General features: G+C 28.5%; 2 protein-coding genes and 1 long non-coding RNA gene across 3 annotated transcripts; 2 read left to right on the top strand and 1 right to left on the bottom strand.

The window, feature by feature from the left end:
- Positions 1–24,055: 24,055 nt before the first annotated feature.
- LOC136091416 (uncharacterized) lies at positions 24,056–30,860 on the top strand. The gene is made up of 10 exons (XM_065818963.1): positions 24,056–24,128; positions 27,851–27,953; positions 28,048–28,239; positions 28,382–28,637; positions 28,966–29,074; positions 29,264–29,419; positions 29,616–29,819; positions 30,036–30,228; positions 30,303–30,382; positions 30,484–30,860. The coding sequence occupies exons 1-10, from the start codon at positions 24,126–24,128 to the stop codon at positions 30,685–30,687; spliced, it is 1,500 nt and encodes a 499-aa protein (XP_065675035.1). The 5' UTR covers positions 24,056–24,125; the 3' UTR covers positions 30,688–30,860.
- A 3,187-nt stretch (positions 30,861–34,047) lies between these two features.
- Positions 34,048–67,212, top strand: LOC136091465 (MARVEL domain-containing protein 1-like). Its single transcript, XM_065819074.1, has 5 exons — positions 34,048–34,193; positions 44,848–44,984; positions 45,131–45,319; positions 49,120–49,242; positions 67,046–67,212. Exons 2-5 carry the CDS (start codon positions 44,871–44,873, stop codon positions 67,121–67,123), a joined length of 504 nt encoding a protein of 167 aa, XP_065675146.1. The 5' UTR covers positions 34,048–34,193; positions 44,848–44,870; the 3' UTR covers positions 67,124–67,212.
- On the bottom strand, positions 60,368–63,267 carry LOC136091583 (uncharacterized). Its single transcript, XR_010644092.1, has 6 exons — positions 62,904–63,267; positions 62,689–62,756; positions 62,573–62,598; positions 62,356–62,416; positions 62,102–62,161; positions 60,368–60,672 (listed from the first exon to the last, which is right to left on the bottom strand). It is a non-coding gene; the product is annotated as an uncharacterized LOC136091583 (long non-coding RNA).
- Positions 67,213–72,089: the final 4,877 nt, after the last annotated feature.

Raw genomic sequence — 72,089 nt, 5'->3', positions numbered from 1 at the left:
AATTATCCACAAAAAATAAAGAAGAAATCATTCAATTTTGCAGTAAAAAAACTCAAAGTAGATCAACCTCGCAACGGTTACAAATAATTATTGAAACTTTCATTTATGTTACTTGACGGTATTCTAAAGACTGGAATTAAATTTAGAAAGCCTGAGGCTTATAACAGAGCACATTGGATGGTGAAAGACATTTATTCCATGCTTAAAAGTCAGTTTAAAATAAGCTCAGGCGTCTCGAATCGTTTTGGGAATTTTCAATCGAGATTTTTATTTCGAGATGATACGAGATGATACGAGAAGTTGTGAGATTGGGTTTGAAAATTCACCAAAAAATCTCAAAAATTTCGCGATTATTTTGAGTTTTTTCGAGAGTTACGAGATTCTTTTCAATATTAGTTACGAGTATCTCGTATTCACTTCATTTTGAGATTTAGCAAGAATTTCGAGATTTTTGGGACAGTTGACGCGCGCGACAGCTGAATTGTTATTGCTGTTTTTTTTGCAATTTAAACAGAGCTAGAAGTTAAAAAACTTTAAAAGTTTAATAAAATTAGTTTAAATTTAATTAAATATAGAATTTTTTTTTTTTTTGTTATTCAACATATTATCGTCTTTTTTACAAAGAATCAGGTCAGAAAACACTTTATTATAGATTTTTATAATTTATTGTTTATTTTGTTGTGTCCTTTTACTTTAGTTCATTACTTGAAAATTTTTTTTAGTTTTTTTATAAAATGACAAAGTTAAAAGTTAAAAGTGAATGATGTCAGTGAAATAAACAGTTATATTTACACTTACAAATTTGACTTGTCATGTAGATGAAATGTTGTATTGAAGTAATTCGCAGTACAAATTTTGGTAATCATATTCCGGAAAAGTGAAAGTTTTCTTTTGTAGTTCCTGTAATTTTTTAACTATCGGACGTATTTAATTATTGTCCTGGAAAAGTTTTTTCGAATTTTTTTTTTGATTTTGATGGCAATATTTGACTTCATACTAGTCTGACAACATGGTTTGTAACGGGTGATGCGGATGTTATCGGACAAAATAAAAACGTCAATAACTTATTTATAAATAAAAAAACAAACTAATATTATATTTTTTTAAAATAAAGCATTTATCTTTTAGTAAAAATATATTATTTTCTATATAAAAAAACACCACCATCTGCAATTGATCTCAATTTTGCTCTGACGCCGTTCACATGCGACTGCAAAAAGTTTAAATCAATTTCTTGTAGTTTTAGTTTAATGCGATCAATCAAAACTTGCTCTGTTGAAGCTTGCCAATCTCCCTAGTAAACCTTCTGTGCCAAATGTCCCTAAAAATTTTCAATTGGTTGTGCTTGAGGCACATTTGGGGGATTGGATTCTTTATCAACGTAATAGATATATTGGTCCATCCAATTTAGAGAATCTTTAGAATTATGAGAACTTGCTAAGTCTGGCCAAAATAAATAGTTAAAGTCTCCACGATACATGTGAATAAATGGAATAAGTCGTTTTTCTAAACATTCATTAATATAGATTGATGAATTGATCGCTACAGCCTTGGAAGTGCGAAACAATGGCTCGGACATACCACGGTCAGATATGGCTATCCACATTAATAATTTTTTTGGAAATTTCTCTTTTGCTATAAAACGAACACTTTCTGGGCATGTCTAGTATCCAGAATTTACAGCCATGTTGTCCCCTGCAAAACAAAAGTATTTTTCGTCATCGATGACTAGAAGCGATTTTGTGTTATAGAGTTGGTTAACTAGTTTCCTGCTTCTTTTCTTTGCCTTTATTTGTTGTTTTATAGTGTATTTTGGAGTCTTTTCACGTTTTCTATATCTAATATTCATTTTTTTAAACTGACGACCAATTGTCGATTGATTTACACCGAATTTAATACCAATTTTTCTTTGACTGACCCCTTTTCGATTGTTGACAAGTCTCGTTAATTCGGCTTTCTTTTCTCTAGTCCAGGATGTCGAACGACCAGGGTGCTTTCTATCAGAAAACAATCGAACAGTTTCAAGTCTTTTTAGGTTATCATATATTGTACTTTGAGCAAATCCTTCCTTTTCAAAATGATTTACGATTTTTTTTTTTTTTTAATATTAGGTTTATTTACAAAAGACATTTTTAGTCGCTTTCGAAAAGATTCTCGTTCAGCTGCAATTAACCTCATTTTAAATAATTGTGTTTCAAATAATAAAGTTTATATTTCATAGAACGTTTATGCCTACGCATAAAACCACAAAAACAAATTATTATGTTCAAATAATGAAATTAGGATTTGTCCGATAACTTCCGCATCACCCGTTATAATAAAATTATTAGACAAAATTGTTTAAAATAAATTAAAAGAGTGTTTTATTTTTTTCATTAACAACTCTTAAACATTTAGACTTTTTTTTTGATAAAAAAAGTCTAAATGCAAAAATGCAAAATCAAAATTCGTTTAACATACAAATTTATTTAGATGACTAATTGAAAACTATCAAGATGACTTTATATATACTAATGAGGAGGTCCAACTAATTTGCCGACTAAAAATAAAACTCTTTAAGTTCTCCGATTTTCCGAAAAGTGACAAGTAGTCCTATTTTTTCAACTTTATCTAAAAAAGGTTCGAATTTGACGACTGAAGGTACAAAACAGTATAAGTTTTCCGAATAATAGTGCAAATACTCATTGATTGGAGAGAGGGGGTAACACCCCCTTCGCGCCGGCCTTATATATCAATAATTTCAAAGTTCGCTTATTCACTTACTTGAAGTTTTAATTATGTTTTTAAATTATACACAAATATATATATTTTTTGATTATACACAAATTTGAAATTATTTTAACGCGGTGTAATTAAATATATATTTTTTCTAATTACTTTTCATGACATTCCTTCTAATTGTTGTATTTATCATTTAGCGTTCATATCAATAAAAATTATCCCACCTAGCCAGGATAGAAAAACTACAGATCTCGCCTCTCCTTAAAAGCACTATAACTCTGTAGTATTAACATTGCGTTTATATAAAAATTATTCATCCCAAAATTCTTCATATAAACATATGCTAGATTAGACTGGACAGATTTATTACAAAAAGTAAATAACATTTGTTTGATTTTTAAATTTAAGTTGTTTTAAACTTGAACATTTTGTCGGGGTTAGTGCAAAACCGCGTAACTAGAACTGGATGATAACGCATATCTGCACTACTGGTTTGTTACTGGAGGAGGGTTTAAAATTTACATATTTTTGTATTTCAACAGATTTTGACCTCATTTTAGTATAAAGAGTATTCAGGGCCGTTGCGAAGAGATTTAAATGTTGGGAGGAAAGGCGGAGGGGTGTCGTATCTCTTTTTTGCCAAATAAAGCAATAAAAAAGAAATAGTCCGCCGACTAACTCAACTAAGAAAAAAAAAGAAAAATGTCCTCGATGGCCAATATTTGCCAACTGCCAACTATAGATCCCAATTTTGCCGACTAAAACAACTTGTCGTGGGCTATAAAAATTCATGTTTTTTGTAATGTCATCAATAGATATTTGGTGATAAAATTATTAATATACAGTTATAGGAGTCAATACTAGTTACGCGGTTTTGCACTATCCTCAACAATTTGTCTTAAACTTTAAATTTGTCTAAAAGTTTTTTTAAGGCAAGAATTTTTTTTCATCAGTTTATTATAAATGGTTTATGACATTCATTTTGTAAAACACGCAGTATTATCAAACTTTTTACATGCATATATTAAAAGTTATGAAATAATTTTTTGAAAACCGAAATAATTTTATTAAATTTTCATTTCTAGATTTTAATTTAAAAATTAGCGTGAATGATTATTAAAAAAACATCACGTGACATTATAAACGTTCCGCTTCAGCGAGGTGTTTTTTCCATATGAACACGAGCTGAAATTCATCCCGCTTGTCCGAGTACCTCGGTTAGGCGGAATGGTTTATCTCCATACGATCTTAGTGACGCGTTACACCTAACCTTAAGTGACCAAAGGTATTGTATTTTAAAATTTCACTGATTTTGGAGAAAAAGAGTACTTAATATTTTAAAATCAAGTTTTTTTAAATATATGCTGTGACTCTTGATAAAAGCGGGTTTCCAATAGCAGGAAATTTCCTGCGGAACAAAAGGGAAAAGAAATCAATCATGGTACAAAATATTTTTGAGAAGTCCAAACTTTATGTTACATGATTGGGATTTTTTTTCTGCTTCGTTCAGCGGAAATTTGAAGAACTCCGCCATAACATTAACACTGAATTTATATTAATTTATATTATATTTATTTATGTTAATACTGAATTTAATTATTTCATTTAATAATTTGCTTTTTTTTAGATTTCAACAGTTCTATTCTTCTAGTAGTTTAGGCTCTTTAAAAAGTCCTTCTTATTTCAGTTGATTATAAACAACCTCATTTTTTAATGATTCTTAAGCACAAAGTAACAGCAAATATTAGTGGACAAAAGAATAATTGTAAAAATTAAAGTGCGCATGCATTTTTATTAGTTTTTCGAATATGATCTAAGTTATACAAACTAAGACAATCGTATGCCATTTACATTATTATTAGTGTTTACGATATTCCAATGGAGTAAAGAAACCTAGTCTTTGAATAAATTAAAAGTTATTTTTATAAAAAATGTATCTTTATATTACTCTTTTTTTGTCAATGTTTTTTTTGCATATTTGTCATTTATTACGAAAAAAGGATAATAGTTTTTTTTACTTTATTTTTTCACACTACTAATGTAATTACTTTAAATTTGTTTACTAATATAGTAAAAATAAGCTATGCAGGAGTATTTTACAGAAAATTATTAAGACCACATTATTTTTTGTATTTTTTATTCAGTTTAAATGAAACTTAATTTGCTTATCATTCTTTTTTTAGTTATTTATTAATTATTCACCTTTTTTAAAATCTTATCTAGAAGTTGTTATAGCATATGACAGTATAAGCAGTAAAATATGAAACTGGATTTGTTTTGAACTTTTTTTAGTTTTTTTTTTACATTAAATTATCTACGTTAAATCATTTATAAATTAATTTGAGTAGTTCTAGGACTTTCTTTTTGCGTTTTCGTTCTTTCAAGGCCGAAGACAGCTTTTTTTGATGTTTGAGCTAAGCAACTTTGAAACATGAAGAAAACTACATGTTTAAGTATGTTCATATATATAATGGATGAGAATGCTATGCAAAAAATTGCGGCGATTGGAGACTGGGAACAACAAAAACCCAAAACCGTTAGCCCCCCAGCCCTAAAAGGAGGGCAATGAGTCAAATTTGTTATTTTTTTTTAATCTTAAACTTAATTTATATTCATTGACGAATTTCAAGTTTGATTCAATTATCTTATGTTATTCGGTTTTTATTACCTTATAAAGTTTACACCCCCCCCCCTCAAATTGAGGGAGGGGGGGTGAACAAAAGCCGATGAACAAAAGATTATTAAATAAAATTTAAAATTTGTCGATAAATATAAATAAGGTTTAAGATTAGAAAAAAAAAAAAACAACAAGTTTGACTCATTGCCCATCTATTTGGGGCTGGGAGTACTAACGTTTTGGGGCTTTTGTTGTTTCCAGCCTCCAATCACCGCAACTTTTGCATAACATCCTCATTCCTCATATAAATGAACATACTTAAATATGAAGTTTTTTTTATGTTTCAAAGATGCTTAGCTCAAACATCAAAAAATGTTGTCTACGGCCTTGTTTTTCAAGTCATAAAAATACATTTCTAAAGCCTATATAGATTTGAAATAGTCTGATTTGCAAAAAAAATCCTGTGGTAATGATTGTGGTGATGCAATTTTTGATTAATTGCCTTAAGAGCCATTTTCTTTTTTTGTTTCTTTGTTTTTTGTTTACATCTTCACTTCCAATAAGTCTGCAAGCAACTATAAAAGTTGGTAGTTACTGGAAAAAAAAAAGATGAAATTTACAAAAGAAGATAACGATTAACTAATGACTTAAAAGAATGCAAAGTAGCGACCCTCTTAGGACATGTGGAATCTGCTGAACACTTCAGTAAGTTATCTACTGATTAAGGAAACCTACAACAAAATTTAAGATGCCTCCTAAGCAACGCAAAGATCCTATCGTAACACAAGCATGAAAACTAGAACTAACGATAGCAAAAGTTGAGCAACTTGGTTTAGAACGCATGGCATTGAATAATTACAATACACGTTCATTGGGACAATTGGAACCAACTATCAAAACGAAATAGTCGGAAACTTTCAACTTAATGCAAAACATAAAAGAACTAAAAAAAAAAAAGGTAATGCTGACAATGAAGATATTGATTACTGGTACGAGCAGCAAAACAACCTATATAAACATCTAAGCGATATTTTTACTATATTAGAAGAACGCCGCATAGAAAGAGACATTACAAAAAATAGGATAATGCAAGAAAAAATCGCTCGCGTAAGACAAGAAGCAATTCTAAGCATGCATAGTACACATACGAACAACTTTAAATCAAATCTTCCCAGACTACAAATTTCAAAGTTTGAAGGCACCATTCTTGACTGGGTACGTTTCTGGCAACAGTTCAGCACTGAAATCAACAACACAAACTATGCTCATGTAACAAAGTTATCTTACTTACGAGAACTCTTATCAAGCATTCCAAAAGAAGAAATTACTGGACTTCCTTCTAAAAAATATGGAATCACTTCTGAAATTATTTGTCAGCATGGTAGTGATATTATGAATCTTCCCTTCATAAAAAATATCAACGTGGATCAAATCCATCAGTTTAACAGAAAATTAAACGTCAATGTGAACTCATTAAAAATATTAAACAAATTGGAAACAGCAGAAATACTGGCACGTGAAACTCTCGACAAACTTGGTCCTGTTAAAGCGGATATTACTTAAACTGATCCAAAATGGCAGGAGTGGGATTTTAAACAGCTGATCGAAACTCTACGTGACTTTAAACTACGAAATCCAGAATTATTTATTGAACAACGAAGTAATATTATCAGAAAAGAAAACGGGACCACAAAACCTTACAATAATTGGAAGCGCACACATCAAATGGAAAAACATTTTCAACATAATAAAATAAAAATTATAGAGTGCGTCTATTACAGTTCACAAAGTCACCGTAGTCACAAATGTAAAAAAATCCAATCGAACCAACAAAGAAAACAATTCCTTAAAGAAAACTATTGCTGTTTTAACTGCACCTTAACAAATCATGCAGTATAAAACTGCCGAAGTAAGCGTTCTCACTATCATTGCAAAGGAAGACATCATTCATCTCTATGCTCTGATTTTAATACAAACGAATCAAAAAAAGGTATCCATATAGTTGGATACGCAGGACAAACTACTCATCCAACAACTGTTGTGATGGTAGGTGAATATAATGTGAGAGCACTCTTGGACACTGGAGCTGGTAGTTACCCTTTATTTACGTTAATCAAGTATCTAAAATTAAAGCCGAACAAATGGGAAGCAAAACACATTGAAGCAATGACTGGCTCGGTCCACCAAAATCTTCCGTTGTTCAATACGACGCTACTCTCGATAAATGGACGCAGCAGTCTTGATATAAAACTTTACAAGTTGAAACATACTGTGCTTAAAGAGCTACAAAATCCGATAATATCCGTCTTAAAGAAGAAGTACAAACACTTAGACGGACTGCATTTTGACAATGAAGATAACTATGATGATCATAAAATTCATCTTATTCTTGGTGTTGGGGGTATTGCAAGAATCAAGTTAAAAGGCTTCAGGACTGAAAATGACGGAGAAGTAATTGCAGAATAAACCATTTTTGGTTTTAATTGGACAATTATGGGTCCAGGACAAATTTCTTTGGACTGCTTATACTTTACAAAGTCAACCAATTATTGCTACAAAGAACTGTACTGCTCGGATGTAATTGGTCAGGAAGACCGAAGCGAACGAAATTAAAAAGAAGTATAATAAGAGTTTTAAGAATTTTTTTTCAACTGTTTTTTAAAACACTGGATTACCATGGAAAGAAGAATGTTCAACTCTGTCATCTTATTCAGAAAGGAGCATCTCCAGGTTACATAAATTACTAAGAAAGCTGGAAAAAAACCAAATGATTTTATAAAATACAATAATATTATTGAAGAACAACTCAAGGATGGGACTATTGAGTGTGCCCTAATCAAACCAAATGGAAAGCGGATATTCTATATGCATCATAAAGCAGTGATAATAAAAGATTCCGAAACAACTAAGTTAAGGATTGTGTTTGATGCTTCTACTAAAGAGCATGGATCACCCTCACTCAACAATTGTTTGTATATTGGTCCTCCGTTATAACCTTTACTACTTAATGTTATTTGCAAAACAGATTGCAAGTTGTTTGACACCAAAGATCGTGGCGTCTTCCGTTTTTACTCGATATCCGACTTATAAAGTAAAGAAGTAAAAACTCTGCGGTTCACTCGAATCCCATTTGGATGTAAATATAGTCCCTTTATACCTGGAGAAGTAATCAAACAACATTTATTGACATATGAAAAGCATTAACCACATCAAAAGAATGAAATTCAATTAATCAACAAAAGCATATATGTTGATGACATAATCACTGGAGGGATTGATATGGAATATGTTAAAAATTTGAAGCTAACAGCAATTCATTTATTCAAAAAACGAGGACTCAACCTTCACAAGTGGCATTCAAATTTTCTTGTATTGGAAACAAATGATTTAGGAAAAAACTATAATGAAGTAACCCCCAATGAACGCCATCAACTTTATTCATAAACTCTAGGTTTGTTATGGGACAAAAGTGATGATTTAATTGAGGATTGCAGGCCTACTCGCTAAATAAACTGTTTAACCAAAAGAGGAATATTAGGAAGTTTGGCTAATGTCTTCAATCCACTTGGTGTAATTTCCCCATTAACGCTAACAGCAAAACTAATTTGTGGACAAATATATGATTTATAATATTCTTGGGACAAACTAATTTTACCAGAGTTAGCAGAAAACTGGTTGCTTTGGAAAAATACTTTACCAGATCTAACACCAATAGGAAGAACTAATAATATTTTTAATCATATAATAAAAAAATTGAAATCCATGGATTAAGTGATGCAAGTAAAGATGGCTGCTGCAGAGCAATATATGTAGTAGTACATCAAGGTAACATAATCGCTCAAGAAATACTTACTGTTTAATCACACATTTCCAAACAAAGTTTATCTAATCCAAGACTTAAATTAATCTCTGGACACATGGTAGCTAACGCCCTTACAAATGTTAAACTCGAACTTGAAGGAAACCCAACTATTAAGATATATGGTTGGCTTGATAGTTCGGTGGCACTACAATGGATATTCAGTTACAACGCTAAAACATTTGTCAGCACTGCGAGGTGGATCCGTCGATTACAAAAGGATTTACAGATAGACGAATACCTAGGTGAAATGAACATAAAATGGGAGTTCAACTTAGCAAAACGTCCATGGTGGGAAGGCTTCTTTGAAAGAATGGTGGGTTTGATGAAACGATCGTTGCACAAAGCAATTGGAAGGCTTCGCCTAACTTTCGAACGACACAAAGAGATTTTTATTGATATTGAGAATACGTTGAATAACCGGCCATTAGGATACATCGAAAACAATATTCAACTTCCAGTTTTAACACCTAACATAATTCTACATGGTAAAGGTAGTACTATTCCTTTCGAAAATAGAGAAGATGACAATAATCAAGAGTTTAACAACAATACGACAGCACGAGCAGCGAAGTATATCACGAAATGCAAAAACTTAGCGTGAAAAAGATGGATGAGCGATTACTTAAGATCATTACGAGAAAATCATCAACACAAAGAATATAGTCAAAAAGTCATAGCAGTGGGAGCTTTTTTACTTAATGGGGAAGAAAAAATTTGAGGGGAGTGGGAAATTGGTATAGCTACTAAACTTATACGAGGAGAAGACAATACAATTCAAGGTGCTAAATTATGAACGAGAAATAATCAAATAGCTGAAAGACCGGGTCAAATGCTGCATCCGTTGGAAATAAGCTGCCAAGGTTCTAACGAGACTGAAGAAAACATAAACGACTCTAAAAGGAGTGATGACACATCACAAGAGCAAACAACTACGAAGCAAAGACCAGAACGAAACGCAAAATCAAAGGCTAAAGAAATTATACAAATAAGCATATTGAAGCATATTTCAATGATAATTTGTAGATATTTTATCAACAAATTGGAGATTTAGTATTTAGTACGAATATTTGTAAATTAATATATGTTACGCGATGACGTCTTTTTTGGCGGTATTTTGAGTGGGTTTTTCTTACGGCAATTATTTTGGTATCAAGGGAATACTTAAGTAAGTTTAATGTTTAAGTAAATTTTAGTTACTGATAACTGCCAGTTGTGTATAAATATTGTTGGTTTTTATTAAAAATATATTACCCGTTAAAAACTGATATACCTTAGTCAGTTGAACGCAACAAACAGAGTATTAAATTCACGGCAGAAAGTGGTATTGTTGTTAAGTTCTTGATTCTTGATTCGTCATCTTCTTTATTTTTAAAAGGAATAGTAATACCTCTACCATCTAGAATCATATTTTGTGTTAAAACTGGAAGTTGAATATTGTTTTCGATGTATCGTAATGGCCGGCTATTCAAGGTTTTTTCAATATTAATCAAAACCTTTTTCAAGTCGTTCGAAAGTTAGACGAAGCTTTCCAGTTACTTTGAGTAACGATTGTTTCACCAAACCCACCATTCTTTCAATAATGTCTCCCCACCATGGACTTCTTGCTAAGTTGAACTGCCTTTTTATGTTCATTTCACGAGGTGAAATGCTTAGGTGACCTAGGTATTCGTTAATCTGTGAATATTTCTGTAATCAACGGATCCACCTCGCAGTGCTGACAAATGTTTTAGCGTTGTCAATGAGTATCCATTCTAATGCTACCAAACTACCAAGCCAACCTTTTATCTTAATATTTGGGTGTCCTATAAGTGCCAATTTAATGTTTGTAGGGGCGTTAGCTATCAGGAAAAAAAGATGGGAGCCTAAATAACAAATAACTCATTAATAAATGTTATTAGAAGGCACAAGAGATGCTAGCTTTATAGAGCAGCGTCTGTTATAGTATTTATAGAAAAAGAGTTAGAGAAGCAAGATTATGACGATGTGACAATGCTTGAAGGTAGGCTGCAATAGCAATTCCAACTATGTTTGTAATGGGTTTTTGCACCTTTTCTTAAAGTGAAAGAGTATCATTTGAAGATCCACTCCAAATATTGGAGCAGCATTCCAAACGTAAATTCCATAAAGAAAGATTTGAGATTTATAGAGATAAAGAAAAGAACCTACGGTAAATAATTGGCAAGTGCAATAAAGAGATACAACCTTGGTAGATACTAATTTTGCAACCGATTTGATTTATGGTTTCAAAGAAAGATTAAAAAAATCTAGATTGCTGCAACAACAATTGGCTAAAAAAAATTGAGTTTTATGTGAGTTAAAGTTCAACAGCTACTAAGAATCCCATGCTGTTGCACAAGTAAACCTTTTTCAAGATCAAACCTTGAGGAACCACTGTACAGGAAATGAAGATGAGTGCTGTCCATTGAAGACAACTTTTATACTACAATTTGTAAGAAAGGATTCAATAATCTTAAAATCTTCTCCAAACACACCGTTAGAAGAGAGCTTTTGGATAAGACCAGCATGCACATTTATAAAAAAGCTTTAGAAATGTCGAGAGCGACAGCCTTAGCCTTACCACATATATCTAATGCACGGTAAAACCTATCAGTTATTATCGTAACAAAAATTAGTGGTAAAACAAGAAGATTAAAATCGAAATTGATGATCAGAAAGTAAGTTATTAGATTCAAGATTAGAGATTAAGTGTTTGTTAATCAAAGAATAGAAAACCTTGGTTATGATAGAAAGAAGACTAATTGGACCGAAGTTAGACGAGTCAGATTGCTCTCCTGAATATTAGAAAATTAAAATCGAAATTGATGATCAGAAAGTAAGTTATTAGATTCAAGATTAGAGATTAAGTGTTTATTAATCAAAGAATAAAAAACCTTCATTATGATAGAAAGAAGACTTTTTGGACGGAAGTTAGACGAGTCAGATTGCTCTGCTGAATTTTTGAAAATGAGGATAACAGATCCCGCTTTCCAGCAGACTGGAAAAAAAAAAGACTCTGATAAGCACTTGTTAAATAGTTTTGAAAGTATAGACGACAGCTCCAGAGAACACTTCTGCAAGACTATAATAGGTATGTTTTCCCGACCACAAGTTGTTGAAGAGTCTAAACAGAAAATCATTTTGGATGCAGAAGCTGGAATGATTGTTTGGCGGTAATAGGTAGGATGTAATCATAAAAATAAAAACCACTAACAAAGCATACGACAGTTTTCTTCAAACATTTCAAAAACAATATAATAATGCATTGTTAAAGCTAAAACATTTTTTAACCCGTGGATAACCACAGAAATATTAAAATCATCAAAAAAAAAAACAACGTTTGTATGAAAAATTGCTTAAAAAAAGAACATTTGAAATTGAATCCAAATATAAAAAATATAAAGTTATTTTTGACGTAATTATAAATCGTTCTAAGGAAATATATTATACTAACTAATTACTAATATTTAAAGGCGACACAAACGAAACCTGAAATGTCATTAAAGAACTAATTGGTAAAAAAAAAATTGCCTTCCAAAAACAGTTAAATTTAATGATATAGATATATATAGCAAATCATCAATAGCTAAAACATTTAATCAAGTTTTTGTAAGCCCAGAAATTAATTTAGCCTCAAAGCTAAAACCTGGTAAATTTAGCGTCGAGTCATATTTAACTGACCAGTTAAATAACAAAACAACAATGAAAAACGATAAAATAACTAAAGAGGAGTTATTAAATGCAGTTCATTTTTTAATACCCATAAAAGGACTCGGGGTAGAACAAATAAGTAGTAATATTGTAATCAAATCTATACCTTATATAACAATACCATTATTGCATATTTTTAATCTTTCGTTAAAGCAAGGAGTATTTTCAGAAAATTTTAAAATTGCAAGAGTTATTCTAGTTTTTAAATCGGGAGATACTTCTAATGCTTCTAATTATAGACCTATCTCCATTCTTCCTTGCTTCTCTAAAATACTAGAACGAATAATGTACAATAGGTTATTCACTTTTTTTAGAAGCAAATAACATTCTTTACAACAAACAATTTAGGTTCAAAAAAGCTCATTCTACTTATCATGCTATTCTTAAACTCGCTTATGATATTTTTCAGGCGTTTGATAAAAATAAGTTTACATTAGGTATTTTTATAGATCTTAGCAAAGCCTTTGAAACTGTCAATCATACTCTTCTATTAAAAAAATTAGAAAATTATGGAACTACTAATATAGCTTGGCTTCAAAACTATCTGACTAATAGAAAGCAGTAGGTTTCGTATGATGGTGGAAAAACCGACATTGAGATAATCACTTGTGGAGTTCCACAAGGGTCCATTTTAGGACTGCTTTTGTTTTTAATTTACATCAACGACCTGAATAAAGCCTTTAATATTTTAGACTCAATTTTGTTTGCTGACGAATCTAATTTATTTTATTTCCATAGTGATATAAAAATGCTATTTTAAACAGTCAACAAAGAACTTGTGAAAATAACTGAATGGTTTAATACTAATAAACTATAAGTAAACTTAAGCAAAAATAAGTATACCTTTTTTCATTGCCTTCATCAAAGTGACAAAATTCCCTTACAACTTCCAAATGTTAGCATTGGGAAACACAATATTAAAAGAGAAAAAACAATGAAGTTTCTAGGCGTTCTCCTTGATGAAAATGTCACGTGGAAAAATCATATAAACTTAATCGAAAATAAAATTTCTAAAAATATTGGTATACTTTATAAGGTAAAACTTTTCCTGAACCAAATATGCTTAAAATACATCTATTTTTCTTTTATTCATTGTTTTCTCAATTATGCTAATATTGTTTGGTGCAGAACCAATAAAACAAAAATTAAAAAACTTCTCAACAAACAAAAACATGCAATTAGAATAATATCCAATGCATATCGTCTATCGCCTTCACAACCATTTTTTAAAAATCTTAAAATACTGAATGTTTACCAAATGAATATCTATCACATTTTAATTTTTATGTACAAAGTCAATAATGAAACGATCCAAAATATATTCAAAACCTTATTTAAAAAAATACAGCACAAATACCCTACTAAATACTCAATCAATAATTATATTCATAATAAAAATTATTATGAAGTCACCAATTTTTTTTTTTACCACTAGAGGGCCTCAAGTATGGAATATACTAATTCATAACGAGATTAAAACGCTTGAAACTCTAAACAATTTCAAATTAAAACTAAAAGAGTTAATTTTATTTAATGTAAACATAGAAGACTTCTTCTAGAGCTATATTTATAAATGGGTCATCAAAATAGATTATGTTGTATATTTTCATGTTATATGGAAAGATTTAAGTTTATGAATTGTTATTTATTCTACTTTTCATTTTTATTGCAATACAAAATGTACATATGTATTATTAAACTCTTTTAAATTCTTGATAATATATTTCGAAATACAATATTCTATTTTTATTTGTTTTTCAAATTTATTTGAAACATTTTTTATTTTACTTTTTACTTTTTTGTGATCTTTTATATCGATATCGGAATTAAATTAAACTTTTATGTATAATATTTAATGACATATATTTACATAACCGTATGTGTGTATATGATGTGAATATATTATTTACGGAATTTTAGGGCTTGGTGACAAGGCAATTGTGTCTTCTTCTTGCCCCAGCCATTGTTAAATTTTAAATACGAAATTTATAAATATGTATTGATGGCAAACTTACAGAAAAAAAAAAAAAGTAATTAGTGGAATCAGAAGATAATATTGATAAAAAGTTCTTAGCAAACAACTCTTCAATTTGTCTCTAGGTGAGGTAACAAAATTTAAACCATGCAAAAGTGATAGAAAAACAGATTTGCCCTTTTTATATTTACGTTAAAGGTTCTCCAGAAATCTCTGGAGCCAAATATTTAAAATAAAATACAAGATTTTTTGACCTGAAAATGGCGGAATTTGACGTTAGGCAAAGTTTTTTTACAGAGGTTGATTGGAAATTGCGGCATTACAAGGAGAAGAAAGTCAGGGAGAAGAGTAAGGCTTGAGTTGGAATCGTCAAGAGGGAAAAAAGATTCCATGCCAGTCTGAATCCGCAAAGTTAAATAAAATGCACATTTTATTTAACTTTGCGGGATAACGAAAGAATTTTACCCAAGGGCCATAAGAAGAGAATTACGGCAAAAGTCCGAGTCAGCTTTGAGGTAGTTGTACAAGGTACAATGATAAGGGGATTCTAATGATGAAGAAGAATGAGATTATTGTTTTAGAGAAATCAAACTGTGTTCAGAAGCACCTAAGGTTTAATATGGAGAAACTGAGCACTGAATAGAATCAAAAACAAGACGCAAGTCGAGTAGAGAAAATGGTTCAGATTGTCTGAAAAGCAAATCAAAAAGTTCACTATTAGAGTTAGAGATTGAAAAAGACAGAAGTTTTGGGCTTTAACCCCTGCAAAGTTGCTGACACTAGAACCGAACTATTTAGTGTGATTATTATTAAAGTTACCAACAACCACGATATTGGCTCAAAAATAAAGAGAAAGGGCTTGGTTAATTTGGTTAGAAATAATTTTAAAACGAAGACAGTCTTGAAATGAAGGATAAAAGAGAAAGATAGTTGATTAATGTGGTGCTTAACGAAAGCACATGAAAGAATAGTCTGTGGATTCAAACCTAGTGTCTTGACGAATTGTTGAATTTTTACGAATATAAATGCCTAGGCCATGCATATGACTATTGGAATATTTACAAATTAAATGAAGATAACCATCAAAATTAAGATTGAAAGATGAAATGGCTAAGAACAAGTAGTTCAGGTGAACTTTGCTATAAATTAGACTCAACTGAAGAAAAGTTAGTTTTAAGACCACGAATATTAGTGAATGATAGATTTAGAAAACTTGAGGATGACAATGGTTACTTGTGTTTTATAGTTTTGATATTTTAGTTATTTTTTAAATTGGTTAGAGAACTTGACTCGATACACAGGTAGTTCTCAGTACACTATCTAGTCCAAATAATTGCTTTTTTTTTACTATTAAAAACTCCTGAACCGTAGCAAACGGCTCCAAATGTATCATCGAAAATGCACACCAAAATTACGAAGGACACCATCCATGAACAACATGGCACTGTTAGTACTCTGATATTTTACAGCTAATGATGGAATCAGCCTCACTGAAAACTATAATATACCTGAGAAGTATAGGCAAAATAAGCAAATTCTGGAAGTGATTTTTTTCAAATTGTCCTCGTTTTTAGATATTTTGTTGAAAATAATGAAATTAAACCATTGTTAAATTTTTTTTAAAAATTACAATTAACTGGGGTAATATTGGGTTTATATAATAAATATTTATATATCATATATTTATATAATATATATTTATTTATACATATATATTATAATAAATATTTATATAAACGGGCCAAATTTGGCCCGTATTCTATAAATATTTGTGCATTGAGTGTAGTTACTACTTTGAACGGCAATTTTCGCAATATGAATTTAAAAAACGCATTAACTTTTTAATTGCAAGTTACACCAAACAAAAATCTTCAGTAAAAAAAAAAGTTTAATATGGTTTCACTTTTTTTTTTTCTAGAAATCACGGTTCAAAATCGCTAAATTTAAAATTTTACATATACTTTGAGCGTTGATATGCTCAAAGTACGTGTAAAATTTAAAATTTAGTGGGGCCGTGATCTCTAGACAAGAAAAAGTAAAACTATATTGCATTTTTATTTTTACCGCAAAAAAATAAAAAAAAATGCGTCTATCAAACTCATGTTGCTAAAATTGACGTTCAAAGAAGCAATAACACTTAATGCACAAATATTTTTACAAAATTGCCCCAATTTCTGGACCCAATATTACCCCAATTAATAAGAATTTTTTTACATCAAGCATTTTACATTTAAAATATTAAATTTAAAGTTATTTTTTTACATTTAAAAGCGGCCTAATTTTTTAACATTATTTTCTACATAATAGGGGAAAGGTGCCTATGATGCCATAGCGCCTATAATGGCATACCGGTCGTATTTCCATAAAAATTGGTTTTGGTAAAAAAGTGATTAGACCTACATGAATATACTGACTCAACATTATTTTTTATTGAATATACGTCCTTGTGCACAAATATTGTTTTTGTAATGAACAAAAATTGATTTAAGGATGTACTGTTGTAGTTTTATTTCCTTCACATATTTAAAATTATGATTTTATTATTAACTGTGCAAAAAAGGAATTTTCATGCATTTTATATCCAAATTTTGTGCATTTAGTGGAATACTTATTTAATTTTATCTATTGAACAAGGCAGACACAGCTTGTTATAATAAAAATGATGTCTTCTTCCGATGACGACATACTGACAAGTTGGATGTGCTGCAATATTGACGAGTTGGGAAAAACTTATTTTTTTACAAGAAAAACTTATTTTCAAGTAAAGTAAAAAAAAGCGATGCTGCAAAAGTTTTTTTTTGGTCCAAAAAATAAATGCAATATATCCGATGCACATGCGCAAATCTTTGCATTGCTGCTGTGCAGCATGAAATGGTAAATTAAGATGGTTTCGAGTATTATTAAATGAAATCATCAAGTTACCCTTGATCCTAACTAGCCCCATCTTTCCCTATGTCATCATGGGGCAGTGGTTGCCTTTGATTGCATACTTGTGCTTTTTTTTAAAATAGGAATAACTTATAAAAAACAACTTATGAAAACTCCGAGGATTATTATTGTTCTTCGTGTAACGAGGAATGTATCCATGTCAAAACTTTAACTATTTGTCTTCAGGATACTGAATAATGAAGCTTCAAAGTTAAGTATGCCATCATAGGCGCTATTCCCCTATCTAAAAGTAAAATCAATATGAAGACATCACTTCCAGAGTTCGCTTATTTTGTCTTCATTTCTCAGATTACATTTCTCAACTCATTCTATTATCTTCTAATGAGAGCTTTAAAACTTAATTTTATTGTTCTGAGGCCGACTGGTAGTCAGGTTTTCTGAACTCTGAGATAGCTCTCATCCTTGGCAACAAACATTTTCTAACTTTTATTAACGATCTCCCTGAACTTCTTATATCTTAGGTGGCATTGTTTGCTGTTGATACAACCATTTGTTCTTGTCTTAAAAAGAAGCCTACAATCTTTGATTGCTTGGAGGATTAGAGTTTGAAAGGAAACTCTTTTCTGCTGCAGGATGGGGCTCTCAGTGACTGATGTACTCTAACTCAGATAAAACTTAGGTAAAAAGTTTTTCAGCTTATTTTTATTGCAACAATCTAGATACTCTTATATTTATATACCCTTCAACTGAAAGACTATTTTAAATCTACAAAAGGTTTAGAAATTTATTTTTATGAAAACCACTCCCAAAAAAGAAAACCTTAAAACTACTCAAACAAATTAACTCCTAAATTTTTAATCGCTAGATAATATAATGTAGAAAAAACCTAAAAAAAAAAAATTCAAAACAATCCAGTTTCATATATTATTACATATAGTTCCATATAATAAAACAACTTCTAGATAGGATTTTATGTCAACATAATCTGTATTATAAATATAAAATAAGTTTCTGTAAGTTTACAGCTTGGTTGCAAACAACTAATATGCTTCTCTGAATGTTGTGACATTTTTTTAATGCAATTAATTAAATAAATAAATTTATTTAAGTAAATTCATAAATCCACAAAAAGTTGATAGACCAGCATGTTTCTTTCCTATTTCTCTCATGGAAATAATGAATCACCTTCTGATTGATATTACCCACCAGATCCGTCATTAATTTTTTTACTTAACAAACCTTTTTACTCCACGAGCAAACAGAGGCTGTACACGTTAACTCCAAAAAAACATACAGAGATTTCTTTAGCAACAAATGACATGGAGAACACATAGCAACATAATCTATTATATTTTATAAACTAAGCCATTTAACATAATCAATCAGTTGTTTTTGTTTTTTCTTGATTTAATAAAGTAAGTTTCTTTGATTAAACTGAAATATTTAGTCTTTTTTTGAAGTTATTTAAAAAACTATCAGATTCCGAGACAGTGTTGTATTCAGGAGCTTTAAAAATAGGCCTAAAAATTTTGCCGTGAAAAGGTTTTTTTATTTATTTATTGAGGCATCACTCCTTTTTCTTTTTCTATCATCAAACTTAAAATCAAAGAAATTTTTTAATCGCAATTCCCAAAAGGATTTCGCAAATAATCAAATTCTTCGAACATTCTTAAAGTTCTAAGAAAGTTTCGATGTTTAAATTTAAAAGTATGGAAACAAAATTTACAATTAAAATTAAAATTTATGAAGTATAGTAAAGTTAAAATTACGAAGAAGTGTCAATTAAAGTTACAATCAAAAAAAGAAAGTTTCATTACAAAAAGAAATTTATTTTTCATCGCGATTTCAAATTACATAAATTCTTTGAACGTTAATAGACGATAAGTCACACAAAAAGTTGTTAACAAAAAGAAAGTTGTTTTTCGTTTCAATTCCCAAAAGATTTTTTGTACTTATTTAAATCCTTTTGCACGTTGTTAAATAAAATCCCCTATTCGTTATTAAAAAAATTATAAGATCATGTATAAAAGAAATAAAATTATTCGATTTTTACTAAAAATATAACAAAGATCTAAAATAACCCTTGTTGCTTGTTTGAAAATTTGAAAACGTCCTTTTGAGTCTGGTGCATCAACACGCAAATTAAAAGCGGAGTTGGGGGCGTTTTTTGCTAAAGTAGTGCTTCATTTAATTTTGTTACTCTAAAGCCAGCACCACATTCAGCAATATCAACTTCAGGTGCTTAGAATGAAGAGGATGCATAATTATTTTTCTATTCGCCACCATGTGGTCAAAGTAATCAGATAGCGTTAGAAAAAGTGATCAATGAATTAGCTAGTTTACAGTTTTTTACTGTAAACTAGCTAATTTCTGCTTTACCATCTTTTAAGACAAGAACAGCTAATTTTACTTCTTTTGTACCATTTTTCAAAACCACTACTATTCTTTCAGAAAATGGTTTTTATAAAAATTTGTAAAAAAAAAGAGATAAGTATGGTTGATGGCAAAATGGTAGATTTATTAGTAGGTAATTCTTAGGCGTTTTCTAACTACTATAATTGCTCCAGAAGTGATTCCAATGACCTGGTATGTATACTACATGAGTTCACCATAGATAAAAACTATAATGATATGCTCAGTACTTGAAGAAAACTATAAAATGGTGAAATCTCCTATAAAAATGCTGAAAGACATGGGCAATGCCATAAACCTATTGTTGATTCAGAAAATTTTTTTACTATTCTGCATCAAAAGCTACGTGCACTTAACCAATGTCTGAAGTTGTTATACCACACTGTAGGCCAACAAACTCATACATTATCTGAGCAGGATACAAAAGTAAAAACTGCTCTGAAGATAGCAAAAAGAAAAGTTGTTCAAAATATACTTGAGAAAACCGGAATACTCCTTGATTCTTCTACTTATAGTGGTGGTAACATTAAAAATGAACCAATAGCAGACCGTTTTTAATCCAAAAGTAAGAGAATCAACCCGTTCTGACCAAGATAAATTTTCGGCTTTGTTATCTAAGTTCAATATACTCTTTAGCATTAACAGGCATGTTGATGTAAGAAAAAAAGTTGATCTTAATAAAGTTAAAGAAGTTGGTTATAGATTAATGATATTCCATAAACAGATATTTCTATGGGTTATGCTTAACCCCAGCTTGCATCAAATGTACGCACATGTCTGGGAGCTGATTACGATTACAGGTGGATTACCTATTGCCAGATGTCTTTGCAAATAAAGACACATAACATTTACTGCAGACTGATTATAAAAACACATATAATGGTTGCCAGTAAAAAAAAGACTTTTGCAATGTGGAACATGTGGAAAATTTAGACTAAACACAAGAGGGTGTAAAGAACACGTGAAAAACGTATTAAATAATAATTCAAGAATGTTTTCTGTAACTATATGAAATAAATAAGACTTATATCTGTGTATATTTGTCTTTAATATTAAATTATTATGAACTCAAATATAATTCATTTTGAATAGGATATGATATCCTTTTCCAAAAATAATATTACCCAGCAATTACCTATATATTCGTTATACCACATCCCAGAATCAAGTTGACCCGAGAGCAATTAAACCAGCTGTTAGTTTGCTGGTTACAGGAATCGCGGAGCTGTTTTTTATATAGGGCGGGGGACCGTGGCAGACAAATTTAAAAAAAATAGTTTTATTTTTTAATTTTTATTTTATCGTTTATTAGAAAAATTTAAAAGTAGTAAGGGCATGACTTTCGGCACCCCTCTACCGTTGATCCATTCTCTGAGTCAGAATGCACACACGTAAAATTTAACCTCAGAATCAGATTCTTGGGTCCAAAAAAGTAATGTACACAACTTTTATCAAGATTTCATCAACAATTAACAGATTTATGAATTTTTTCCAAAAAACCACACTGGGCACTCTGTGCAACGTCTAACGATTGAAGTATGTGGGACGAATGAGCCGGTAAACATATCAGCCTGATGTTATTGTCAATTAAAATACGTGCAACATCGTAAGTAACATGTGCAACGTGTCCGTTCAAGATTAAAATGTTAATACTAATTGATTCAACGACTCAGTTTAAGTAGATCAAACTAACTACTTTTATTTTCTATTTTTAATTTGATTGGTGGTATGAACACTTTAGTGAGCCATTGTATAAATTGTTTATCTTTCATCCGTTTAGCACCAAGTCTGCAAATTATATGCTGTTTATCTTGATCACCTGAAAATCCAACTTTGTCAAAATTCCAAACTGCACGAAGTGTTATTGCTGATATTTGCTTCAAAAAATTGTTTTTGAAATGTATTGCAATAACTTTTTATTTTGTCCTCGGCACAAGAGGAAGCTCTGCCACTTGGTGGAAGCAGATGACTTTGATTTGTAGATACTAAAGATATACTTTACACAGTAGTTGTACCTCTATCATGTGATTAGACTTTGTTGTGCACACGTTTGTGAAGAGTTGTCCTTGGTATGTTGTATGCCTCTGAAGCTTTACTGCGTGATTTTTCGTCTTTTTTTTTTTTAATTTTTAGATTATTTTTTGTATCATTTTGTTTTAAAATTTTTTAGATAAATAACAAAGGCTACCATATTTATATACGTTTTATTTAATTTAAAATTGTTAATTAAAAGCTCATCTTGATGCATAAGTGCGTGCAATTAGCATGTTTACTCTTACTCAGAAAATTATTTATATTTTTTTCTCATAACATTTTCCAAAACTAGCAAATTTAATTTTGAAAATGAGAACCTTGATCGTCATAAAATTTTCTACAAAACAGCCTTTTTTGTTTAGTAAAATTTAATTTTAGTTTTGGGAGTTTCAAAGATAATTTTTTTGAAAAAATAACACCTTATAAATAAAATTTCGGACAAATTTTAATTGCATTTATTATGTAATTTATTTCATGCACGCTAAAAACCTTTATACTTATTTGAAAGAAGATTTTATAATCTATTTAAATTTAATTTAATTAAGTTGAAAATATCATTTAAATATTGAAAATAAAATGATCAAAGTAAAGGACCTCGAAAAAATTATGGAAATTTTTTTTCAAAAAAATCGAGAAAAAGATAAAGCGTTTGTTGCAAAGCAGTTTATGAAATGGAGTTACCCAGATCAAGTGCTTACGATAAAGTCGTAAAATTGGAGAATGGATCTCTAAATAGAGACGTTGGAAGTGTTCGAATTGCTAAGGTAGCTACTAAAGAAAATATTTCAAAGATTGCTGCATTTTTTGAAAATAAGTTAGGGTGCTCCCAAATGAAAGTAGCTCAAGTTTTTAACTGTAGTCAAACTCGAATTTCCCAAGTATTAAAAACAATGACTAACATTCGAACTTTCAAAAAAACAAATCGTCCAAATCATAGCCATCAGCAGAAGAAAGCAATGCGTCCTAAATGTCGTAAATTGTACGAACATTATAAAAACTTGGATTTTGTTATGGATAATGAAAGCTATTTTACCTTAAACAATAGCACATTAGCTGGTAATGATAGGTTTTTTGCCGCTGATCCTTCTCAATGTTCTGACCAAGTAAGATATAGTTTGCGTAAAAAATACGAGGACAAGCTCTTAGCTTTTTGTTGCATCACCCCCCGTGGAATAAGCCCTCTTTATATTCCTCACAGTAAGCAGGCAATCAACCAGTACACTTATAAAGAGATACTAGAAAAAACTTTACTTCCTTTAGTATCAGAATATTATAAAAAAGACAATGAGTTTATCTTCTGGCCTGATCTAGCTCGATCACATTACGCAAAGTCGGACATCGACTTTTTAAAATTGAAAAAAATCAAAGTTGTACCTTAAGATATAAACCCAGCTAACGTTCCAGAAGCAAGACCAATTGAAAACCTTTGGAGTGATTTAAAACGGCTAGTGTACGAGAATAATTGGAAAGCTGAGAATTTGGAAGAGCTTGAAGCAAGAATTAGATATTGTTATTCAAAGATGAATAAAGAAATTTTCATTACTCAAATAAAACATCTTTCAAAAAACTTTATAATATTGCTAAATATGGTATTTGAAATAATTATTTTAATATATTTATTAACTACGTACACACTAAGACATAAAGGTAAAACGGGGTGTTTTTATATACCCTAAGGTATATTTACCGCTGCTTAATCCTAATATTGAAATTGAGGTATATTTTTCTGCCTTAGGGTATGAATTTCGCTACTTTGTAATAGGGTTTTGAAAAAACACCCTAAACGCAAATCTAAAAATAAACGGCAAACCTTTTATTAGCAAACTAAGGTAGAAAATTCTACCTCGGCTAGAGAAAATATCTACGTTAGCATTTTCTACCCTAGCAAAGCAAAAAAGCACGACAAAATGGTAGGATTCTTAGGTGGATATGTGGATGAGGATATTCTTAGTATGCTATATATTGTATATATTAGGGTGACCAGACGTACTCTTTTTTAAATTATTATACTCTTTTTCAAGTAATATTTTTATTGTATCTCTCTTTTTTATTTAAACCACTAAATATACTATTTTTTAAACATTTTATGAAAAAACTTTTTTATTTGGCAACATATCACTAAATTGTTTTCATGTATGAAATATTTTAACTGCTATAGTTTTGATATTAAACTCAATGTATTTACATAAACAAAAAATGTACATTTTTTTTTACTGACGTTTTGGCTTAAAACTGGGTTCAATAATATATATATATATATATATATATATATATATATATATATATATATATATATATATATATATATATATATATATATAATATATATATATATATATATATATATATATATATATATATATGTCTATATATATATATATATATATATATATATATATATATATATATATATATATATATATATATATATATATATATATATATATATATATATATATATATATATATATATATATATATTATATATATATATATATACATATATATATATACATATATATATATATATATATATATATATATATATATATATATATATATATATATATATATATATATATATATATATATATATATATCAAAACTATATACATTGTTCATCAAAACTATAGCAGTTATAATATTTCATATAATATATACATATATATATAATATTTCATATAATATATATATATATATATAAATATATATATATATATATATATATATATATATATATATATATATATATATATATATATATACTTTATTATTTTGTAATTTTAGTCAAAAAATAATTCAGATGTCTATATATATGTGTAAAGTCATTTATTGTCGAAAACACTTTTTCTTATGTCGTGATCTAGTTAATCATATGCTTCTTTTGCATTCTGAAGATAAATTCATGAATTTAGAGTGTGGCATTGGTGAATGTAAATACTTGTATAATACAGCTAATACTTTTAAATGGCACATTAATAAATGCCATAAAATAGCTGTTGATGAATCTTTACTCAAAAATACAGACTCCGAAATATTGGACAGTCAGAAAACAGAGGAATATGATGCCAGGGAGTGTGAAGAAAATCTGTTTTTAAATATTGACGAGTCCTTAATGCGTGATTTTATGGATTTTAGTGAATGCTTCTCTAGACAATTGTGTCACACTAAACTATATTGTAGAGAAAAATTTATGCTTCCAAAATCAGTAATAAAGCAAATTTTCGAGCAAGTTCAAACATTGTTTGACTTGTATCAAAGCAGTATTTCTTCAATAATTCGGGCTAAACTTAAACATTGTGGAATTGATTGGAAACTAGATTATGTGTATAGACAAATTCTTGAAGAAGATTCTTTCTATGAACGTATTTCAAAATCAACATCCACCGACCATCTAATGGAATCATATATGAAGTTAAACCTTGACTATGTTCCTCCAATTGAATATAATATCTCACCAATTGACAATAGATTTATTGTTACGTTAGAAAATAAAAATCAAGCTAATACTAAATTTCACTATGTTTCTTTATTGGCAACTTTGAAAAGTTATCTAAAACGTGAAGATGTTTGGAGTAGTTTTCAGCATAAAAAACAGGTTAGTGATTATCTACATGACTATACCGATGGTTTGGTATGGCAGTCACGAATAAAACATTTTTGCTGTGACTCTTTTATCAGACTACATTTCTATAGTGATGAGCTTGAAATATGCAACCCGCTAGGAAGTCGAAAAGGAACTCATAAAATAAGTGCTTTTTACTTTATTGTTGGCAATATTGAGAGTAAATATTGGTCATCATTGAACCACATTCATTTAGCACTGATTTCTAAGTATAGTATAATTAAAGAACATGGCTACGCACTAATTCTACAACCTTTGTTGAATGATTTAATGATACTTCAAAATGAAGGTATTAACATTAATGTTGAAGGTATAACACACAATCTTAAAGGCTCCATTGTTACATTATCTGGTGATAATTTGTCTGCACATACAATTGGTGGGTTCTCTGCATGTTTCTCGTCTGGCCGTATTTGTAGAAATTGCATGGTACCACATATTAACATTCGTAATATTAAAACTGAAAGTCAATGTATTTTAAGAACTAAAACCAGTCATGATTATCATGTTAACTCTGTGTTAATTGATCCAACTCTGATGCCTGTGTATGGAGTTAAAAAAGAATGCCCATTTTCTATCTTAAATTATTTTCACCCAATTGATTCCATGCCCCAGGACATATTACATGACATATTGGAAGGACTGATGAGTGTTAATTTTAGTGTTGTTATAAAAGGCCTTGTTAAAGATAAGTTTTTGACAGTCTGTGAGCTCAGAAATATACTAAAAAATTTTAAATATGGGATTACTGAACGCTGTAATAAATCATTGCCTTCAAATGTTCCACTTAATTTAGTATCAAGTAACAAGCATATCAGTGGAAAGGCTGTGGAGAGGTGGTCATTATTTTATCATCTTCCATTATATATTGGAAAAGTTGTACCATATGAAAACGAATATTGGTTGCTACATTTGTTATGCAGAAAAATATGCCAAATTATTCTTTCACCAGTTATTGATATAGAGTGGATTCCTGTACTTACCCACCTTATTGCTAGGCACCATGAGTTATTAGCACGATTAAATCCAAAATCATTTACACCCAAGATACATTTTCTTGTTCATTATCCACGAATGATTTCCCAATTTGGTCCTCTTAGATTACTTTGGTGCCTAAGATTTGAAGCAAAACATCAATATTTTAAACAAATTGCTCATCGTGTGAAAAATTTTAGAAACATTACTAAAACTCTTGCTGAGAGACACCAGATGGCTAAGTGTGCTCTTTTGTCACCAGCAAATGAATGGGTTCAGAGCTCTCCAGTTATTCTCGGTTTACAGCAATTTCTTCCTTATTCAATTTTTCCAACCAGTCTTTGCATAAAAATTAAACAAATGTATGGAATTGAGATAAGTAGTAATCAAAAGAATATACTGTCTGTCAATCGTTTGCAATGTAATGGAACGTTATCACGTGTAAAAACCTTTGTTGTCTATAATGTAATTGATGAAGAATGCGTTCCACTGTTTGCCGAAATTGAATTCATTTTATATTTGCATGGCCTATGGGTTATATGTTGTATTCTCCATTATTCTTTGACTTATAACCCACATCTTGATGCTTACATTTCTGAAAAGAGTGATGAATGGATTGTTTATACACCAGGAGCTATTATTAATTATCAGCCACTTAGTTCATATAACGTTAATGGTGAAAATATGATATTTTTGCACAACAGTGTGGTTAAAAGTTAAAATACTTTACAATATTAAATATAAATACATATTTAAAATTCAACCCAACTATTTAATTTAACATTCATTCCCAACCTACCCCACTAACTCCCTAGACTATTAATATGTTAATTTTTGTTTGGGTGTTTATGTTTTTTTAACATTTGCAAAAATATCTTATATATATTTTAAATATCTTATTTAATGTAATGATTGTAAATGAAAATGATTATCTGTTGTTGATGTTGTTGTTATACGGAGAGTATTAATTTCATCAGTCTTTAAATCATACATATTAATAATTTAGATTAAAGTTATTTACTTTTTATTTAGTTTAGTTATTTCTTAAAAATGTATAACTTCAAAGTTTGGACAAGCGACAGAGTTCAGAAAAAAATTTTTGTTGCTGATAATTTGTTGAGTTTAAAGATAAAAGGTTGTTTTTATATTTACAATACCGTTATATTTAATAAAGATTATGCAATTTTATTGATTTATGTAATAATATAAATATTGTTTTTTCTTTACAGCACAAAGAAAGTTCAACTTGATCAACCCTCTTGTGATAGTTTTGAATACTGATGGCACAGAAATAGACAACGATGAGGTGCTATTGCATTGTGTAAATGAAATTTTAATTGTTCTAGGGGCTGAACAACTTTGGACTCATGAAATACCTGTCACTTCAAGGTCTGAGCAACAAGGGAGTTCAAATTCAATAGGTTAATAATTTTATGAACTTGCTATGAATTTTAAACATTTCATTGTATACCTATGTTCTAAGTTATTTAGTCATTTCTTCATTATAGTTGGTAACTATTACTTTTTTTAACTTAAGCATATTATATTAGTAAATTGTTTTAGATTTTTTTACTAATTCTGAATTTGCGCCCCAACCTTGTGCAGTTATGTCTGATAACAGTTTAACGCCGTTGCTTGATATTAAATCAACAACGAACGAGAAAACATTGCGTGTGTTTCCTTTTGTGTATAGCATGCCCGTTCTTCCCCAACATATTTCTGTAGCCCTACAAAAAGCAAAGGACAAGGCTTCATTAGAGCCATTTGCAGAGCATTCTCTTGTGAGAATATTATTTGAAGATCTTATACAATATGATCTGTAAGTTTTTAATTTTTCTTTTATTATGTAGTTAAATCATCGTCATTATTGTCATTATTTTAACATCATTGTTTGTTGTTGGCCCAGGTAGAACTTTTACAGGCATTAGTTTTTTCAAGAACGGATCTCACAGAATAGTGTGTAATTTTGTTAACAGAACTAAATTCCTTCTGTACAGAATGAATGAATTGAACTGTTTTGAAACTGTTAACACATATTCAATTTATTTATAGTTACTGAGGCATATAATTAGAGATTTAATAATATATTTAAAATACAAAGTTTTGAAGGGATTAAATTACCAATAAATAATATACTTATTATTTAGCTACCCATCATCTGTGATGTACAATAGTGTATGTTCTGCTATTGTACGAACATATCCAAATCTATGTGACCGTGTCATAGTTATGAAAGGCAAATCATCGAAGTTATATGTGAGTATTTAAATAAATTTTTATAAAATCTAAATCTTGTTAGGTTATCTCTAAAAATGTTTACATATATGTATGGTGTAAAACTGTATAATATTTACTTTCTATGCAAACTTTATGATTTATATGAATATAAATTCATAAATTTATATACATATAAAGATTTATATGTATATAAATTCTCTATTTTAGGTAACATGGCTGGATAGTCTAAGAACTAAATTTAAATCGGAACGTGCAAAATATTCTAATGATGAGTCTGTTATAGCTCATAAAAAGTTTGCATCCAAAAGGATACACAGCCAGCTGATTAATGATAATCAACCTGTAAAGATAACTAGACTAGAGGTACTGCAATTTATTTAATTTTAAACCAGCATTGTGCCAACTCAAATTTGACTGACTTTATTTTATATATCTTTATTTATTGCAATAAATAACTCTAATAGCTAATTTTTAATGGAAGGTAATATCCAAGTACTATTTTGATAAAATTTGTAATTATTTTTTTGTAAAAATTTTCATATTCGGATTTATGTTGCAGGTTTCAAATGACTCTTTAGAAGATTCTTCAAGTGTAGAGCAACATGTAATATTAATGTTAAAGGAGCACAATAAACATTATCCTGACACGACTATTATATCTGATAGAGTGAGCCGTACCTATGTATCAAGAAGAATTTTTATCAAAACCAATACTACACAAGTCATATTGCAAAGGTTTCGTTGTTTAACAATGGAAATTGAGGTTATTTTTGTGTTTTTCAATAAACAAACTGTAAACATTTATTGTTTACTTTTAGATTTTTGACATTCCTTTTGCATAATTCTTAATTATTATAATTATTGGAATTAATGTTATTATCATTATATATATATATATATATATATATATATATATATATATATATATATACAAATATTTTTACTAGAAATACTAAAATGGTATTAATGCTCATTTTAGTTGTTCGAAGAAGCAAAACGAATCACTGGTTTAGATTTGAAAATTAAGTTAATGAAGTTTTTTCAAAATCGTTCAGACAAAATTTTGGACATTTGCAAATCAAAGTTGCCTTCAATAAAAAAAACATTGTTTTTGCAAACCGTCAATATTTTATTAAATGGTATTGGTGCATCATCAAATGTTGATATTGAAGGTATATAATCAATATATTCTTTTTAGTATAGACTATTTTTTTGCACATGTTATCGTATACATATATAATATCAGGTCAGAGAATATCGGCTTCTTTGCTTCTTTTACCAGTTGTATTTGGTAAAGACATCGATCGCTTCTTTTCTTTAAATAAGGTTGTATATCAAGTTTGCAGTCTTTATTACTAACGATTTTATTATGAATAATTATTAATGAAATTAGTACTTTAATAATTTATACATTTTTGTAATTACAGAATCCACAAGTTTCCACTCCATCAATAACCATCAGATGTGCAGGCGAAGCAAATGTTTTTAACGTTGATGATGCCGAAATAAACGTAATGCTCGACGGCATAGTAATAGCAAAATCCAAGACAGTATTAAGTGCGCTTACAAGTTTAGTTGCAGCCTACTGGGTGTACGAAATTGCATTTGACGCAAAACTTAAAAAAACATAGATTTTGTTGCAAGCCATGTTTGTGGCGTTTCTAGCTACATTACAACACCATTTAGTCAAAGAATTTTGAACAAACTTTTGTAATAATAGATAATTTCTATAAAAATATAACTTAAAAAAAATAATTTGTATCTCAATAAACACGAGTAAATTAATTACAATTTCCATATAATACTTTAAACTAGACATACTTTGACCGGTTCCACAATTAAACTAAAGCTGCACTGTAAATTCGCGTGATAAATATTTATATCTCTGCCCTGATTATTATACCCTTGTTAAGGGTATATTTTAACACCCGAAAAGTTAAGGTATATTTTTCTACCCATAGGGTCGGATATACGAAGTACCTCTACGGGTAGAAAATTCTACCCTAAATCTAGGGTAGATTTTAAATCTTGGGTGGATTATTATACCCTTGTTAAGGGTAGATTTTAAAACCCGAAAAGTTAAGGTATATTTTTCTACCCATAGGGTCGGATATACGAAGTACCTCTACGGGTAGAAAATTCTACCTTTTTTTTTTAGTGTGTATACTTACATATTAATAGTTGAAATATTAAATAATAAAACTTATTAGTTCTTAAAATATTAATTTTTAAACTTTGTCCAAAATTTTATTTATGAGGTGTTATTTTTTTTTGCTAGGGTGAGATTTTTAAAGTTCGCTGCAGCAAAAAAAAAATCAATTTTTACATTTAGATTACACCTTTAGATAAAGCCAAAATACAGTGCCTCGCATTTTTAAAGATTTTTTGTTTTAGCTTTTAATAAATGCAAAAGAAACAAAATTACTAAACCGCTCACTTTTTTTCTTCGTTTACTCTGTAACCAATTTACTCTATTAACCAATGACAAAAGTAAATATTAACTGTTTTAAAAGAATTTCTTCTGTGAGAACATTCCACATAAATTCTACGCTACGGATAAAGTATAATAAAATCGATGTTTTTTGAAGATGACAAATTTATATTTATTTCAAAATAAAATGGATGACGTAAAATTAAGCCGGTTTTCAAATCGAAAGTTAATTGTTAAGTTGAAGTTAAGTTAGTATGTGCTGAGCTGATATTCCTATCTACCTATCCATGCATCCGTTTATCTGTCAAAGGCCAATCGACTACCTTATTGAATTTTTTGTTTGCTTTTTGTTATGGCAACCACGGCGATCTGTTTTCTGATATTTAACAGTAGTTAGTAAAAGTGGACATTTTGTTGTTTTTATTCTGTTCTGTTCTGTTCTGTTTAATAGAAAAAGGAAAACTATTTACATTTAATTTTTTTTAATGGTTTTTTTAATTTTTAAACTTTGTTTTATACTTTTTAATTAATAGTGTACCATAAAACTGGGTGAGTTTAATTGGTTTTTAAGCATTTTTTCTAATTAACTCTTCAGTAAAGTCTTTTTTTTTTTCCTTTTAACATTACACCTCTCTTTTGAAAGACTAGACTTAAAAAAATTTTCCTCCTAAATTTTTTATATCTCCAAATTGTTATCTATCTCACCCCTTTGTTTTGGCTGAATTTGATAACGTAATAGTTATATGGTAGCTTATTAACTTAATCCTCCTACAAATGTCATTGATGGTTGTTTTTTTTACTAAATTAGAATATAATATAAAAGCAAGTTTAAAACATTTTACTGGGAAAATATCAATCTAAAAACAAATAGGGACATCAAATAAGCAGCCGTGGCGCAGTGGTAGAACACATGCCTCAGAAACAAAGGAACTGTGGTTCAAACCCCACCTCTGGGCAAGTTTTGCGACATCGGTAAGGAAGGAGGCGTGAACTTTCAATTAAATGCTCATCCACGGCGCTCTGTGTTAAAATTGTAAGGACTTCTTGGGACACCTAAATGAAATGAAAAAAATATGTGTTTACATTATATATTAAAAATATTAAAGATATTTTTAATGTTGATATATCAATAGCATCATTAAAGAAGACAAATGAATATAAATATTTGTTATAAAGTAATACTAACATTAGTAGTAACGTCATTATGTTGCTTTACTACATTTAAAAATAAAAAAGATGCTATAACAAAAAACTAAAAAATCACATTATTTAAAGTTAGAGGTATCTTTGAGAGACATATCCATAACAAAAATAACTTAATAACTGGTGACTTGTGATTAAATGCTACAATGTACTAAATCTCAACTGCTGATATTAGTTATAAAAGCAAATGTTTAAAAGATTAGGTGTCAATATTTTCAAATCAAATGCTCTAAATTCAGAACACACACACACACACACACACACACACACACACACACATATATATATATATGTGTATATATATATATATATATGTATATATATATATATATATATATATATATATATATATATATATATATATATATATATATATATATATATATATATATATATATATATATATATATATATATATATATATATATGGTATACCATATAACTTTGATGCTTTGAAGATCGAAATTCTATTTGTTGAGATATCCAACGAGGCATTTTGCATGACTTTTGCTGGTTATGATTCACACGATCGACTACCGGGTGTACGTTTATTAGTTCTTATTTTCCTTTTGACTATTTTTATATATTTGCTAATATTTTTATGCCTTTGACTTTTTTAATTACAAATAATCATTTGAAACATTAAAAAGTTAAAATAGAATTGTCAATTACTGAAAATTATCTAAAAATGCTAAATTTTTTTGCATTTGTGTGGAAATGCAATTTGGAGTAACCAAAAACAAGTGGTATATAAGAGTGATATTATAACTGAAATATACCACTTGCACGTTTACATATGAGTTTTTAGAAAAAAATTTACGCAAAAAAATATTAGAATTACAACATTATGGGCATTTTTTGGGGAAATCGTTACTTTGTTGTTTAAGTCAAGTAAACCCTAACATATTCCACGAGTTAGAATCACTTCGCAATCGTTATAATTTTAAAAATATACACAGAATATAACTATATATTAAAATCTAAAATCTCATTTTTTCCTATATCACCTTGCAAAAATATATAGCTAATAATAAAAAGTCATATAATTATTAAATTTTTAACTAATAATAAAAATAATTATTATTGTAAAAACTATTGTAACAAAAATATTTTGTTTTAAGGTAAACAAAAAAAAAACATAAAACAAAAAAATATGAAAGATAAACCAGGTGTCAAATTTCATTGTTTACACACAAAAAAAAAAGTTTTATCTTATAAAAATATCCTTTTAATATTGATAAGATGTATGAATTAATGAATTTAACAAACAAAACAATGCAAATATTTGTATGTAGCATTAGTAGTAATGCTATTTTAAAAATAAACTTGGATTCGAAAAAACTCCCCATAATGCATTAAGTAAAGTTTAAAAATTTTTAAAAATACCTAACAATTGAACTTTTGATGAAAGTTTCGTTTTGAAAAAAAATTATGTATTAAAAAATAAGTTTAACTCGTTTAAATTTAGAAAGTGAATAAAAATACAATTTTAAATTCGTGAAGGTATGTAGAAACACTTTTGTTAATGACAAATAATTTATAAATGAATATATTTTTATTTGATTTAAATAAAATATATTATATATTTACTTATATTTTATTTATATAAGAATATTTGCGTTTAAAATGAAACACTTGCATATAGTGTTAAATAAAACATATTTTGAGTTTTTGTAGCTTATTGACTTCAAAACTTTGTAAATTTAAACGAGACAAGTTGTTCACGAACAAGTGGATAAACGTGACAAGTTGTTTAAGAACAATTAGATTGCAAACGTTGCATACTCACATACTCCTGTTGAACTTTAAGTATAAAAAAAAAGTACAATAAATTAGTTCAAATCTAGATAAAAAAGTAAACAATTGACAAAAAGGAATTTGCTACATTCATTACTAACATCGACAAAACAGTTGGTATCAATATTTTTTTTAAATATTTTAGTTATTCTCATTACAATTGAAGTTTTTTTTATTAAAATAATTATTATATTATTTAAAGCAATGGTTTTTACTTCTTGATTCAATAAGTAATAAATCTAAATCATTATAAAAATGCATTACTTCTTAGTTTCTTATTATTTTCCAATAAACTACAACAACAAAAAATTTAAACAAATTGAGCTCATACCCGTAGCCCCAACTCCCTTTTTTTTCTTTATTGCATAATATTATTAACATTGTAATTATAATATAAGATTATAGAATATTTTAACATAATATACGGATATTATTTGGGTATTTTTGTTTGCGGGCTCCAATCGCAACAATTTTTTACAAAATGTTCTCATTTGGCATAATCATTTATAAGTTTCTAATTTGTACCAATCATAAAATAGTAACTTCATCGCTCAATGTTTCAGTAATTGGAATTTTTTTTTAGCACAAACCGTGGTAAAGTACAAAAACAACCTTATTTTATCACTTTTAACTTATTAATTTAGAAGAGAAAATTCAAGAAAACCATTTGGCTTAAACTAATATACTTAAAATTAAAAAAATGTTATATGATAATAAATATCGTTTAATAGATTTTTATTTATTTATAGAAATTTAACAACAGGTGTGTGTGTTTCGACTAGGAAAAAATACAGTTCTTATTCTCCGTTCTTATAATCCACCTTTATTTACAAATTTTCTTAACTTTTTTTTTTTTATAATATTTTTAATAAAGCTTGAAAGCTTTATTTATTTAAAAAAAAAAAGAACCTTTCATAAAAAGAGAATAAAATGTCAAGCGGAGTTTTTATTTAAACAATTAAACTGAATTTCTTTAATAATTTCGTAATAAATACTTAACAATATATTTAACTTAATAATAAATTAGAAAACACATTTATCCTATCAAACATTTTTAGAAAGAAAAATAATTATAAGAATTTCATAAATATAAATTATAAAAAATAACATGTATAACCACTTATTTCAATTTAACTTTAATGATTATTATATTACTTTTAAGTGTTAATTTATAGCATAACTGCATATATATATATAGGGGAAAGGCGCCTATGATGGCATACTTAACTTTGAAGCTTCATTATTCAGTATCCTGAAGACCAATAATAAAAGTTTTGATATGGATACATTCCTTGTTACATCTAGAACAATAATTACCCTGGGAGTTTTCATTAGTTTTTTTTTTTTTATAAGTTATTCTTATTGTAAAAAAAGCACAAGTATGCCATCATAGGCAACCACTGCTCCTATGATGGCATCGGGGAGGATGGGGCTAGTTAGGATCGAGGATAATTTTTCATTTACCCTTAGAGTCTTCCCTCAGAATGGCCAGAAATTACTCGAGACCATCCTAATTTACCATTTCATGCTACACACCAGCATTGTAAAATTTTGCGCATGCGCATAGAATATATTACGTTTTACGTATTTTTTGGACCAAAAAAAAATTTTAGAGCATCGCTTTTTTTTAACTTTACTTAAAAATAAGTTTTTCTTATAAAAAAAAAGGTTTTCCCAACTCTTCAATATTTCAACACTCCTAACTCGTCAGTATGCCATCATGGGTAAAAGTCATCACTTTCATTAAAACAAGCTGTGTCTGCTTTGTTCAAAAGATAAAATTAAAGTAACTATTCCACTAAATGCACAAAACTTGAATATAAAATGCATGAAAATTTCATTTCTGCACAGCTAATAGTAAAATCACAATCTTCTATATATGAAGGAAATAAAAATACAACAGCACATCTCAAAATCAATTTTTGTTGATTATAAAATCAATACTTGTGCACAAGGGACGTTTTTTCACTAAAACTAATGTAAAGTCTATAGGATAACTGCATAAAGAAAATAGTCCAGTGATAACATTGACGTAGATTCATGCTTATATCAAATCGAGAACAAAAATAGCCAATAACGTTTACATCCCTTTCCATGAAAAGAGATTATGAGGTCTTCTAGTACTAATAATTAGTTATTAAAAATTTTTTAATCTCATCTATCGCCTCTTAGTGCTTGAAAGTTATAACCAGATAAAATTTTAAACTTTCTGAAAAATAATGAAAAATTTTTACCCTAAAATTTTACAAACTTATAGTCCTCTCATTTGCATTTTGCATGCTATTTGAGTATTTTTGTTTAAAGGCTCTAATCACAACAATTTTTTTCAAAATTTTCTTATTTGACATAATCATACTTAAAGTTTTAACTCTAACAAAAGTTATTTACTAAAAATCGAAATCGAGATGCTTTATCTGCTAAGCTTAAACCTCCCGTCATTGTGATATTGTCTTTCTCTTTTTTTAGAAATTATAATATGGTAAAATTTGTATATATTTAGCCCCACCCACTGAACAACAATACCCAGTTATCATGCGTCGTCAGCGGGAAGTTCATCGGACGTCTTGACGTCCTTGAGACTTCTACCAGACGTCCTCCGGACGACGCGTGCCCACTGGGTGAATTGAACTCGTTACATCAATAAAGCAATAGCAATTTTTTAAAGCAGCAGCACCGTAATCATATCAGACAAAGCAGTATCACCTTATTCATTTCAATTACACGATTACTAGGCTGAAAATTACTTTACGTATTAATTATTATTATATTTAAATTAATTTCTTTATATTATGACTTTAAATTAATGAATGTATCTATTACCAAAAACAGTTAAATAAATTAATTGATTTGTGATTTTTGAATACAATTTTATTTATCTTGAATGTTGTAACTTTCTTCTTAATAGCATTAACTGATTCTTTATTAATATCAGTGGGGGTTTTGACAGAAAATCTCATTTTGAACATAGAAATTTTTTTCGTATAGCGCGCGTTTTCATAAATATTTAAACTTTGTTTTTCGCAGATTTGAGAGTCGCGTTTTTTATTTAACATAAAAAAAGTAACGATACTATTGATATTAAATTCGCTATAAAGGCAATAAGCTTCATTAAGCGCATGAATATTTGGTCGGACATATAATTTGTATGAATAAGTTTAAAAAATAGATTTGAGTTCCATAATACTTTTAAGTAACAAAAAACTATTGTTATACAATGACTTGATTCTAAACTATTCGACAGTAGTTCAATTCTTTATCAGTAGTTCTATAATTACGTCACCATGATCTTGAGACAACCATGATTGCATGACAACCATGATCACATCCGACCATAATCGCATGACAAAATTCTGCATTAATTTGCATCAGTTTCGTTCTTTAGTGCTTTTATCCATTTTTAGTCTATTTTAAATCAAAAAGTTTTTAAACTATTATATTGCAAAGAGAAGTTTTGCGAAATACATTTTAAAGACTCAATTTAAAGGCATTTTAAAGACTCAATTTAAAGGCATTTTAAAGACTCAATTTAAAGGCATTTTAAAGACTCAATTTAAAGGCATTTTAAAGACTCAATTTAAAGGCAATGGAATATAAGTATAATAAGATAAATATTTTTTAATAAATCAACAAAAAAATATCATTTTTTTGTTGATTTATTAAAAAAAATTTATTATTTGATAAAAAAAACAAAAAACAATTCGTATAGTGTTGTGTTTTCAAACTTCCTATATGTTGAGGCTATTTATTGAGGCCACACTAAATGACTACATTCCTTAATTATAAAGTATTACAGAACTGGTCAAAAGATTGGATTCACTTGTTAAATTTATAATAAACAAAAAAAGTAAAAATTTTTCTTATCATAGGTATTTATTTATACTGTTCATAATAAAATAATCATATTTTCAGCAAAGGCGATTATTTTGAAAATCATGCAGTTTATTTTCACTTTAAAAAAAAAAAGATTTTTCTAATAACTTTCAACTACTCATTGTTTTCAATAAAATAATCATTCTTTCAAGAAAATGAAAGAATGAGATGACATTTAAAAAAATATTTCAATACTTTTTTTAAATTATTTTTATCCCTGGTACCCTCAGTTCACAAAAGATAACCAACATTTTTTCCAGAAAAGCGCTACCAGACCATCACCGACCTTGCACCATGCTTGACTTTTGGGATCAGACATTGTTTTATTACACGTTTATCAAATAAACGGCAAATGATTTCCTCAGAAAATTTTGAACTTTGATTCATCAGTGAATAAGTCTTGCAACCATTGTTATATTTCCCAATCTTTATGTTTTTTGCCCATCTTAATCATTTAACTTTATTTAGCATACGTAGTAACGGTTTTTTTGGCAGCAACGCTACCTTTCAAACCGTAATTGCTAAGACACTGTTTTTCAGTTAAAATAAATACTAGTGTTTCTTGCACGGAATTAAGTTCTTGGAAATTTTCTGTAGCAGTTCGAGTACAATTTCTTTTGCTTTGAATATGGATGAATTTGTCTTTGTGATTTAGCGTTACTACAGGTCTCCCTGAACAAAAGCAACTTTGATTACATCCAGTTCATGTTTCTTTACAACGCTCTAATGACTGTATTTTGAGAACAATTGATTTTTAAAGCAATTTTTTCTGTTGAATAAGTTTCCTTAAAATTAATAATAAAAATCTCCCTATTTTTCAGTACACTCAGCACTACTTTTTTATCCATTTTTCTTTAATCAAAACTTAAAATATATAATTGTCTTCAAATTTTAAAACTAGGACAAAATACTTTAAATTAATCCTCGTTCATAATAATTATTCAATGAAAGTTACAATATTGGAAAAAAAAAAAGGTTTTGATTACCTTTCTGTATAAAAAAACTTTAAACAACAATAGTGAAAAAAAGGGAATAAAATTAGTTTTATAGCAAAATTCATTCATTCACAGTATTCATTATTGTAATCATGATAAACCTACACTCTATAGACACGAATAGGTGTGTAGTCTCTCCATAAACAAAATGTCGAATTAAATACTTCAAATTGATGTGACTCTATTTTTGAATGAAATGAGCTTCAATTTTTGAAGAAAATTATCTAGAGTTCAAAAATGAAGCAAGTGAACCCAAGCTTTTGACCGGTAGTGTATTTGTTAAGTCATGAACAAAACTGAAGCTTATACCGAGATCTATTCAAAATAGTTTTTTCCAATTGTAATTTACAGTAAAACAAGTTATCTTATATTTATATTTCTTATTTTATATTTATATTTCTTATCAAATAGCTCTAACTTACGGTAATATAAATAATTTTTTTTGTGTTTCTAGAAATCGAACCAAACCTATTTGAAGTATTCTAATTTAAGTTAAATTTTTTGTTAAACTGTTTTAACTGCGAGTCTGATGCGGTAATAAATGCTAATTTGTAAAATACTGACTTTTTGACAAAAATAATGCGTCTTTAAGTTTTGATAAGATTCGTTTCAATTTCCGTAACAAAATTAATTTTTGTTTTTAAACCAAATTTTTTTTTGTTACATTTTCCTTGGCCCATATTCTGCAATTTTGCTTTTCACGTGTCTATTATTGTTATAACGACAATTATAACTCGTGAACAAATTTTTATATTGAATTTTTATATGGTTATCTGTTAAAAGTTTTAAAGTTTTTCTTAAAAATAGCTTGCAATCAACCAATTAACATATCATTTCAAACTGAACGAAATAATACGGCATACGAATAATCACAAATAGCCCCATTTAACTAAGAACGCTGAACCATTTGGTATGCTATTGGAGCGTTAGATACATTTTAAACCTGAAAACAATATTCTAACCTTTTTAAAACAGTAAAATTTAAAATGTTCAATATTCTATTTTAGAGTCATTCAAAATTTTTATGTTAAGGCATTTAAATTTCTGCCTCCATAAATATAACAAACAAACAAAAAAGTTTAAAAAAAAATTTTGTTGGTTAAAATACATCGAAGTATATTTTTTTTATAAGTTTTTTAACAAGAAGGCGATAGTAATATAACTTATAGAAAAGTTTGCTATAAATATTTGCTTTTTTTATTTGAGATAAATACCTTTTAAATACATAAACATTTAGTCCTCTGCCTTCTTTTTAACATCCTCGTGGTGTAGTAACTATTTGAAGTTTGACAAACTGTAGTTAAAATTCTGTAATTAAATTTTTACGGACTTTTTTGATTTAAAAAATGTCACTTTAGAGGCAAAAATTATATCTTCGCCAATTCTGAAGCAAAAAAGCAAAAAAAATTTAATGAATGGTTATCATATATCGACATCAATATACCCTGGCCAACAATAACTATTATTGTAATGCTTTTTTAAAACAGTAAGACCTTACTTGTGGAAAATGTTTCCCAAAATTTGTAAATACACATAAAACTAGTATAGAACAGTTGAAAAATGAATCAAAACAGGCATTCATACTTATAGATTTTAATATATACGATTTTAAATGTGTTTTTTTAATAAACTCAAATAAAAAAATAACTAATACAAAAATTATGTCAATGAGTGTATCAACATTTTTTTTTCTTTTATTACCTTAATTAAGGTATTACCTCTGTGGCGTTTGCTAATTTATTTACGTTATTTCTATGAAGTAGACTTATTTATGTTATTTCTATGGTGTATATTAATTTATTTACTTTTTATTTTTAAATCTTAGTTTAAATTTTTAAGTTTTAAGCAAATGAAAATATATTCAATATTTATTTGCTTAAAACTTAAAAATATTATATTCTTCAATATTTATTTTTAATTATGTGCTTCGAAACTGTATAATATACAGTTTCGAAGCTCATAATTAAAAATAAATATTAAAGAAGACAAATTTAGCTTTATCACCGAGCCCTATTCTCACGTAGTAACAAAAACCGTAATATTTAAATATCTATAATTAACAAACTATTTATTAAAAAAAAATAAATATAAAAGTAAAATAGATAATTCGTTGTAATAATTTAATATAATAATTTGTAATAATAGTTTAATATATTATAATAATTAACGGCAAATAAAAAAAAAAAAAATACACTAATAATATAAAACCAAGGACAAATAAAATAACGAATCATAAACATTTGATTGGTATTTCTCATTTATTTTTCAACTTTCTATTAACTATAATTAACCATCAGCACGTACATTTACAAATAGCGTAAAAAATTACATTTAACGTAATTGTTTTAACAGAACTATTTTTGGAATACCTTTTAACTAAATATTCTCTGAAGGACAAATTTCAGATTTATAACATCTTAGTGAATTGGATAAAGCACACCAAGGACAACACAAAAGGCAAAAAGTAGGTACAACATATGACACATGTTACATGACCATACTTAAAGTAACGTAATAATAATTTCCATGATTTATGCTTCATTTACAAATGTTATAAATAATAATGTATAAAATAAACAAACTCTAAAATAAAACACCAAGGACAAACATGACATGCTTTTTTGCATTTATATTTAGATTTTAAATTATGTTACAATTTATTTCCATAATACTAGTTTCAATAGTTTGACTTCCTGGTCAATTAATAAAATCATCAAGGATACATATTTTATAATTACCTAGACATGAATACTCTGTGCATATGGGAGCACAGCAAGAGCATACAACGACTTGAAAAAACGCATAATATAGGTTTTACACAGAGATCATATATAAAAAAAGTTTTCTTTAATAATTTTACATTTAAATTTTTTTACTAAACTGAGCTATTTAATAATACATAGTTATAAAAGGTTTGAGTTTTTAAAAAATAGTGAAACAGGTGTCACATCCTTAAAAAAAAAGGTACCATTGTAAACATGCAGCTTTTTACTGATTTCTTTGAATAAAGTAAACCTATTTAAGACCCATATCATAAATATTTCATTTAGTTTGATATAAAGAATTTAATTGTATTATTAAAGTTACAAAAAAAGGTCTTAACATTCTGCTGGAAGAGTAAGCTCTTTCTTTGATTCAGAACTTCGCCTCATAGAAGTATTAAAGTGGTCTGATGAGCGAAGCAATCTTTGCATAACATCTTCATTTTTAAATTTTTTTTGAAAATTTTTTTGTAAAATGTTATCAAAAATATTTTAATCTTTGTTTCTACTTTCCTAGGCTTATTAGATAAGAGGCCAATTGGAACTGACATGTCTCTTACAACCTGGTGTAAATAGAAAATCAGCTTGATTTATTATTTCTTGGAGATTCACAGAAGCGCTGTAGTTTAAAGTAACAATTCTGGAATCTAGACAGCAATCACTTTTAGCTTTCACAATACAGTTGTCGGCAGGGTATAACATGCAACCTTTATCTATGACCCCTTAATTGATAGTTTGATAGTCAGTCCTACTCATTCTACAATCTAACATTAAATTAATGCTTCTTCTGCTGAATAGCTCATATATCATGACATATTACAGGATCTATCAGTTTAAATTTCCATGAAAAGTTTTAAAATTTTGGCATCTTTAAATTGTCTTTCTTTATTGAGATTTAGATTAAGAGCATAAAACAGACTTTCAGTGGTAACACCAAACTTTTTAACTATCTCTGACAAGAGATACTAGGTACAAGAGCAAATAAAACAACCACAACTTTTTCAAATATTTTCTAGAAACTAAATTTTTCAAACGCAAAATATTTCAAGGTGGGTAAACTTAGGCAAAAATTTTCAGGGTTGATTAAAGTTTTATTTTCAAACAATTTATAATAAAAAGTGTCAAACACGCGGCTCATTTTTTTTAGGCAGTCATTTTTATATAAAATTGTATACTTTAAATTACTCTTTGTTGATTTTACATACTTTATAAGATTTTAAACAAATCTTTATAAGACTATTTTAAACAAATCTTTATAAGATTTTAAACAAATCTGTGACATGAGCAGGAGTGAGCATGTAATAAAGTTAGCAGATTTTTGTCTAAAAAAATGTACTTTTTTCAACTTCAAACCCTCCTTTGACAAATTTTTTTTTTAAGTTGCGAACCTTACAAACTTAAACCTGGTTTTCACAAAACATATATAATTCAATTTTTTAATTGTTGTTATTTTGAAACAAATTATGTTTTTTTGTATTTATGGCGTGGTGCTTGACCACCACTCATAGTTATAAAAAATAAATAGTCACAACATTACAACCCGAGTAACCACTAATAAATAGTGGTTGCTCGGGTTGTAATGTCGTGATTTTTTAAATATCTGTAAAAACACTTGAAAACAGCTGTGCGGCCAGTATTAAGAGCACATATTTTGGAAACACATAAAGAGTTGGGCAATCCATTCTATATTAAGGCTTTTTTTTCTTAGTTCTGTGAGACAATAATCTTGCCAAAGGTGTTAAAGTCCTGTGGTTGAGGTTGCATTAAAGCATTATTCACCTCTTGCTCCAAAATATGTATATATCAAAAAGGTTATTAATAACATTCAAATTCATAAAGTATTTCTTTGGAATGTCTTAAACCGCCTTCAAATTCTTTGATAAAAGGGTTACCACTTAAATTTCGGGCGAATGCTATCTTGATTTGTTTGCAGTTTCATAAATAATACTTGTGACTAGTTATACAATTACTTTATGAACTGTAAAGTATTATTATCATTTTTTTTTTTGCTTTACAATAACATTTTCATCTTCTATTTAGGCCTCATTTTTAAAATAAAATTTTTAGGTATGATTTGAAATTATTTTTAGTACTGAAAATTTGTAGTAGAGAAAATGTTTGTAGAAATTTGAATGCCATGTTTTGAAAAAAATGCTAAATATTAGGTTTGTCACAAATCACGCAAAAACTCAATTATTCAAAGTACTGTGGATAGTTGATTTTATAAGTGAAGTATGTAAAAACATGTGTTTACATTTTTCAATAATAGTAGGAGCCGTTAAAAATGTTAGGTCGTAGAGGAAGTGCAAGAAGTAAATTCAAAACTATTTTTTTACTTTTTTCTTATAACTAATAGAACACCAATTGCATCGTAGAAATATTTTATACTATGAAAATTGCTCCACAATATTGCATACATACCAATTCTTTTTATTAGCTCCAGAATGAAAAAAGTTGCTTCCTTTTTAATTTTAATAACGAACATCAGAAACATAAAAAATTATTGTCGCTTTCAACAAATAAGTTATTAATGCAATAATTGAGCAACATTAATATTTTATTCAAATTATCTTTGGAGCCTTATTAATTTAAACAGTTTTTTTAAAGATGTATTTTAATAATAAACATTATAATTTATGATAATAAACATTATCATTTATAATAATAAACATTATCATTTATGATAATAAACATTATAATTTATGATAATAAACATAATTTGTTTTCTTAAAGTAAATAGTTTAACTATTAAAAGCATGTCTGACGCTCCACCAAACAGTTCAGGTAGCAACATAGGGTTAAAGGTGGATCTAAAACCCGACTTTGGATTTTTACGCTCTCCATCAGGAATTCTAACATGTGTAAACATAGTAAGTGAGAACTAAAATGTTTTTAGCATTTTCAAATCAGTGAAACTTAAAATGAGAAGATTTATTTTTTTTAAAGTTTTTTAGCGAACTCAGTTTTTATAACAAAAATTTGTTGTTAATAAAAATATAAATTTTTTATCTTTTAGATTTTACTTTTTCTTGCCTGGGTGATAATGGCTGGTTGGAAAGATAATACATTATGGTCGCCTTGGATAGTATCACAAGTTTCCTACTTTTTGTTTATGACAGTTACAACTTGGTTGGTACTCAGCATTTTGCTCGTTTTATTCATTTTGAAGATTCACACTAAAATACTTATCAATTGGCCGCTCACTGTGAGTATTTTTATGAACTTTTTACACAGTTATTTGATAGAACAACTTTTTATAAAACTTAAACAGAATGGTCCGGTATGAAAAATATATCCAGAAATAAAAATAAGATGTTTTTGTTTGACTTCGATGAACAAGGTTTGGTGGTGAGTTTGAATAAAGAAGTATAAATTAAATCAAATGGAAAATACTTTTACTGATTTCGAAAAACTCAACCTTAGCTTTAGTTAATAACAAGTTTTTATTTTATTATCTCTTTTTATTTCCAATTTAAACTCAGTTTACAAAAAAAACACTTGCAACTTTTATATGACGTAAACAAAATCATCAATACTATTGAAGTTTTAGTATTTTTTTCTATTGATTGTGAAAACTTTTATAATTTTAACAATATTAAAAAACCATTTAGAAGTACCAATAACGCATGAACGAATGGGGCCCAGCCACGCATTGATCGGAAACCCAACAATAAAAAAGCTCGGCCCCTTGAACTAAATACTTTAGAAGTAAAAATTTAAGTAAAAAAAACGTTTAAAAATATAAATAGTTTCTTCAAAAAATCATATTTATAATAAACAAATATAGTCATAATAACTTTAATAAATAATATAGAAAAAGCAAAAAGGATACATATTTTTTAATTGTTAATTGCAGCAGTAAACCACTTTGAACTTGACACTCTGACTTTGAACTTATTATAAAAAATACTTTAACTACTAATAAAGGATTAAGATTACTGTCAGATTACACAGAAGTATAAAAAGTCTACTAAATGCAGACTATTTGATTGAAAAATTCTTAACGGACTTGTATTTCGAAATGAAAAGGTTACAATAATGTCGGGAGGTACTTTTTCTGGTTTTCTCAAATACTATTAACAATATTTTACTACACAAAACATAATTAGGTGCTCAATTATTTTTAACGAAGAGGACTTAATTGCATTCCATTTTTTAAAGAAGTTAAGGGCCGACCTTATATATGGAAATGCAATAAAGATATTATTAAACAAAATTAGGTAAGCGGGCAACTCTAACAACGAACCTACACTGGTAGACTAAGCATACCATTACATAACGTTTAAGATTTGTACAAAATCAGCTGCAGAATGTTGGTGTTGTTTAGTTGGTTTGTAGGTAATTATAAATGATCAACACCAAGAAAGAGTCATGAAGCCTCTAGTTAATGTTAAAAACCTGGAAAAAAATAGTAGTGCTCCATAAATCTTTCGTATAAGTAAAAAATAGTGGTGCTCCATAAGTCTTACATAAGGTATAAGAATGGAATTTCTGACAATGATTCTAAGATTGGTAACTCATTATAGAAAAAAAAAAGCTTAAAATCTCTCTTAAAAAGTAAAATATATTTTTTTAGGTTTAAGATGAAGGTTGCAATAGCTCTTTATTTGATACAAAATGAGATTTTAAATCATGTAAAATCGGATATAATCAAAGCTAAAATAAATTTTCTCAGCACAGTTTTCAGCTAATAAAAACCAACTACTAACCACCATGTATGGAACCGTAAAAGGATTCTAATGATTAGGATTTTTGTTACACTTATCCAGCAACTATGGTTACAACAAAACAAATTTAAATTTCATTTAAATGCAACAAAACAACTTTAAATTTCAAGGTGTACAACTAGTGTAAACCTTGAAATTTAAAGTCGTTTTGTTGCATTTTTTACTAAATTCTTTCTCTTACTTAGCAATAAATGCAAACATATAGTTTAAAAGAAGAAAGTAAAAGTCCTTTTTTTAAATGGGTTATAATTAGTAAAAAAAAAATAGTCTTAAAGTTATAAATTAGTATTAAAAAAAAATTAGCAAACAAATTAGTGAGTAAAATCCATCTTAGAAGTGAGTTAATTACTAATTTGAGTTTGTTTAAATGTTTTAAAAAGGAGTATGTCCTACTTTAATGTATTTTGCCCCATATTCACGCCAAGTCGATCATGTTTAGATTTTTACGCCAACGTATTTTTATTGTCTTACGTATTATATATATTACAATATTAATATAGGCAAAATCAAATACATATATATATATATATATATATATATATATATATATATATATATATATATATATATATATATATATATATATATATATATATACATATATATACATATATATATATACATATATATATTCATATATATATATATATATATATACATATATATATATATATATATATATATATATATATATATATATATATATATATATATATATATCCAGCAAACATTCTTTTAGTAGATTTGCGGTGGACCTATACAGGCATTTTTTTGCACTGAAATTTCACTGAAATTCCTCTATAGAATGTTAGCAGGGTATATATATATATATATATATATATATATATATATATATATATATATATATATATATATATATATATATATATATATATATATATATATATATATATATATATATATATATATATATATATATATATGTATATATATATATATATATAATATAAGGATTTGATTCATCATTTAAATATCTGAAACATGTATATTATCAGAATTAAGACTTTTATTTCTATGATATGTAAGAAATAATCTGATCCTGTATAAGATATAATCTATCGCCTTTAAATTGATCAAAAACTTTATTTCTCAAATTTTTGTTTTCAATTTTAACAACGCTTTTTGAACCTATACTATCACCTCTCGTTTGAAAAACACAACAATATTTATTTCTTAGATCAGTTTATTTTTAGTAATGTAAAAAGAAGACAATATTTGATTATTTGAAAGCGATTTAGATTTTGATTATTAATTTGTTAACTGATTATTTTTACAAAAATAATACGTCTAGTTAAAATATATCAACTATTTTTTGAAAAAAAAAAACTCAAACAGTTAAAAAACAAATTTTTTTTTTCTTTAAGAAGGTAGGGGTGAGGATGAAAAGAAGTTGGAAGGAGGGGGGGGGGGGAGATTGAAGGAAGGAAGTGGGGAAGGGAGTTAATTTTATTTTTAAGTTATAAAGTGTTTTTTATATTTTTTTTAAACATCCTTAAACGTAAATATGTTTTAGAAAAAAAGAAAAAAAAAATGGATAAAAAACGTATATAATACGTATATAAAACGTATATAAAGTTAAATAAACTCCTTTTGTTTATTAAACATTTTGTTATATGAAAAATTTCAGATTCACCACAACCTAAACTTTCAATCATAACTATTATAGATATTATGTTAGAATACGCTAAAGTATTTGACTTATCTTTTCTATGCTCATCCAAAGCCTATTGAAAGAAATCAACAAATCAATCTCGTCTAAAAATATTTTTATATTTTACAGGTACAAGTACATTATTTATTACATAGGCATCAATTTACTAACTGCATATTGGGTATCAGTTTATTTATTACATATTGCATAAATACTTTACTTTATGTTAATTATTATATTTAATATCAGTTTATTGTATTGCGTTGGTCTAAGTTTATTAATTGCAAATTGCGTAAATATCTATTTATTGAACTGCACATCGGATAAGTATCCTGCATATTTTATAGTTATTTTCATTTTATTATACTGTAAAGGTAAAAGAAGTAATAAAAAACTCTTAAATTTTCTTAAATTTTGTCATCAATAAATAAAGGTTGTCAAAAAAGTTAAAGTTCAACTGATCAATCAATAGATTGTTCATTCAATCACAGGAGACTGATCATTAAACGAGAATATTTTAAAGAATGTATGTTGAATCTCAAAAATAAAATGAATATATGTACTTTAAAAACAAAAAGCATTTAGGTTTTTTTTTTAATTTTACAGCTTTCAATATTCTGCTTGACATCTAGCATTTTACTCATTATATCTTCCATTATAAACGCTAACGAGGCACGAAAATGGAGAATCTATGCTAATGGGGGTGTCAATGGTCTTGCTGCAGCTGCGGTAATTTTTTTATTTTTTGTTATGTATACTATAGAGCATTATAGGGCAGGATTAAAAATTCTTTTTTTCAAAAGAAATGACCTTTATTAACTAAATTGGAAATTCAAAAAAAACAAAAACGTTTAATTGTGGGCGTTTAAAACTTGTGTCACGGAAGGAACCTATCGTACCTTCCGTGACACAAGTTTTAAATCCGTATAACTAAAAACTTAGAATACTACTAAAAACGTCTTTTCTCAAAAATAGATAGATATTTACAGGTAGTATATTAGGTATTTTTTCCCCCTTCAATAAGTTTATATTTTTTTTTGAATTTTCAATTTAGTTTACAAAGGTCATTCTTTCCTAAAACAAGACTTTTATATCCTGCCTTAGAGTTTAAATATTAGATTTTGTTAAAGTTGTGATTTTTTTTAGTACGGTAGATATATATTAAATAAAAATTATTTTAACATATGCTATTTCTAACATATGATTTTAAAACCGTCACGTACCGAGATGACAGTCAAAAAATAAAATAGTTTAAGTGTCATAAATTTTCAAGATTGAGTATTTTTTTTTTTTTTAAATAATAATAGACTAAAACAGGATAAAATAAAATAATGAAAAAAGAACTAGGGAAAGTGGGGAGAAGTGGGAAGTGGGAGAAGTGAGTCAGCCAGAAATTTATAATTTGGAGTGGTGCCTATAATATAGGCACCACTCCAAATTATAAATTTCTGGCTGTCCCACTTCTCCCACTTCCCACTATAAGTATATAAGTTATATACCCACTATAAGTATATAAGTTATATACTGTTTTTTAAGTTTATACTGTATATATGCCCCACTATAAGTATATACTGTTATTTAATGTAATGTTAATTTTTGTGATATGTAATATATAATAATGTAATATTTAATGCAACGTTTAATGTAACGTTATATACTGTTATTTAATGTAAACAATTAAATTTCTTCACTTCAATTTAGCAGAAAATGCTTTGTTTCCCTGCGTGCGCTAGAAGCATTAATTTTTAAATTTACCTTGAAAAAGCGTTAACATTGGGGGTGAAGTGGGACAGAAACAGGAAATATTTATGCCCCGCTTCTTCCCGTCGCGAAATAGATTATTTTGATTGGTGAAAGTTCATGAAAATTTTTATGTAGATTAGACGATTTTATGATTTTATCAGTTTCTATTTAATAATTTTTATTGCAATGTTATTTTGAATTTATTTGTCCCACTTCCACTAACACTTGTTCCAATATACCCCAATGGCATGGTTTCTCTAAAAGCAAAAATGTATATCCTTATTTATAATTGGATGTAAACCTAAGGGAATTGAGTTGGTGCCTAAAAAGAAATTTAATTGGTGGAAACTTGTTTGGTTCAGTTAATACTTGTTTGGTTCAGTTATTACTTGTTTGGTTCAGTTATTACTTGTTTGGTTCTGTTAATAATTCATAAAATAAAAAAGATATTGCAATTAATCTAAAAAAAATTATGTGTCCCACTTCTCCCCATTCTCCCCTATTTAACAAAATGTAGTAAATAAAACTAAACAGTATCAAATAATAATAAAAAATATTGCAAATATTTTTTTAAATAAGTTGTAGTGAATCCTTTTTTAAATAAAATGATATAAAACTTAATAAAATAAATTTTTTTTTCATATATTGTTACTTTTTTGACAACATAATTTTTTTTTTCTTTATTTGAAACGAACGTAAAACTCTCCGAAGTAAAATTTGCTATCAGTAGACTTAAATTTTTTTGCCAGTCAAAAACCTTTTTTAAAAAATAAATTTGCCGTTTTCCAGTAAAGTGTTTTGAGATTGTAACGGAAACAACGTAATGTGGGGGGGGGGGGGGGGTTGTTAAATTGATATATAAGATAAGATGGTATATAAGATAAGATAACCAAGTCCAAGATGACAAATTATACTAATTTTTGTAATCAAAATATTGATAGTCGTTTTTTAGTATTATATAAACAAGTGACACATTTTACATAACAGGCCGTACTTATTTGAAGCAAAAACAAAAATGATTGTTAACAAAAAATTAATGATTATTAACTCGTATTTATGTGGTCTGATTGCATTTATTGCAATTACAAACAAAATAGAAGTTAAAAAAGTTCGAAGTGAGTTTTAAATAAATATTTCTTTTTTTAAAAAATAAAATAAATAATTCATCAAGTTTAATATTTACACACAATAAATGGCATTATAATTTTTATTTTGTTATTTATTAAAACGTATTAAGTTAAAAACGCATGTTACATTATAAATTTTGCTAAAGACGGAAAATCATAAATGCAAAAATTGACAGAAAAACTGAAAATATATAATGACAATTTTTGAAAACAACCAAAATGTGACAATGACAATACAATATCATTTATCATTGTGACAATGACAAATGTAATAATGACAGACAATATCTGTTTATGTTGCTATTATCAAAATGATAATAGCAGCATAAATATCAATATGCCACAAACGTCTAGTGCTGACGTCAACTGACAGTGTTAGAGAATTAAAGGAATGTTTTCCTAGCATTTAGAAATCTGGTACATGGGCTGAAAAGGAAAACTTATCCCTGATTTATATCTTGTTCTGAAAAATTAGAGTTTTGTTTATATGCAGAAGTAAAAACTTTGGGAGCGTCTACAACTCGAGGAGTTATCCTTTCTAAAGAGTGGATTGCAACGTCCCTAACTATTATGGAAAAGGCTGAAGAGCGCAGTTGACCACTTTGCAAAAAAAATATTTGATCGTTCTAAGAGCACAGCACATATTACTGCAAAAAATGTTTTAACAGAGGTAGAAAATAATAGACTATTTAATGAAAAATACAGCGTATTACAAATGAAAAACATGTTTGTAATAATATCTAATTTATTATATTTATTGCATCTTCAAGAATAAAGCTGCACAGTTTTTGCTCCAGGTCTGATATCAAGATCACCTTGAACTAATATTATAAGTCATATTTCAAAAAATATTAAATCAAAGATCTGTAAAACAATTATTCAAAATAATTGCAAAATATTAATTCTTTTAGATAAATCCACTACGTTGAGTAAAAAATCAACTCTAATAATTTTTTTTTAAATGTGAGATAATTAAAATCGAGTATTAACAATATCTTTTTGTATTAAACAAAATTAGAAAATCCAACTGCGATTACCAAAACAAACCACTTTTTGATTTGCCTTGAAAGTTACGTCTTTGACTACAAATATTTAGCGTGCCACTTAATTCTGTTTACAAGAGAATGAGAAAGTGTTTTATAAGGGAAAAATTATAAAGTTGCCATACAGTTAACGAAGAAGACCCTAAACGTTATTAAACGGCATTGTGTAAATCACCGACTGGATTTGTCCGTTGGAGAAACCATTTATGAAGTAAATGGTATGAAGCATAATCAAATATTATGGATAATATGTATGCACTTTATCACCAGTGTCACTAAAATCAAGGAGAGTGTTATTCTTGCAAAGAAATTTTAGATACTGAAATAAGAAACATTGATCGATTGCTAGGTGTCAGACTGGTGAAAACCTCATTTAAAACAGTGGCTGATGTTAATCATAATTTATAAAGCTTTTTACACATGTTAACCACCCTCAAACTCCTTCCTCATCATTTAAGCTGGTGTATATGTAAACCTGTGTTACATTGTTTCCTGCCTGATGATGAATGAAGGATGGATCTTTTTGACTTTACTCATAGATTTTTGCTTGTGCATCCTTGATAGTGATTATGGAACTCTTACTGCTATCTCTTGATGAGGATAGAGTTCTAAAACTTATTCACTTTTTTCTGAACTCTGTGTTAGCTTTCAGATAGGCTAATTCCAAAATAATAAACATAAAAAACCATCCCTGCCACCAAACTGTTTTATTATATCTTTTACAAATATTCATGGTCTTTGAAGTAGCTTTTCATCAGTTGCATCTTACCTCTTGCAAAATTTGCCAGACTTGCTTGCTTTTTGAAAGACTAATTTACTAATTATTTCCTCTTTAGATCTCAGCATTGATTGTAACCTCACTTGGTTCGCAAAGACTACAATAGTCAAATGCTTGTCTTGTGCGCACATTTACCAGTTAAATCATCTATTTGTTGAGAAAGCAGGTTCGAAATCTTTGAAAATTATTTTAAGTGCTTCCAATTACCACCTCTGCACTTTATTATCTTCTTCTTTGTTTTCTATCCTACTTCTTTGTCTTAAGATGCGTTCTTGTAGATGCAGTTTCTGATTGAATTGACTTTACCATGTAGCCCAATAATCACATTTAATGGGTTGGCCCTAATACCACTGACCCTGCTGGTAGTAAAGCCTAAATTTTCTGTATTTCTCAATCTCTTACTCAGATAGTTTACTTTGTGACTCATTTTCCAGAAAACTCTAATTATTTACCTTCACTCCATGGTTTGCATCTTGTCTCTAGAGACAAGAAGCAGATCAAGAGAGCCTAGCTTGTGTTAAGTTTCTCTTTATTCTCTCTTAGGTGGTTCCAATTATGCAATGATCTCTATAAATCTTTCACTTTGTACTTCTTTTTGGACCTACTATATCATTGCACTACTTACTACCATATTATAGCTGACTAAAATTTTTTTCTTAATTTTCTTTGTGATGGTCCTTGGGCTTATTTCTTTACTCTCATCACTGGTAAATGCACCTCATACATGATCTCCTGTATCCATGCAAGAATGAAAACTTTTATTCATTCTTGTCGGCTCTCATTCAAGCCTCAATACACTCCATAATTTTTACCTACTTGTGAAGGTAATATATCTAATTGTATCCATTTTTTAAAACTTTTTTAAAAAAACAACTGTCTTGAGAACAAACGCCTATTTATTATTGCAAGAAATTGATGTAAAAAGTGCTGTCTGATACTAAGTTCTATTATTCTCAGTTTACTAAATATCGTACTAATCTGAGAAGTTAGGTTCTAGTGACTTTTTGCCATTGTAAGACTTTCAAATCACTCCAACTTCCGTTACCATAATCATATCTTAACTAAACTCTTATGCTCTTATCAATAACTTTTTTTTTTTCTTATTCGTTTCTAAAATCTTATGTTTTCATTCTCTTTTTTTCATTCTAATTAAACAGCTTAACCAATTGTTTGACATTCAAATCACTCCAGCTTCCGTTGCTAAAGATATATTTTAATTAAACTCCTTTACGGCTTGTGGTTGAGACTACATTCCTGTAAAAGTCTTACAAAGTTGGTTTTAGAACTCACTTCAAATCTCTCAAAACTATTCAATAAGATGGACTGAGTTCTGTTTTCCTGCATGTTGGAAAATGGCATCTGTTGTTCCAACTTTCAAAAACTCTAAAAAATATTTTTAACCCTCCAAATATTGAGCGATCAGTCTCCTTTCTGTTATTAGCAAGGCTTTTGTGTTTTTGATCAACAAAGTTCTCACATTCCATCTTGAGTCAAACAACAAACTGTCTGAAAATCAGTACGGTTTTCAAATTTCTAGCTCTACGGCTGACTTGCTAACTGCTGTGACTGTCGTGCATTAGATGGAAGCGGTAAAGCTAGAGATATGGCTTAACATATCTAAAGTGCTGGCCAAAAAGATCTGACAATTAAGGTTTTTAGACAGAAACGTAATACCACTTCAATTTAATGATAATATGATTAAATTAAACGCAACAAACAACATCCACATAAGTCAAGGAAACACTTTCGAAGAAACCAACAAATAGTTAATATCAGGAAAGAGTTTCGAGTACCTCGAATGTCTTCCTCCGACTTTGAGGACAGCTTCTATTCTTCGAGGTATAGAGACAACAAGAAGGCACAGTAATCAGGCGTTATTTTTTGGGACTTCGCCTCCAGTATAGCCTCCTTCAAAGTTGTCGCCGACATCGAGTTTGCTTTTGCCACATCTGCTTTCAATTTTACCCAGCAATTTTCAATCAGGCTTAAATCCGGTGACAAGCTAGGCCACAGAGCAAGAACTTTGATGGAATTCTCTTGAAACCATATCTTGACAATCTCTGCCTGATGACATGACGCGCCGTCATGCATAAAGATGTCACAATTGCGAGTTCTGAGCCAAATAGGAACATTTTCCTTTATTATTTGCAAACAATTAACAGCTTTGATAGTTTCACCTGGCGGCATGAGATGGATTCCTACTCGACCTCTGGCAGTAGTTGCTCCCCAAATCATAGTCGCATGGCAATGTTTTACCGCTGAAGCAACATAACGGGCATAGTAGCGTGTGTTTGGTGGCCGTCGAAAATTCGCTTTATGGGTAGCAAACTGTTTCACCTGCGATTAGTCTGAGAACATTCGACGTCGTCATATTGCCATAATCCAATTTTTATGTGCTTTACAAAATTACGAATGTTTTTCTAAGATAGTCGTGGTTTTAATAACGAAGACTGAAATTGTCCACAAGACGTCGTCGAATGGTGCGAGAGCTCACATTCACATCAGGAGGCAGTTCATTGAGAACTTGTGAAGATGATGACAGTAGGTCCTTCGTGGCTGCATGGCGAATCACAACGTCAGATTTTGATGTGGTACATTTTGGTATGCCACTGGATCTTCCTGCAACGATGGTGCCTGTTGACTTGATGTGCTGAATGACGTCGCACGTAGGAGTATTTGGCGATTTTAGCTGGCCAAAATTATTTCTCTCTTTTTAACAGCTGAAAACTTTACCATACGACAAGAAATTGTAAATTAAGTATTTTTTGTTCAAATCCAAGCCAGTGGCGTTCAATATAGGGGAAAGATGGGTACTTTAGGGATTAAATTTTATTCTATTCCATAGGATTTGAGGAAATAAAAGATATATTATTTTTCAAACTATATTACGGTAAATAACATGCTATATTTTAATATTTAAACAGATTCCACTTCGTCATTGTCAGAATATTCTTCATTTTCGTTGTTTTCAGTGTCGAAATCTTGGACTTCTCCAGGAAGAAGCAATTCCACAGCTTCTTTTGAAAAAGGCTTTGTAAGTTTGTGTTTCTTTTTCCCAATGCTGGACAACAGAGGGTCGGATGTTAACAATAACCTATTGATGATATCTTGGTTACAATCTTTTCTAGAAAATTTTCTAGCATAGCTAAGTCTGTACTCCCGGAAATGTTTGTTTCTGGCTTCGGCAGCCTCTTCCGACAATTGTCCAATTGGCAAAAGCGCATTCTCTACTATATCAGGACCATGTACTAAAACTTTATGCAGAGTTAGAGTCATTGGACACCAGGGGTATAGTTCAACATAAAGCTTTGCAGCATCCAAAGTATACTGTCTGAACTTTTCTACATCAATCTTGTGGCCACTGGAAATTACTTCTAGGATAATTTTCATTCTGGAAATTAAACGGAAGTCTACTCCAGTGATATCTGCAGATGTTTCCGGGTCGTTGAAGAATCTCCTGCTTGTGTTGCCGTTATTGGCATTCTCAAATCCAACCTTAGGTATGTCGACAAGAATGCCCATTTTGCTCTTGAATTCATCTTGGATTTTCTTTTTCCTATCTGAGATGAGTCTCTTCTCATCTTCATTCAGCCTTTTTTGCCATTTTTTTACAGACGATTTACATGATAGGTGAAGGAGACTTTCAAAACACCGTATTCTAGCATGCAGAATGGATAGTCCAAATTTGTATCTGCTTTGATTGTAAATACATGTTATGTCCAAATCATTAAATTGTCTTGATGTTACTCCACAAATATAACATCGCATGGTCGATTTAGTGGTGGTTGCTGCATTGCAGACTTTTCCGTCAATCATAGTTAACACCATCACATGTTCAACTGCTATGTCTTGAAGTTGAGTTGGTTTCCAGCCTGCAATTTTGTTTTCCATGTAAGCAATTTCTTCAGCTATTATATCAGCAGTTTCTTTTATGAACCTAATTCGAATTGGCCTGCAAAACCTTGGAGACGATGGTGTAGGATTTTGCCAGATAACCTTTTTATTTACTCCACAAGCTAGCTATAATGGAACCATTGAGCATTGAAATATACTGGCATCAGAATTAGAGTCATCCTCAAACTTTTGATTAAGCTGTGGAGTTTGGATCCATCACAACCCCATTTTGTAGATAATTTCATGTGTTTACGCCCACTTTCCGTTAGAGTCTTGATAACTTCTTCTAAATACAACACCAATCTATCGGCAGTATGGTTTATCGGCAGTAAACTTTCTGTGACTGTGAACGAATCAGGATCAGGATAGCATGTTTTTTTTCTTCGACCAAAATACTGTAGCAGTGCCATTGCTTCTTGTCACTTCTTTTGTCACTTGTTGTCAAACAAGTTTCAGCTGCAAAAACAATAGCTTCTGGTTCCACATCTTTCCTGAGCTGTTCTGTTTTTCTCCCCTTTGAACGTTCACTAGAATCGACAAAAATTTTTCTTGGTCGTCCTGCTGATGATGGAGTGGATGGGGTACCCGGTATTTGGAAACTCCCTTGCAGCCAAAGGCCATGCTTCTTAATAAATATTTCATGATGAAGACGACCACATTTTTCTAAAAATAGCTTTCAACCTCGACATTTGACGCTTGTATACTGTTTTTAGTTCTTCGGTATAATGATTTCTTGATAACATATTTTGATCAGCTAAGTCCATTTTTTCATTGAAATTTGGAGCCTCCTGCTGCTGAGTACTGTTGTAGTAATCCAAACGAGAGATTGTTTGCATTCCTGATGACCCATCTAGAAAAAAAAATTATGTTGAAAAGTTCATCTTGGACTTTGATGTGCTTAGAAAATGATTAAAATTTAGATGGCATCAACAGGCAGTTGAAATAAAGATTTTTAAATAGCTAGTGGTATAAACTCATAGAAAAACGAAAAAAACTAAGAGGGTTTCAATGCGCACTACAACTTTTTCACTTTTAAAGTCAAAATTTACTTTAAAATTTGTTTAAAAAATGCTAAATTTCATGGTACATAACTTTTGTGGTAATTAAAATTTCAAAACGGTAGTAAGAGTAAATAATGTACATACGTGTCATAGATTCATCCATGATATAACACTGTAAAACTTCTGTTGTAAACACTTGTACACAGCTTCAATAGACACCACTAAAATCGCTCGTAAATAAAATGAACCACGCAGATATAGATCGGATATTTAACTAGACTGTGTAGTTCCAATTACTACTTTTATAACCAAACCATTAACTGCTCCTTAAGCGACCATTATCGAGAGATAGTAAGGGTAGGTAATTAAGTGGGTACGGCCACTTTTAATAATTCCAATTTTGGCCAGCTAAAATCGTCAAATACTCCTACGTGCGTCGTGAACAGTTGTCTGGCATTTGTAAACGTGCGGCAATTGCACGTTCAGACTTATCATCTTCCATCAAAAGTGGTACTTTAGCACGTTTTTCAGGTGATGTTGTCGCCGTAGTCAAATGCAAATAGTAATTTACAGACACGCATGCGATGGTATATATAACAATGGTACAACTGTTTTGATTGGCCGATAACTAGCCAATCACACATGCAAAGCGTGATGGTGAAATTCCGAGGAAAGCGCCTACACTAAAATGTACAGACTGTTTACATAGATAAACAATGCGTGGTCGGATCTTTTTGGCTAGCACTGTAAAGTTTTAGACAAGATTTGACATGGTGGTCTTCTCAACCAGCATGCTTCTTATGGTGTATCTAGGAAAGTTTTTAGGATTATAAAATCTTTTTTTTTTTTACCCGCATTAACCAAATCATCCTCAAAAGCCAACACTCTTCTTTATTTCCAGGAAATTCTGGGGTACTTCATAATTCTCTACTTGGCCCTATATTGTTTATTCTATATCTAAATTAATGACTTTCCTGAAAACCTTTTATTTAAAGTTCACTATTTGCTGATGACTCAATTTCATACTTCTGCCTTGAAAAAAAGTCTTCTCTTTTCGATTGATTAGAACAAGAGCCGATCTTAATTTTTGATCTCACTTTTGTAACAGATAAAGACTTGCATTGGCTTGTGAATTTTAACTTCAAAAAGAGTCATTTTTTTACTGCAAACAAATATCGCAATACTGTACACACTAGCTGTCATTACCCGTAAAATACGGGTCTTAGTACATCTATTCCACACCGAACTTTTACCTATACGAATTCCTTTCTTGAATATTTTTTAGTTTGCGGTAAAAAAATAACAATATGCATATAGAAAACAATACTTATTGTTTACTTTTTAAAGCTATGAAAAAAAAATTTCTTTTATAATTAATTTCAAAAAACTGTACGCGTTTCGGTAAACGTTGCGCAAATCACTATTTATCAACGGATTGGATACAAGTACCAGTCTAAATAATATTTAAAATACCCGCTTGAAATATGTTAGTTAATTACCATTGGTATAAAAATTTTCAATAAACATGAGATGACTTAAATATGTGAAATAACGGACTTACCGTGACTCGTATAATACTGGTCATGATAAGTCTATTCCATTCGGACCATTTTAATAACTTCACTTTATTTCAATAGTTTTAAAAAAAGAAACAAATTAAAAAAATTTGTTTTGAGCTAACTATGAATGCTCAATACTTTATTACTTCAGTAAAATTCAAGAAAAATAAAAAAACGGGGACGGACTTATTAACATTTTATTTTAGACCATCTGCAGCTTATTAGATTTCTTGCCCTGTTATTTTTAAATAAATCAAAATTTGCATGTACACTTCTTTTTTTAAAAGAAAGAGAGTTGTCTCTTTATTGCGGAATCTTAAACAATTACAAAGCACATTAATAACTTGAGTTATTAGTGTGCTTAGTAATTAAATTCTATCGTGACACGTGCGCAAAAATTTCTAACGGTGTTTTCATGTTTTTAGAATGTTTTAAAAGCTTTTTAATGTTTAAAGAAACTTTAAAGTGTTTTAAAAAACTCTCCTTCTCTTTTGTTATAGTATACCTTTATATATGTTAAGCATATAATGTGTCTTGGCCCTTAAAAGTGTTTTACTTTCTATTCGAGAAAATTGGAAAAGATTAAAAAATAAAAAAAAGTATGTAAACAAAAGGATTTGAACCCACGCGAATCACTTCAAACACTTTGGCATGCTATATTATTATCTTTTAACACTATTTAATAAACAAAAGATATATTATTTATTTATAAAACGGCATATAAATGCTATAAATCAAAATTAAGAAGATATTGCTGCATTGAAATTTTTAAGTAAAAGTAAATCTGTAAAACTTGATATAATTTTTGATAATTTCCTCAACTTGAAACTTACATGTCAGATATTTGCTTAGACTTTCGTTCACGTAGATAAAATAAAAACGAATCAATACGGATTGTGATTTCATAATAATAGCTAGCTTTGTCAAATTAAAAATATTTTTATTTACACATAAACAAAACATAACAATTTTTAATTGTACGTCAATATCGAACAATCACCTCATCTGGTTTATCTAAATAAAGTAATTGAACAATAAAAAGGAAAAAATACACCACATGTATTAACAGAAAATCAATTTATTTATACATAATAATAAAACAAAATATATTGCAACATATTTTTCCCCACCACTATCCTTTCTTATACTTTACTTTCTACAGTACCCACACTCTATATTAAAAAAAAAGGGTGATGAGAGAGGTTTTGCCCTAAATTTAAGCCCACACCTTACGACACAAGGGCCCCTCTATTTCTCTTTAATATGCGAAAAAAGCATTGTAAAATATATTTATAATAAAATTAAAAAAAAAGTTATGACACGATAAGAAGTAAAAATATATTAACACCACAATCCAATTTACCTTTGATGTTTTTTCCGGAGCGTTGTTAAAAAAAGTTAAAATTTGTAAGAAAAGACATTTTTTGCAAAGACAATTAGCTAATACACAAAATAAAAAAAATGTAGAAGCTATAAATGCAAACAAATTTTGTAATTCGAACTAAAAGTATTACTATTCTTACCTTAATTGTGACAAACTAATTTCTTTCTAAACTTTTAGCTAATGATCAACATAGTTAATTTTAAATAATTAAAACTTACTAAGTTAAAACCATATTTTAACTTAGTAAGTTTTAAAGTAGACAAAGTAAATTTATGATAGTTGGTAGAGCACTAAAGTTGAACAAAAGAAATAAAATAACAACTAAACTTAAAATCTTTCTAGTAATCATAAAAAATAACTCTATCATTATGAGAAAATAAAGGTAAAATTATAAAGTTAAACAAAAAAATAAATAAATAAGAATATAGTAAAATGTTTATTTTGTTTTGAAATAAATCTTTTTATAGGTCACATCAATAAAGAACATACACAGTGAAAAAGTAATTTTTAAGTTCTTTCATGTACTTCTTAGATACCCCTAATTCAGTGATTATTATTGATTATTATAAAAATTATTAAATGCAATTAAAAGTATTCACAAAATCTAAACTGAAAATAAAATATTATTCTGAGATGAATTGGTTTGCTATTGAAAAATGAAATGAATTTGTATGCTATTAGAAGATGAAATGAATTTGTATGCTATTGGATGATGAAATGAATTTGTTTGTTAGTGGATGATGAAATGAATTTGTATGCTATTGGATGATGAAATGAATTTGTTTGTTAGTGGATGATGAAATGAATTTGTATGCTATTGGATGATGAAATGAATTTGTTTACTATTGGATAATGAAATGAATTTGTTTGCGAGTGGATGATGAAATGAATTTCTTTGCTATTGGATGATGATATGAATATGTATGTTTTTGGATTAACATTTCAATAGCATACAAACTTGATAAGATTAACCTAAATATAAAAAAAGTAACAACTGAAATAGCTAAGTGATATTTTAGTTTTAAATCTAATTATAAAACCTACAAATCATTTATTTACCAGTTACAGATAAGGTTGGTGCAGCAGCGATTGTTGCTAGGATTGCTACAACTTTATTAGCTATAATTAATATCAAAAAACTACAGGTAATCAAATTAAAAATTTAATACAATTTAGAGCAATCAAACCATTAGTAAAATATCTCATTAAATAGAATAATACTATCTTTACAATAATACTTTATCTATACAATAATAACACTATATATACAAATGTTATATTATAACATATTGTAGGTTTCAGTTTCTGCTTACAGCTTATTGCTTGTTCTTCTTCTTATTATTATTTCTCCACGCAGCTTACTTCTTAGTGCCACTAAAGATAAATTAACAAACAAAATACTGTTATTAAGTTTTTAAGCTTTTGTTGAAAAATTTTGTTGAATTAAAAACTAAAAAAAAACCAAATGTAAATTTTATAATTAAATTTAAAAGATTCTTCAAAAGTAAATTTAACTTGATAAAATCAAACCTGAATATCATCATCTGACAATAACACTGAACAATAAATAATTAGATTCATATAAAAAAAAATTGAATATTTAGCGTAAAATTATTTAAAACCAATAAAAAATTAGAGCAACTTACTTATATTTAAAATAAGGTAGTCTTTAGCTTCTATAAAATTATCAGCCTGTCAAGAATCAATACATCACCTACAAAACAGAATATGTTTCATTAAGTGAAACCTAAAAAAGTTAAACTTTAGTAACTTTAAAAAGATATCAAAAAATAGATACTATTTATATCATTTATGATAATGATTATCGAAGATTCAAAGACATTTCAAGAAACACAAAAACCTTATCGTGTGTACATATACAATGCCTTGTACATTATCAGAAGCTGGGTACAACTCGGCAAAATTTGCATTAAATTCTTGTAATTGCTAACACAAAGGCTTCTGGGATGTGTAGTACAGCCAGGTTGTAAACATAAACAACAAAATACAAATAAAAAAATACAATATATACTTTGCTATTGCATGATTCAGTTGATTTTTATATATTTTTCCTTTCATATATTTTAAGCTCTCAAACTATAGTATAAAATAATAAACTGGCTGGATAATATGTCTGCTGGTTTTTGCGCAGCTTCTAATTGTCAACATAAACGAGGGAAAAATGTTGATAAAAGTGTGTCATTTTTTCCTTTTCTAAAAGAAAAAAATAGGTTAGTATCTGTTTTATTATTAAAATATATATATATATATATATATATATATATATATATATATATATATATATATATATATATATATATACATATTTATATATATATATATATATATATATATATATATATATATATATATATATATATATATATATATAAAATTAGTGTATATATGATGTATAAATACTCATATTTAAATATATATATGCATAATTTTTTATTTCTGATGCAAGCAGTGGGTTATCAATTGCCGTCGCCAAGATCTCGACAAGAAAACTTTATTAGAACTCAAAAAATTATATACTCTATGCAGGGAGCATTTTGAACCAACACACTGTTACCCAACAAATATTGGAGGCAAAAGAGCAATTTTAACAGCAATTTCAACCCTTTTTGATGTACCAAATCTTCCTCACAAAATTTCTATTAAAAGAAAAGCACCTTCAGAAAGATTTCTTCAGTCACACAAAAAAAGTAAATCAATTTCAAGTGAGCAGTCTGTAAAGTTACCAGTTTTTTCTAGTACAGACACTACTAACTCAGAAGAATTAAAATTAAATTATAAAGCTAAAAAAAAGATTTTGAATTTTCAGAAAGTAATAAACTTAAAGCGTGTTAAAAATTATCGTTTAAACAAAAAACTATTTTTTTTAAAAAACACATAATAAAAAATGCAATGGGTCTATTAAACATATTTGTGATTTTGCAACGAAATACCTTTCTGTAAACCAGATTAAATTTTTTGAGAGTCAACTTAGAATGAAAAAGCAAACAAAATATGGAAAAGGGTGGACAACATAAACAAAGTCTAATACAAATTGTGTTTCAGAATCTGATTTCACTGCAGCAATATTGTTAGAATCGTGTCGTAATTTAGTAAATGTACAAATTAATGTAGCAAACAACTCATTATTTAATGAAACAAAATTAAGTCACAAAGGCATTGTAAAACCTTTGATACTAATAAAGGATTTGAAAATAAAAATATGTTCTGTACCTGTAAGACAGGGTTGATGTTCTCTTGCTAGTTGGCTAATTAAAAAAGTTTCTTTATGTCAATTATGTAAAAATACTTTATCTCAACCATCTGCTGAAATCTGTAGTAATTTTGATGAATTTGTTTATGCTAAGAATCATAACACAAAAAATCATTCCGTAGAACCAAGTTCTTGTTTACGTGAAAATGTGAGAGTAATGGAAGCTACTTTCACTAAGAACATTAATAAAATAATTGTATGCAAAAATATAGCAGGAACTATCATTAAAGCTATCAAGAAAGACTGTAATTTCATTTTTTTATACAACCTTCATCCAAAACATGCATCACATTTGGAGAGAAAACTGATACACTATTTTGTTGATAATCGAATTTATTACTTCATTAAATTTTACAATCGTGACATAGCTCCACGTTATAAAAAATGCTCTAAAAAAAATGGCTCGTATTACTCATAAATAGTAAAAGATTATATTTAGTTGAAAAATGTGTATTTATTCATTTATAATGTACTGAATTGAAACTATAAATTCTAATATCCTTAAAATTTTTTATATTATATATAAGATTAGGAAAAAAAATAACAAAAATAAAAGTAGAAAAAAACAATATTGAAAACATATAAAAACTAGAAGGAACGTTTGAGTTGTTTTATACTAACAGAGCTCAATAAACAATTTATACAGCAGTTGTATAATTTTAGGCTACTAAATAAAATATCTAAATATTGAAACATTTACAAAACTATAGTATAGTCTCATTGTAGGGCTGTTAAAATTTTCTTATTATGTTTAGATGAAACCCTGATTGCTATCTACCATACGGTTATATTAGAAACCTTTAAGCATACTGCAGAGGGTAGTTAAGAATTGAAACGTACATATATTGAAAAAAAAAAAAAATCATATAACTAATAAGTTTACTTCGTTAAATAATGAAACATTTGTAACAATGTTACATTGTTTAAATGATTGTTATAATCATTTTTACATTGTTTGTAAACAGTGTAGCAATATAACATTTTGAAAAAGCTGTAATATATAAGTATAAATTAGCATGGTATCTAATTTATGTCATTTAATGTTTGTATTTAAAAATAAAATTGAATGTTATTTTTTATTGCTCAAAATATAACAAAAATACAAGCTTTAGTTGCCATAAAAAGCTTTAAACTAACACATTCCAGCGTTTTCAAAATAAACTATTTAGTTTAAAAGTAAAAAAAGATTGTTACTACATCTTATTAAAGCTTTATTGTTTAAAAAGAAGTTAAGCCATCTTTACAAAAGCATTATTCTGTCAAAACGTTTATACATACGTATTATTGTTACCTGGCTGAACTAGACATCCCAGAATCCTAGTATCGGAGTATAATCCTAATTTGATGGTTATCTAAATTCTGTCATTGTGGCGCACTCGATTTAGAATGTCTACCAGGGGCGTGATAAAAGAGCTGTAACACATTAAACTTTTTAATAACTTTAATATTAGGTTATTTGAACTTTATTATTTTGAAAATAATAAATTTTATAAAATTATTCATTTTAAATATAAAATTAAAATTTTTAATTATTTACTTTTAAAAAACGTATTATTTAAACCCCCTTACCGTGTTTTAAAAAAGTTAGTTGCCGCGTGGCATGTTCAAATAATCAGGTTTCTTTTTTTTTTTAATTTCTTATTTAAAATTAAAAAAAAAATAAAAATTTATGGCTTTCTTTTTAAAAGTTTATTATTTCGTATTTTAGAATAATCAAAAAAAAAATGTTAAGCTCCAACGACAGGATTTGAGCCTTGGTTCTCTACTTCAGAATGTTAACGCGCTATCATAAAGAGATTCCTATATTGATAAATAGCAATCCTCTCACTCAGTCCTCTTCTCTACGTCTTCTTGGATTATCGTTTACTACTTTTCATAAAACCAAATTTACATCAAAATGCTAAATTTCGCAAATACTAATGTTGTTCTTTTTTTAATTTTTTAAGAAATTTTATTTCTTACTCCTAATTCCATTTACTACCTCTACAAATCTCTTACTTCCCCTGTATGAAATACTTTAGTCATACATGGGCTGTTTCTTCTAATGATGCTCTTTCTCTTTCTCTTTCTCTTTCTCTTTCTCTTTCTCTTTCTCTTTCTCTTTCTCTTTCTCTTTCTCTTTCTCTTTCTCTTTCTCTTTCTCTTTCTCTTTCTCTTTCTCTTTCTCTTTCTCTTTCTCTTTCTCTTTCTCTTTCTCTTTCTCTTTCTCTTTCTCTTTCTCTTTCTCTTCAAGACACGATCCAAATAGGCATTGTAAAAGTTGTCGGACCCACAAAAAAATCTTTGAACTTAACTTAACAATATCACAAAATAAATAAAAAAATTTATTAGTTGGTTATTTTTTTTAGTTTTTATAATTGGTTTATTTATTTATAAATGGTTTGATTTGTTTTTTTTTTTATGATTGTTTACCTTTTAACTAATGGTTGTTTATTTTTTAATTAATGGTTGTTTATCTTATAATTAACCATCAATTTTAAATTTCATTCCTTAGAAATGTTAGTCTAGGATGAAATAACATGTTTTTTTAATTAAATATAGTTTTTTAGAAAACTAAGAAAAAAATATTCGGTTTGCATATATTTACGGCATATATTATCATATATAAATACGGCTCGAAATTCTTTACAACGTTAAATAATAACTTTTTTATTTGTAAAAAGCCTTTTTAGTTTTTTTAAATGAACCACTTTAAATTTTTTACTTTTAAATTATTGTTTTCATAAAATTAGGCTTTCGGATTCTTTGCAAGTTTTGGGTTGGCGATTCAAGCAATGTTTAGTTTCAAAGAATATAGAAATCCTGTTTGATCAAAAAGCTTTAAGAATCACATTTACGAAGTTTTTTATTATTTTTCATATCTTAGAGTCTTGATAGCAAATAAAATATTCTTTGAGTTTTTGTTTGTTTTTGTTTTTTTTTCAGTAAATTACAATTACTTTAAATAATAAAAACTTCTCATCTTTTAACTTACTGTCTTTTATGCATTTCGTTTTTTTAATGTAACAATTGAAAAATAAAGTTTTTTAATTAAAAAAGTACTATTAAAAAATTTTGAGTATTGTTCAATAAATTTTGAAAAGTTTTGTTATGTTTCAAGCATTTTTTATCCAAATCTTCAATTACATGTGTATTGTGTTAATAGTTTAATAAAAGTAAGAAAAAAAAGGTTTCAAAGTGATCGAAACAAAAAAATTATCGAATTTATATAAAATTAGCAGAAAGCAACCCGTAATACGGGTTAATAATAATTAAATCATTAATAACAATATGACTTGATATTTCATCTTAAAAAAAAATAATTAAGTACAAATTTATCTATAAATAATGTTTTGAATTGGGCTCCTTATCAGCAATGTCATTGCTTATAGTTAACGACGTATAGACAAAAAAGAACTTAACATCAGTTAACTTTTCTTTAAAATCTGTTACAACACAGCATGTACCAGAAGGGGAAAATCAAGAAAAGCCTGCTAATACCTAAAACAGTGTTTCCATGGCAGCATGTTAAAAAAAGTAAAAAAGACACGAAATGAATATTTATGAACATAAGAAAAGTTACTGTTACTGTTAACGACAAAAACAACATCGTTGCACAAAATAGCTAAAACACAAATGACCATAAAAACTGGTTTCACTAAGTAAACAAAATTATTTTTACCATATTATGTAAAATACCTGTTTTTTCTTAACTGTTGACTAATGATTAATAGAGTAAACTTTACATCATACAAATTCACTAAATTCAAACCATGTTTCAACAGTAAGCAAGCTAATCAAGTGATGACAAATGCAACTAAAAAAAGGACATAATTATAAGTTTGAATTTGTAAAAAAGATTAAAATCATTCAAATTTAAGACTTATTAGTTGTTATTGTAAGTAGTAAAATTCATATTTAGTTTTGTCCTTAAGTTAATTTGATTTTACTTAAGTGTCTGAAGTAAAATCAAATCAAATATACAACATAATATATTATTTAAAAAAAAGAGTAAAAAAAAAATAAAAAACACCGAAGAAAAAGGGCAACAAAAAAGTTATAAATATCTTCCCTGATAGAAGGCATTTACAACCTTTTAGTTGCTGCTTTTTCTTCGGGGTCTCCTAACACCCCAGTAAAGATAAGCCCTCCATTTGAAAGAGGGCTCATCCATACTGCCATTTCTAAACCACTTTTTGAAAGACCTCTTTGAGAGAGGCTTTGGGTGTTAGGAGTAATAATTTCTGTAGTGCTTAAATGTTAACGACTCTAAATTAGAAATAGAATAATATAATAAAAGTTATAAATATTTGCAATTTTATTTAATCAAAATATAAAGCATAACCTCACCATTTTCATAGGTAACAGAAGATGATGCAAAAATATTAAATTATTTATTTTACTATTTCCTCTCTCCTGAACTTTTTCTAAAATGTGATAACCGACCTTTGACTTCTGATTTACAGATGTAAATGCTTCATTTATATAAGTGTACAAATCATTTAATTTATACTTTGTTTTTATTTCAACAGCGTTTACTTGATCATGATTAATTTGTTTATTTATTAAAATATTGGCTCAGTCGTGAACCTTGTATATGTATTTGTACAAATATTTAACAGCTTTAACAAACATGCAAGCTCTAACAATAATGTTTGATGAGCTTGATATTTCTTTTATAATGAGCTTGACATTTCTATTATAAACATGGATTGAAGACACTATCCAGCGGTTATCTAGATTGTTACCTTTAATATTGATAACCAAACCATTATCACGACGTCTATAGCGTGGATAACCATTATGGACTGCTTCTGTGTTAGCATTAAATTCTTTACGATAGTTTTGCTTTGCACCCCATCTTTCATGCAGGGAGAATTTCTATTCAGTATGCCACATGGACCGTGAATCATGCAAGTTTTAACAACGTCATTAAGATCACAATTAAAAATCGGATCTGGAATTTCTGCAGATATTAAATTATTGATATCATGTGCTATTTCATGCTAATCATCATTTGCAAAGTGAAGTAAAATATGAACATGTGGCAAATCACGCTTTTGAAATTTAATAACCTGAACATGTGTTACAACTTTCCCTAATACACCGTGCTTAAAAATGTCATTGAGAAGATTATATAATTTGAGTTTAAATACTCGAGTACCCAAGTCAGGTCTATCATTTGCTGTCTGACCTGGATATAAATTTTTAGTTATCTTGTGCCATTTTGGCTTACAAGTGAAAGTAATTAAAAAATCTGGTTTACCATACTTTTTAATTATAGATATTGCACCTTGAAAGTTTTTTTTTTAGCTCTAGGACTTCCTACATATATTGATGGCAAAACTACAACACGCCCTGGTCTAACATTATGATAATTTCCAAGTTTGTTTATATGTTCGTGTAAGGCATCATGCTGCTCGCTTCTCAGTTTGTTTTGGTTATTTCTGATGAAAGCAAGGCGCTGGCCTTCAATTTTAATATATACATCAACAGCATATTGCTGAAACAGTTTTTTGCCATAAACGAGTGCAGAGAAAAATTGTCTAACTAAAAGTTTATTATTGTAATACTGAGATAATGTAACATGATTTGCCTAACCAAGCTCTCCTCATTTGGGTTCGAATTATTTGCTGTTTGCCGAGCAGCTTTTCTAGCATATTGTCGATTATTAATTTCTTTTATTTCTGCAACAATTGACTTGCTTGTTAACATTTCCATTTTCTAAACTAATATCTGCTTCTAGCCTAATATCATACATTTAAACTTTTCTTTTATTTAAAATTAGTAACAAAAAATCTTAAACGAATCTCGAAGATTGCGATCTTTCATATATAATTTTTTCTATATAATTTTTTTCTACTCCTAATAGCACACACAAATTATTTTTATAAATAACAAACTGTCATTTAAAATAAATTATAAAATAATCTTATGACATTAAAAAAGTATATACATCAGCTTGGAGATATTTGAATAAAAAATTAACTTAGCAAAAAACACGGGATTTTTGCTAAAAATACAGGATAGGGTGTCCCAAAAAAAAAAAAAAAAAGCTCTCTGCTGATTCCCATTCTATGTGACCTAAATAAGTACTAAAAAAAATTTGACGGTTTTGTTTTGGCAGGAAGTGCTAGATGTAAAATCTGAGTTTTACTGTTTTAATGTTAAGCTAGCTTAACATTAATAGAAAACACATTTTAGAAAATTAAAACAAAACAATTAGATGCGTATAAATCATTTCCAATTGTTTTCTACTATTTAACTTGATAGATTATATTTATAAATATGAAAATACAAAAAAAAAAAACATGAAAACTAATATTTTTAGCAAATTTAAGATTTTATTGCGGTGAAACATTTCTCAAAAAATACAACTTTTTGAACAGTTCCCAAGCTCCTTTTTAGTCATAGTCTTAGTCAAGTTTTTTCTAGACTTTTTAACTACAAAAAGTACATTTTGAAGGTGATCTTCATCTCTAGTAGCTGAAAGAAAATCTTTAATGAGCTTAATGTTTCTTTCTGCACCATCATTTACAACAGATATGTTTTTGATCCATGCAATAAAATCTAGCAACTGAGGATGGTTAAAAACATCTATAGTATTAAGACTATTATTAAGCCATTCTTTTATACTTGCTCTTGATATTTTAAAATGTTTGAAGAGAAAGTAGCTTTGCTCGGAAATCAACTCAGGTAGCTCTGTGGTCTCTCCAATTTGTACATTTGATGGTTTACAACGCTGAAATTCATTTGGCTCTTCAAACTCAGTCAGAGCTAACAGCATTCTTAGCTTTGTTTCAGAAGGAACTTCTTTATCCCCAAAGGACAAAACACAGAGTTGCGGTGTTAAGTACCACGTATGGCGTCCCATGCTGAGAAGCAAAGCATTTCCAATATTCTTACTAACTTTTCTCAATGCATAGGCTGTCTGGATAGCTTTCAAATCATTGTAGGGAGCCAGAAATCCTAAAAAACTTTTTAAAAACCATGGAACATAGCAAATTGCAATGAACAAAATTGCATCCTTCAGCTGCAGCACTTCTTTTTCTGTCAAGATATTACTGATATCTTTAGTCATATAAAGAGTCAGGATGTAGATCGCATCTGCTAAAAACCTTGCCTCATGGCAGGCGCCAGGTTGATGGAACTTAAAATCTTGTACTTCCACTCCAAGGAAGAAGGAGGCAAGCTTACAAACTATACCATAATCATGCCTTGAAAACACTATATCAGTAGTTGCATTAGTCAAAAATGTCTTAGCTTCCTCTGCAACAGTGCGAAGAACAGAGCCAATCTTCAGATCATCTCTTTGCCAGTCCAATTTACATAAATTTTTCACTTCATTCACTTTTTCACAGATTTCAGGCCACTTGTTCTTTAGCTTGACATAAAGAGCTCTTCTTGGACCTTTAGTTTTCTCACCAGTAAGGGCAGCCATATAGTGAGATACATGTACTTCATATATGTGTCTCCTACACATTATCCACAAAATTGGTAATTTCAAAATATCTGTAAGAATTTGGACTGCTCCATATACTCCGCCTGTATTGCTTGCAGTTGTATCACAGCATATACCAATGATCTGCTCTTTACATCCGTAATATTTTAAAAGATTGTGCACTTGTTCTGCTTGGTCAACTCCCTTTGAAGAGGGACATTGAACAACACCTAAAAGATGGTCTTCCATGGTATCGTCATCCGGGGAACTCACTTAGACTGCAAGTCGCTCAATATTCTGGATAATGTTAAGCCCAGTGGTAATTTGTTCCAACAGTTTGGTATCAAAACGAAGAA

Source organism: Hydra vulgaris, chromosome 15, assembly GCF_038396675.1.
Source record: "Hydra vulgaris chromosome 15, alternate assembly HydraT2T_AEP".
Taxonomy (NCBI): domain Eukaryota; kingdom Metazoa; phylum Cnidaria; class Hydrozoa; order Anthoathecata; family Hydridae; genus Hydra; species Hydra vulgaris.
This window is presented reverse-complemented; position numbering and strand designations above follow the sequence as displayed.

Coding starts and splice junctions, on each gene's coding strand:
- LOC136091416 (XM_065818963.1), top strand. Junction 29,420..29,615: donor TAAAGATAACTAGACTAGAG/GTACTGCAATTT, acceptor TTTATGTTGCAG/GTTTCAAATGACTCTTTAGA. Junction 30,383..30,483: donor GCTTCTTTTCTTTAAATAAG/GTTGTATATCAA, acceptor TTGTAATTACAG/AATCCACAAGTTTCCACTCC.
- LOC136091465 (XM_065819074.1), top strand. CDS start 44,871: ATGTCTGACGCTCCACCAAACAGTTCAGGTAGCAACATAGGGTTAAAG. Junction 44,985..45,130: donor TTCTAACATGTGTAAACATA/GTAAGTGAGAAC, acceptor TTTATCTTTTAG/ATTTTACTTTTTCTTGCCTG. Junction 49,243..67,045: donor ATGGTCTTGCTGCAGCTGCG/GTAATTTTTTTA, acceptor TCATAAAATTAG/GCTTTCGGATTCTTTGCAAG.